This window comes from Dendrobates tinctorius, unplaced genomic scaffold (genome assembly GCF_039654945.1).
Source record: "Dendrobates tinctorius isolate UK_male_01 unplaced genomic scaffold, ASM3965494v1 ptg000315l, whole genome shotgun sequence".
In the NCBI taxonomy this organism is placed as follows: Eukaryota; Metazoa; Chordata; class Amphibia; order Anura; family Dendrobatidae; genus Dendrobates; species Dendrobates tinctorius.
The window spans coordinates 1,904,670-1,976,758 of NW_027361982.1; the positions used below are offsets into that span (position 1 = coordinate 1,904,670).

The following is a 72,089-nucleotide window of genomic DNA, read 5'->3' on the forward strand; positions in this document are numbered from 1 at the left end:
CAGTTCTGATGTCTAAAAGTGGATGCTATACGGTTGACAATACAGATGTAAAATCATCCTTTTCTTGATGAAAATAATGATATTTTTAATATGCTCATGTACACTTAATCACATAAGCAAATGCTTTTTATAAAGTGATGAAATTAATATTATGCAGAATTAAAGGGTGATCCGAAACCAAAGGTGAATTTCATACTAAATTTAATTAAAAAATCTAATCACTTTTCTAATATATTTCAAATAAAAAATTTCTACCTTTCCCTGTTTTTTTTTTCCTTCCAATGACATTTTTTTTTTTGAGAATCCCAGTACATTTTGGGGTACTCACACGGGACGTTATTAGGGGGCAGAGGCTGCGGTTACTGCCACAACTGCTGTCCCCACCATGAAATAAAGTGTCATCTGTTTCAGAGACTGGACTGGTCCCTGCCGGGTCATCACTTCTCCTTAGCGCCAGCAAGGGAGCGCACTGTCACTGTGCATTCAAAGGAATATAACAGGGAGCTCATACTGAGTATGCGTCAGAATTTACAACTGACAGTACTATCAGGTGAACAGGACTAGCCGAGCCTCCAAAACAGACATCACTGATGGCACCTCCTTTCAGAGAGGGCACAGAGGCTGCGGCAGTGTCCGCAGCTTCTGCCCCCTGATGATGGCTCAATCGAGTATGCCAGCATGCACTGGTGAATCTCAAGCAAAATGTCATGGGACGTTAAAAAAAAACAAAAAACAAAGAAGTCAGAATGTAGAGGGTACATTACGGAATTGTTCATTGAAGTATATTAGAAAACAAGATTAGATTATTAAAATGAATAGATATACATTTAATATGAAATTCACCTTTGGTTTCGGACCGCCCCTTTAAGTTCAGCCGACTGGTTCAGTCCTCCACAGCAGTGCCAGTTCCTCATGCAGCTCCTTGGGGAAAATTAATTGCCCACTCCTGTTCTAGAGGGTTGCTTTAGAATTCAGAGGGCACACAGAACCACACAGTAGGTGCAGTAATAGGGACACATACGGCAGCAGCGGCTCAGCATTGGGGTATCAGCAGGATGAGGAGTTTGTGAAGGTTGGGGATAGATGGTGATGGGGCTGGAATGTGAGAAGTGAAATGTATCGTTGTTGTAATCTCTGCAGCCGAGACCTGGCTGGAAGAAGTTGTCATGTCGGTCTGGGCCAGATGGAAAAGACGGTAAAAGTGAACGAATCCATCAGAAAGAACGTCCTCTGTAAGTCACCATCTGTAACTGTGCAGTAATCACTTATATGTTTTGTAGGACTGGTGTTTACTACTTACCATATGGCGGTAATATCCATGTTGGTGTTTTTATAGAAATTATTTTCAGCATCCGAGTTGTAATCAAGGTTATCTGGTTAAGGGGGTTTTACACTAAGCGATATCGCTAGCAATATCGCTAAAACGTCACCGCTTTTGTGACGTTATAGTGATATTGCTAGCGATATCGCTATGTGTGATACTTACCAGCGACCGGCTCCCCCGCTGTCCATCGCTGATCGCGCGAGAATGTCCGGCTCCATTTCTCGTCGCCTGCTTCCTGCTGGGCTTCCTGCTGTGACGACGAGCGACGCGTGGAGGCGGGCGGGAGGACGCAGGATCGCTGTGTGTGAATGGTAAGTATCGTGCGCTGCGTCGCTGCTGCATCGCTGTGAGGTCTGCCTGTGTGGCAGCTCACTAGCGATCATTTAGCGATGCACCAGCGATCCTGACCGGGTCGGATCGCTGGTCGGATCGCTGGTGCATCGCTAAATGTAAAAGGGCCTTTAGGGGTCCACTCAGAAGCTTCCCCATCCCCCTGAACCCAAACCCTAGCTACGCCTCTGGCATGACAAGCTAAGAAGAGATCTAAGGAGATTTCTTAAGTCTTATAGAGTGCCTTCCAGAACCCAGAAACAGATTGCACACCACAGTCAGAGACACTGCAAGCTAGGAGATCGCGGAGCTGGACATTTTCTTTGAAAATTACTTGGGCCAATTGTGGACAGATGGATGTGTTGGAAATTAAACAAAACTAAACTAGTCTACTGCAACCCAGACAGTAGAGAACACATGAGCTTCAGGAAAATCAATAAAAAAAAGTTCAGTGAAGAGGATTGGAACTATGCACATTGAGAAGATGTCATGAATTCTTTCATGTTTTGTCTCCATTTTTTCCAGTTTTTCTTTGCAGAATGGTTGGTGAGGATGAAGTAAAACTGTGAAAAGAGGGATGACCATTACGTCTGGCAGGATATTCCAGATTTTCATGGTCATTATAGATGGTCATTAGGAACTTACCATAGCTCCTTTTAAGCAGATGTCGCCATTCCTCAACACCTAATTTTATGGCTAAAGGGTCACCAATGAAATAATTCTGTTTTTTTGGAAAAAAGATTCTTGGAGAAGACTCTTCAGGGGTGATTTCCTGATCCAGATTAATTTTGTGAGAGAACTGGTTCTACACCAATAGCAGAGGCTTCCATTCCAAGATAAAACAACCAGTCAACATCAAGAAGTTGTAGGACAGTGGAAACATATGATTGAAATTCCTGGAAGGTTTGAACAGCAGAATCTGACCAGGTCCTGAGAATTTGTGCCTTTTTGATTTAAGGCCGTAAGAGGAGCTGCTACTTTAGAATAGCTTTTAATGAAGTGGTGGTAATAATTATCAAAGCCGAAGGTTCTGTGGAGAACTTTGAGATCAACAGATTGTGGCCAATTCAAACTATCAGAAACTTCAATGTGTCCATATGCAGACCTCCAGATGGGATGAAGTATCCGATAAATGGCAGCTCAAGATGCTCAAAGAGACATTTTTCCTGCTTGGCATAAAGACAGTGTTGCATAGTATTGTCAGAATGAGGTAGACATGAAGAAAATGAGTCTAGATCTCTGGAGAAGATTGGGGTGTCATCTGGATAGACTAGGACATACTGGTACAAGACATCGCAAAAGGTTTCATCCAAAAATTGCTGAAAAACAGCCAGTGTATTTCACAATCCAAAAGACTTGGCAAGATATTCATAGTGACCACCATGGGTGCTGAGCGAGGTGCCTCCATTCATCACCCTCTTTAATGAGGATTAGGTTATCCTCGCATATCTACTTTACTGAAGGCGGCACAATCTTTAATCTTGTTCAGCTCCAGGAAATTTGGGAATGGCACAATCAAATGGTCGATGTAGAGTTGGCTTCTCCAGGGGTGGACACAGACAGAAGAGCACCCCATGAAAGAAGAGTATATGGAACCTTTGCATTCTAATAACTTGTCTGCGACAAACTGCTTGCTGTTTTGGAGGAGGATGTGGCTTCCGTACCTCTTGAGCCCCTGGTATGGTTGCACCAATGGTATATCTGCCCCTGAGTATCTCAGCCTTCAGGGTAAAAGTGATGTCCAGATAAAGGGGAGGCATAATAGAGGTAGAACAGAGTTTCAGAGAAGGTGACACAAGGAAAAAATTTTATCAGCTCACCAAACCGTAGCAAATGCGGAGTCTGGAGGAATGCAATCAATCCTGGGCGGTGCAGGGAACTTGGATTCCGGAAAATCCTGTAGGCACAATACTCAGGAGGTGTTCCAACCCTCCAGTCCGAAACGCGTAAGCGTCTGTCACAATGGTGAACCATATGTTTTTTATGCTTCTATTCTGTTTTTAATCATTTTTTTTGGAATAAAGTCTTTTGATTTTAACCATCCTTTGGTCGAAGTTGCTGGAACACCTCCTGAGTATTGTGCCTTTCAGAGAAGGTGGTAGAGGCAGACCTTTGATGCAATTATGAAAGCAATATGATCCCCACTGGGTGAGCTGGTCGAATGACCAATCAATGACTGGAGCATGTAGCCATAGCCAGGAATTTGGGACACAGGAATCTTGAGCTTTTTCCCTTGACCACTCTGTAAAGTGTAAGTCCACTTGGATGTCGAGAGAGATTTATTTAGCAAGGAGAGATGTCAAATCTCTGCCAGCACATTCATCTCTGATCCGATTGGATAGGCTGGCGTAGAAGACAGCCAGGAAGGCATCATTGATACAGGCCAATTCCACAGAAAGGGTACGGACCAAGATGGCATATTGACCCATACTTAGAAGCAGTATGGAGTCAGCAGCTGAGTGGACATGATCCGGTTCGTCAAACACTATCCAAATGGCAGAAAGGAAGGATGGTAGGAAATTCATCATTGAATCGTAACACTCCCATAATGGTGAAGCCCACACCAAGGGTATGTTTCCACGTTCAGTATTGGCAGTGCTATGGACACAGCTCTGTCCAAATCGCTGCCGGCTTTTGTATGCGCGGTGATTCCGCATGTGTTCATTAAACCATGTGGAATCACCGCATCCTATACATAGACTGGGTTATTTATCTTGCGGAGACTGAGCGTCTCCGCAAGTTAACTAGACATGCTGCGGTTTAGAAAAACGCGCCGCATGTCCGGTTACACTGGTCTGCCACCTGGGTCTTTGTACGCATAGTGGAGATAGGATTTCATAAAATCCCCTCCACTATGCTCCAACATCTGGACGCTGTGGCGGTATGCAGCGTCCAATCCGCAGCAAATACTAAACGTGGTAACATACCCCAAGGCATCTCCTGATAAAAAAAAAAAAGAAAAAATTACGCCACTTTCTATAAGTCAGAAAAAAAATGCTGGGGACATAACTGAAAGTGTGCGATGCATGGACTCACATACAGCCGCAGCAAATTTAGGATCACCATCAAAATGGAAAATAGGAAAGTAAAGTGATGCCGCCCTCTACTGGTCACCACTAATAACTGCTACTCAGAGAATACCACACCAGAGTATGTTAATAATTATAGGTCATAAAGACACCCATATAAAGTAAAGCTGATAGCCTCTGCAACAAACATCGAGCAGGTCAAATGTAACAATGAATGATAATTTTAGTGACTCCGTTATTTTTTAAAACTTATTGCTCAATTTTGAACGATTTCACCAACATTCACACACAAGAGATATCATCCTCCTGGTGTCAGTAAATCACTATGGCCCAAGTTACACAACTGTAATGCCCAATGTGGACTAAGATGCAAATGGTCTACTGGTGGAATGATCATTCGGCAGACGAAGGATTGATCGTCACCGACTTCCATCTAATACACATTGCTACTGCTAGAATCATGGCCACAGGTGTGAAAGCAGAGACCGAGGGGCTCCAAGTATTTGCAGGTCCAGGGGGCTGACCGGAGGTACACACAATTTCTATAGCTGTGTAGATCGTCATACATCATGTGGAGCAGTGAAATATAATTTGAGCAGAGTTGAGCGTTTCGCAGCTCTCGCTCTGCTTCCTCAGGGATTCCAGACTGAAAGCTTTGATTGACTTCATCCCTTGTATGTGTTTTGATACTATCATCATTGGATCATCATCCGTGTAAACCTTGAAATGCACTGCCAACAACAATGTTATGTGTATGACGGAAGATGGCGAATGATTGATCGCACAAGCCCCTCCGGATCATAACGGTGAAGGTAATAAACCATCAACAATATTGCAGGCAATTTATTCACCCATGGAAAAGGAATACTAACCCTATAAATGAATGATGCAAAGAAACAGGAGATAATCTCGACCATTCTGAATGGCAGTCTGCATGTTCCTGAAATAAACAGTCTTGTAGAAATCTGACAGAATATAAGGGGTTAAGTGCTTGCTGACCCCCTCATGTCGGGCTTGTACTTAACTAAGGGTCTATTTTCATAGACCGACCAGTGACACTAAACGACCACCGATCGATAAACTTTTACTGAATGGCGGTAGTTTAATATCCTGTTTACACTGGCAGACCCCGGGAAAAGATGTGTACTGAGCGATCTGTAGTTGATCTGTAGATCTATACTAGATTGCTCAGTACACCTAGGCTGCAATTTTTCTCTGCAGCATAAGTCCTGTTTACAAAGGACAATGCGTTGCTGAGAACCATGATCTTTTGTGCTGCACAAAAGATACAGCGTGACTAAAGAATACACATGCTGTATACAGTACATGCAGCACATGCAGCGCACACTACTACCTACACCAGTTACATCAGGTGGTATTGAGAAGTCGTTTAAGAAATGACAGAAAATTTACCCTGTTTACATAGGACATGGCTAGGACTCCTCCATCGCACCCAGAAAGTGATAACACAGGTCAACGAAAAAAAATTTTTTTTCTGGTGTCCAAAATATTTTAATGAATTTGGGGTATTTTTGGGGTGCTGATTCTGAATATGTCATCAGTTTTGCCAGATTGGCTCAAGTTTTTGAGATTTTTGGTATCTTATTTATAGCACTTGTTGGTAAATGCGACGCATCATCTCATTAATTTCTTTGGATTAGTACTTGAACTGAGCAGTTCTCAATATAGTTTTGTGTTAATTAGTGTTCTAAAAGTTTGTTCATAGCTTGATTTTTGCACTAACTTTATGTTGTTGTCTGTTTTCCAGTGAAAAGCATGAACTCATCATGAAGAAGTTGTCTTAACGATCCAGACTCATTCTGTTACATTTGTGGTGAATATACACTGCCAAAACATAGAAGAAACATAACACACTTCGTAAAAAAAGTGTATTTTGCCTATTTTGGGGTTATGCTTGGGGACCAAGACAAGTTTTGGGCACCACACATAGTGTGCAAAGCATGTATCGAATTATTACGAAAATGGAGCAAAGGACAAAGAAAAAGCTTCAAATTTGGTGTTCCAATGGTGTGGAGAGAGCCAAAAAATCATCATGATGACTGTTATTTCTGTGCAGTGCAAGTGCAAGGATTCAATAAGCATAAGAAACGAAAATGGGAGTAACATGGAATCTGCAAGAAGGCCTGTCCCTCATTGTGAAGATGTGCCTGTACCTGTGTTTACCATAAATAACAGTCATCATGATGATTTTTTGGCTCTCTCCACACCATTGGAACACCAAATTTGAAGCTTTTTCTTTGTCCTTTGCTCCATTTTCGTAATAATTCGATACATGCTTTGCACACTATGTGTGGTGCCCAAAACTTGTCTTGGTCCCCAAGCATAACCCCAAAATAGGCAAAATACACTTTTTTTACGAAGTCTGTTATGTTTCTTCTATGTTTTGGCAGTGTGTATTCACCACAAATGTAACAGAATGAGTCTGGATCGTTAAGACAACTTCTTCATGATGAGTTCATGCTTTTCACTGGAAAACAGACAACAACATAAAGTTAGTGCAAAAATCAAGCTATGAACAAACTTTTAGAACACTAATTAACACAAAACTATATTGAGAACTGCTCAGTTCAAGTACTAATCCAAAGAAATTAATGAGATGATGCGTCGCATTTACCAACAAGTGCTATAAATAAGATACCAAAAATCTCAAAAACTTGAGCCAATCTGGCAAAACTGATGACATATTCAGAATCAGCACCCCAAAAATACCCTAAATTCGATGAAATATCTTTGGCACCAAAAATGCTGTTGACCAGTGTAATACATCTCTGATCCGGAAACCTAAAGACCTCAGTTGGGAAGCCAGAATAACTACAGACCTCAGGACAAAATAAAGACACCATCCAGCTCTTCAGAACCGCTTCAGTTGTGGCCAAAAGTATTGACACCCCTGCAATTCTGTCAGATAATACTCAGTTTCTTCCTGAAAATGATAGCAAACACAAATTATTTGTTATTATCTTCATTTAATTTGTCTTAAATGAAAAAACACAAAAAGAATTGTCCTAAAGCCAAATTGGATATAATTCCACACCAAACATAAAAAAGAGGGTGGACAAAAGTATTTGCACTGTTCGAAAAATCATGTGATGCTTCTCTAATTTGGGTAATTAAGAGCACCTGTAACTTACCTGTGGCACCTAACAGGTGTTGGCAATAACTAAATCACACTTGCAGCCAGTTGACATGGATTAAAGTTGACTCAACCTCTGTCCTGTGTCCTTGTGTGTACCACATTGAGCATGGAGAAAAGAAAGAAGACCAAAGAAGTGTCTGAGGACTTGAGAAACCAAATTGTGAGGAAGCATGAGCAATCTCAAGGCTACAAGTCCATCTCCAAAGACCTGAATGTTCCTGTGTCTACCGTGCGCAGTGTCATCAAGAAGTTTAAAGCCCATGGCACTGTGGCTAACCTCCCTAGATGTGGATGGAAAAGAAAAATTGACAAGAGATTTCAACGTAAGATTGTTCGGATGTTGGATAAAGAACCTCGACTAACATCCAAACAAGTTCAAGCTGCCCTGCAGTCCGAGGGTACAACAGTGTCAACCCGTACTATCCGTCGGCGTCTGAATGAAAAGAGACTGTATGGTAGGAGACCCAGGAAGACCCCACTTCTTACCCCGAGACATAAAAAAGCCAGGCTGGAGTTTGCCAAAACTTACCTGAAAAAGCCTAAAACGTTTTGGAAGAATGTTGTTCTCTGGTCAGATGAGACAAAAGTAGAGCTTTTTGGGCAAAGGCATCAACATAGAGTTTACAGGAGAAAAAAAGAGGCATTCAAAGAAAAGAACACGGTCCCTACAGTCAAACATGTCGGAGGTTCCCTGATGTTTTGGGGTTGCTTTGCTGCCTCTGGCACTGGACTGCTTGACTGTGTGCATGGCATTATGAAGTCTGAAGACTACCAACAAATTTTGCAGCATAATGTAGGGCCCAGTGTGAGAAAGCTGGGTCTCCCTCAGAGGTCATGGGTCTTCCAGCAGGACAATGACCCAAAACACACTTCAAAAAGCACTAGAAAATGGTTTGAGAGAAAGCACTGGAGACTTCTAAGGTGGCCAGCAATGAGTCCAGACCTGAATCCCATAGAACACCTGTAGAGAGATCTGAAAATGGCAGTTTGGAGAAGGCACCCTTCTAATATCAGGGACCTGGAGCAGTTTGCCAAAGAAGAATGCTCTAAAATTCCAACAGAGCATTGTAAGAAACTCATTGATGGTTACCGGAAGCGGTTGGTCGCAGTTATTTTGGCTAAAGGTTGTGCAACCAAGTATTAGGCTGATGGTGCCAATACTTTTGTCTGGCCCTTTTTTGGAGTTTTGTGTGAAATGATCAATGTTTTGCTTTTGCTTCATTCTCTTTTGTGTTTTTTCATTTAAGACAAATTAAATGAAGATAACAATACCAAAGAATTTGTGATTGCAATCATTTTCAGGAAAAAACTGAGTATTATCTGACAGAATTGCAGGGGTGTCAATACTTTTGGCCACAACTGTATATACAAAAGAACAGACCTCAAATGCTTACTGACCCTAGAATAAGTACATGCCCAAGACATTACCTTATAATAAGCACAGACCCCAGACTTTTACCTTATAATAAGCACAGACCCCAGACCTTACAATAAGCACAGACCCCAGAAGTTACCTTATAATAAGCACAGACCCCAGACTTTACCTTATAATAAGCAGAGACCCCAGACCTTACCTTATAATAAGCATAGAGCCCAGACCTTTCCTTATAATAATTACAGATCCCAGACCTTACCTTATAATAAGCACAGACCCCAGACCTTACCTTATAATAAGCATAGACCCCAGACCTTACCTTATAATAAGCATAGACCCCAGACCTTACCTTATAAGCATAGACCCCAGACCTTACCTTATAATAGCACAGACCCCAGACCTTTCCTTATAATAATTACAGATCCCAGACCTTACCTTATAATAAGCACAGACCCCAGACCTTACCTTATAATAAGCATAGACCCCAGACCTTACCTTATAATAAGCATAGACCCCAGACCTTACCTTATAATAAGCATAGACCCCAGACCTTACCTTATAAGCATAGACCCCAGACCTTACCTTATAATAGCACAGACCCCAGACCTTTCCTTATAATAATTACAGATCCCAGACCTTACCTTATAATAAGCACAGACCCCAGACCTTACCTTATAATAAGCATAGACCCCAGACCTTACCTTATAATAAGCACAGACCCCAGACCTTACCTTATAATAAGCATAGACCCCAGACCTTACCTTATAAGCATAGACCCCAGACCTTACCTAATAATAGCACAGACCCCAGACCTTTCCTTATAATAATTACAGACCCCAGACCTTACCTTATAATAAGCACAGACCCCAGACCTTACCTTATAATAAGCACAGACCCCAGACGTTACCTTATAATAAGCAGACCCCAGACCTTACCTTATAAGTACAGACCCCAGACCTTACCTTATAATAAGCACAGACCCCAGAAGTTACCTTATAATAAGCACAGACCCCAGACCTTACCTTATAATAAGCAAAGACCCCTGACCTTACCTTATAAGTACAGACCCCAGACCTTACCTTATAATAAGCACAGACCCCAGAAGTTACCTTATAATAAGCACAGACCCCAGACCTTACCTTATAATAAGCAAAGACCCCTGACCTTACCTTATAATAAGCACAGACCCCAGACCTTACCTTATAATAGCACAGACCCCAGACCTTTCCTTATAATAATTACAGATCCCAGACCTTACCTTATAATAAGCACAGACCCCAGACCTTACCTTATAATAAGCATAGACCCCAGACCTTACCTTATAATAAGCATAGACCCCAGACCTTACCTTATAATAAGCATAGACCCCAGACCTTACCTTATAAGCATAGACCCCAGACCTTACCTTATAATAGCACAGACCCCAGACCTTTCCTTATAATAATTACAGATCCCAGACCTTACCTTATAATAAGCACAGACCCCAGACCTTACCTTATAATAAGCATAGACCCCAGACCTTACCTTATAATAAGCATAGACCCCAGACCTTACCTTATAAGCATAGACCCCAGACCTTTCCTTATAATAATTACAGATCCCAGACCTTACCTTATAATAAGCACAGACCCCAGACCTTACCTTATAATAAGCATAGACCCCAGACCTTACCTTATAATAAGCATAGACCCCAGACCTTACCTTATAAGCATAGACCCCAGACCTTTCCTTATAATAATTACAGATCCCAGACCTTACCTTATAATAAGCACAGACCCCAGACCTTACCTTATAATAAGCATAGACCCCAGACCTTACCTTATAATAAGCATAGACCCCAGACCTTACCTTATAATAAGCATAGACCCCAGACCTTACCTTATAAGCATAGACCCCAGACCTTACCTTATAAGCATAGACCCCAGACCTTACCTTATAATAGCACAGACCCCAGACCTTTCCTTATAATAATTACAGATCCCAGACCTTACCTTATAATAAGCATAGACCCCAGACCTTACCTTATAATAAGCACAGACCCCTGACCTTACCTTATAATAAGCAAAGACCCCTGACCTTACCTTATAATAAGCAAAGACCCCAGACCTTACCTTATAATAAGCACAGACCCCAGACCTTACCTTATAATAAGCACAGACCCCAGACCTTACCTTATAAGTACAGACCCCAGACCTTACCTTATAATAAGCACAGACCCCAGAAGTTACCTTATAATAAGCACAGACCCCAGACCTTACCTTATAATAAGCACAGACCCCAGACCTTACCTTATAATAAGCATAGAGCCCAGACCTTACATTATAATAAGCACAGACCACAGACCTTACCTTATAATAAGCACAGACCCCAGACCTTACCTTATAAGTACAGACCCCAGACCTTACCTTATAATAAGCACAGACCCCAGAAGTTACCTTATAAGTTAGATTTCAGAAAGGCAGATTTTAAGGGATTCAGAAAGAGAATTGGAGGGATCCAATGGCTGGATATCCTTAAAGACAAAAATATCCAGGAAGGATGGGAAATCTTGAAAAATGAAATTCTCAAAGCACAGTTGTTAACAATTCCGAAAAGAGGGAAGAATAGGAAGCATTTAAGGAAACCAGGATGGATGAACACATAACTTAAGCACATGCTAAAAAGGAAGAAAAAAATGTTTATAAAATGGAAAGAGGGAGGCATATCTAAAGAAGAATATAATGCTGTCTGCAGAACCTGCAGGGCACAAATCAGATTATCTAAAGCTGAAAATGAACTGAGGCTTGCAAGAGATGTCAAAAGCAATAATAAAGGATTTTGGGGATATGTCAAAAGTAAAAGAAAAGTCAAAGATGCTATAGGATTTTTACAGGATGAAAATGATGAAATGGTAAGACAGGATGTTGAGAAGGCTGAACTTTTAAATTCCTATTTTGCATCTGTTTTCTCTCAGAAAGGAAATGCAACATCAACTGTTATTCACTGTCCTATTAAGGGAATAGAAGAATCCAGGATATCTATAAACAGAAAGATAGTGAGGAAACACTTAGCTAACCTAAATGAATTCAAGTCTCCAGGTCCAGATGAATTACACCCCAGAGTACTGAAGGAGATAGCAGAAGAAATTTTTGAACCCCTCTCCATAATCTTTGAAAATTCTTGGAGAACAGGAGAAGTGCCAGAAGACTGGAGAAGAGCAAATGTTGTTCCTATCTTCAAAAAGGGGAAGAAGGTGGACCCAGGCAACTATAGGCCGGTGAGTCTGACTTCTATACCAGGAAAGATCTTTGAACAAATTATTAAACAACATGTATGTCAATACCTGGATAAGAATGAAGTGATTAAACAGAGTCAGCATGGGTTTCTAACTAATAAGTCATGTCAGACTAACTTAATTTCCTTCTATGACGGTATCACTGATTGGGTGGATCAAGGAAATGCTGTAGATATAGTATATCTTGACTTCAGCAAAGCATTTGACAAAGTCTCTCATACAATCCTTATTGAAAAAATGACTAAGTATGGAATGGACAAGGCAACTGTTAGGTGGATTCATAACTGGCTTAGTGATCGGACCCAAAGAGTGGTCGTAAATGGCTGCACATCCAGTTGGAAGAATGTCTCAAGTGGGGTACCACAGGGCTCTGTCCTGGGCCCTGTATTGTTCAACATCTTTATCAACGATTTAGATGAAGGAATTGAGGGTAAACTGATTAAATTTGCTGATGACACAAAGCTAGGAGGGATAGCTAATACTAGAGAAGAGAGAGAGAGGATTCAAAAAGATTTAAATAAACTGGAGAAGTGGGCAGCAACTAACAGAATGGTTTTTAACAGGGAGAAATGCAAAGTACTACATCTGGGCAATAAAAATGAAAAAAGCATATATAGAATGGGAGGAATAGGGCTAAGTGACAGCACATGTGAAAAAGACTTGGGTATACTAATAGATCACAGACTGAATATGAGTCAACAGTGTGATGCAGCAGCAAAAAAGGCAAATGCAATTCTAGGATGTATTAACAGAAGCATACAGTCTAGATCACGTGAAGTCATTATTTCCCTCTACTCCTCTTTGGTCAGACCTCATCTGGAATATTGTGTCCAGTTTTGGGCACCACATTTTAAAAAAGACATCAACAAACTGGAGCAAGTTCAGAAAAGAGCGACCAGAATGGTGACCGGTCTGCAAACCCTGTCTTATGAGGAAAGGTTGCAGGATTTGGGAATGTTTAGTTTGCAAAAGAGAAGACTGAGAGGAGACTTAATAGCTGTCTACAAATATCTAAAGGGCTGTCACATTGTAGAAGGATCAACTTTATTCTCATTTGCACAAGGAAAGACTAGAAGCAATGGGATGAAACTGAATGGGAAGAGACACAGATTAGATATTAGAAAAAACTTTTTGACAGTTAGAGTGATCAATGAGTGGAACAGGCTGCCACGAGAAGTGGTGAGTTCTCCTTCAATGGAAGTCTTCAAACAGAGGCTGGACAGACATCTGACTGGGATGATTTAGCGAATCCTGCTTTGAGCAGGGGGTTGGACCAGATGGCCCAGGAGGTCCCTTCCAACTCTACGATTCTATGATTCTATGATTCTATGATTCTAATAAGCACAGACCCCAGACCTTACCTTATAATAAGCACAGACCCCAGACCTTACCTTATAATAAGCATAGAGCCCTGACCTTACCTTATAAGCACAGACCACAGACCTTACCTTATAATAAGCACAGACCACAGACCTTACCTTATAATAAGCACAGACCCCAGACCTTACCTTATAATAAGCACAGACCCAAGACCTTACCTTATAATAAGCACAGACCCCAGACCTTACCTTATAAGTACAGACCCCAGACCTTACCTTATAATAAGCACAGACCCCAGAAGTTACCTTATAATAAGCACAGACCCCAGACCTTACCTTATAATAAGCACAGACCCCAGACCTTACCTTATAATAAGCATAGAGCCCTGACCTTACCTTATAATAAGCACAGACCACAGACCTTACCTTATAATAAGCACAGACCACAGACCTTACCTTATAAGTACAGACCCCAGACCTTACCTTATAATAAGCACAGACCCAAGACCTTACCTTATAATAAGCACAGACCCCAGACCTTACCTTATAATAAGCACAGACCCCTGACCTTACCTTATAATAAGCACAGACCCCAGACCTTACCTTATAATAAGCACAGACCCCAGACCTTACCTTATAAGCACAGACCCCAGACCTTACCTTATAATAAGCATAGAGCCCTGACCTTACCTTATAATAAGCACAGACCACAGACCTTACCTTATAATAAGCACAGACCACAGACCTTACCTTATAAGTACAGACCCCAGACCTTACCTTATAAGTACAGACCCCAGACCTTACCTTATAATAAGCACAGACCCAAAACCTTACCTTATAATAAGCACAGACCCCAGACCTTACCTTATAATAAGCACAGACCCCTGACCTTACCTTATAATAAGCACAGACCCCAGACCTTACCTTATAATAAGCACAGACCCCAGATCTTACCTTATAATAAGCACAGACCCAAGACCTTACCTTATAATAAGCACAGAAGTTACCTTATAATAAGTACAGTCCTCAGAGTAAATACTAAGCCCAGAATGAGCAGACACCTCTGCTGTAGTCACTGGCTGGAGATGTCAGCACAGGTCCTGCACACATCTATGTGGAGCGATCAGACACATTCATGATTCATGGCAGAAACATGACAAAACTGCGATGTGAAATTATCTCTATGACACAATGTTGGAGGAGTGCAGGCCAGGAGGCGACATTGCCACTTTGACCTACAGTCCTAGGAAATGCTCATCCCTCTCTGAAGAGGCAATTTGCATATTTATTTTCCCAGAGAAGTATGCATGGCCTATAAGTCTCCTCACTCTGACATGCCAGGCCTGGCTTGTCACTCTGCACAAGGAGAAACATTACCCCTTAGATCCCAGTCTTAAGCCTCTCAACTAGCCAAATCCGATCGCATAATTTGCAGTGAAGAGGGGCAGTACCATAAAACACTGTATGCAAATTGTGATACTGGTTTGGCTCTGATCCTATATCGTATGGCAAGGCTCGTTAACGGGTAAAAATTGACTTTTAGGATCACTGCTTCCAATAGGTGGTGCTGGAGTTTAAGTCTTTTTCCTCTCTAAAGAGGCAATTTGCATATTTTATCTGCCATCACAGACTCCTGTCACCAGCAGCAGAGGGAGGGGAAAAAGATTGTACATGTGCATGCATCCAACAATCACACGGTGGCGCCACATCCACAATAAACTCATTGACAACCTCTGGAGGTCCCTACTTGCAAAGCATACTGTACACACTCCAGCTTCTGACTTTAATGGAGTGTTGCCCCCACAGTGGTTTGATGGTTCTCATACCAGATTGCCCAAATGAAATATTACAGTGTTCCTCTGAAGAAGATTGTTCCTCAATAATAACCATCAAGTGACTGTCAGAAAAGATTGGTAAAACAGTTTTTTTTTGGGGGCATGGCCCCACTAGATCTAACTGTACTTCAAGAATCCCTGAGACCTTTAGATCCACCAGGATCCATAGTATCCACTGAGACTATAGTTGCCCCCTGACTGGTTACAAGACTGATTTACATAACATTACGAGCCGGAGGCCGTCGCAGGCAATTAATTTTTCACAATTGTAATTTTGTGCAGGTTTGTAGCGTTCTCCTCCTCTGGTCGCAGCGTCAGTGTGTCATCACCTATAGCTATGATCCAATGCCTTATTTTAATCGCTGACTTCTCTGGATCCACCAGCAGCTTTAGATCAGCTGGCACCGCCAATGTCACTGACAATCTTAAGATCACGGGCCCCTCTAGGTCGGGTTCTCATGGATTGTCAGTTTTCTTAACGGAGTCATCTGGTCTACTATAATAGGGAAGTTTGTATCCATCTGGTAATGGCACATAAGATGGCACCTTCTATCAGAATTCTTTTGTATCCAGAATTTAGATGGGACACTTTTTAAAAGGGAAAAATAATTGAATATGTGATTTGACTCGAGGAACATGTTGTTGCAAAGTAAACTACCACCTGAAAACTCAGGCAGCACACAACTGCCTGAATCAGTCTTCAAAGGTCTTGAATGACGACATAGGTGCCTTCCATAGTAACCCAGTGTGGACTATCACAGGGGGAGACAGCCATAGGGCCGGTTTCACGCGTCAGTGTCTCCGGTAGGTGTGGTGACATCTTTCTCACGTACCGGAGACACTGACACGCGTAGACCAATTCAAATGAATAGGTCTATGTACATGTCAGCGTGTTTTCACGGGCCATGTGTCTGTTTGCAAAACACGCTGACATGTCCATTTTTTAGCTACTGCACAGATCACACGGACCCATACAAGTCAATGGGTCCGTGTAAACACGTCTGTGTGCCATCTGTGTGCGTTTTAAAAGTCATAGGGTTAACATTGAAACAAATTGCTTCAATACACGGACAGCACACGGATCATACATGGATGCCACACAAATTTGACAAATTGACACACGGACACGGATATCTCCGGAAATATCAGGACGTGTGAAACCGGCCTAAGAGATGGGAACAAACCCCAACCCGGAGCCATGACAGGTGAATAACAAGTCTAAATGAAAATGTTTCTGGATTTTTTTCACAAATGACTGGAGAAACTCTCTTTTCTTTTTATTGTAGGAAACAATACAATACATAATAAAACAATTAACTATTTTTGGGTTATTCTCCCAAAAATAAGTTATCCCCATCCATAGGGTATGGCCACTGGTATCCCCCAAATGATCTGGGAACTCAGAGAATGGGGTTCTACAGCTCAGACTTGAATTTTCAGCCTCTGGCCCATTCATTATCTATGCGACTGCCGAAAATAGCCGAGATACATTAAGCAGTCCCATAGACAATGAATGGAACACAGATCCAGCATGTTCATCTTCATTTCACTTAAGCAAAATCTGTAGAGCCGGGATCACAGGATCGTTGGGGTCCCCGTGGTCAGAACCTCAGCCATCAGGATATTAACCCTTATCTTATTAGTAAGGAATAACTTGTTTTTGTTTATTAATAACCCTTTAATATTTGTAAGAGGGTGGTAGATTCAAACTCAACCCTTTTACATAGAGTTTTAGAGGGAGCGGCTGACAAATCTTTGGGTTTGGAGACCACCAGACTGTTCCACAACAGATGATGTCAAGGGCAGAAAGTTTGAGCAGATTGAATTTGTACACCTGATTCTTTTGTACTCATGGGAGATAAGTTGACACCAAGGATGCCAGAAGCTGTATTTCCCACGCTCCGCTTTGAAAGCACATGTACAATGGATGAAATCATAAAGAGAAATAGCCGTCGGACAAATTGGCATTTGACCTATAGCTATTGCAGATGTTTGGGCGGCTATGGCCAGGCTCACAGGGTGACTGCACGGCACCGAGCTGCATCGGAGCCATTACACGTCTTTTATGTATGATCTTTTTTGCTATAATAAAGTCAGTTTTGGTGATGAATGTCCTATATAAGTCATATATTTCCTGCACACATATAAGAACTGGAAAAAGAAGCGAGATAAAGAAAAAGGATAAGGATCGAGATAAAATGGGAGAAAAGAGCTGAAATACCTCAGATACCCTAGGTCAGCACCTAGGTAAGAGTCAGATAAAGGATCGGTGATGAGATGTGAACTACGAAGTGATAGAAGAAACCAAATAAAAAGCCAAATATGAAAAATTAGTAAGAAGCGCTCCAATAAAAGCTTGTTGTTTTATTATCAGCCCTTCTATAGGAACTATATAATCAGAGGTAAGGAATAATTATGCATTTACACCAGTAATCTGGAAACGTAGGATTACACTGCGCAACAAATTTCAGGGAAGTTCTTGTCCCCTGAGAAAATTATTTTGCATCTTATAGATTTTGATATGCTGAACATGAATATGTGCTCAAAAAGTCTGTATCACGTAAGGTTTTTAGGAAACAACAGTTTATAGTCTACATTATGATGTCCGAGACACTACATACATGTGCATCGATGTCATTAGCAAAAGCAATTGTTCAAAAGTGTTTTGCAGATGACTTTCGTTTAAAATCCGTGTCAGATGCTTCTCGAATAAGATTCCAGCAGTAGTCAGCCAGCATTGACGTACTCCACTTTCCCTGGTACCTTTTCTCCATCAGCGCAATGTCTTGGTGAAATCTTTCACCGTGTTCATCGCTAACGGCACCAAGATTGGCTGGAAAAAAGTCAAAGCGAGAATGTAGAAAATGCATTTTTAGTGACATATTGCATTTCATCAAATGATATGCTGTGAGCATGTGTCCACGAGTTTTTCAAAGTTCGGTGCCCTGCTGTTGCCAAGGAAGTTGAAGGTCACATCTTTAAAGGCTCTCCATGCCACTTGTTCAGCACCTTGCAAAAGACCATCAGAGCTACTGTCATTCATTATATCTCTGATCTGAGGGCCAATAAAAATACCTTCTTTAATCTTTGCATCACTTCTTCTTGGAAATTTCTGTTGCAAGTAAGAAAAGGCATTCGATTCTTTGTTCATTGCTTTGACAAAATTCTTCATAAGCCCAAGTTTAATATGCAAAGGAGGAAGTAATATCTTTGCTGCATCACAAGAGGATTATGTTTAACATTCTTCTGTCCAGCAACCAGGTTTTTGCGGAGTTGCCAGTCCTTTCTGAAATAGTGCATTTCTCGTGCACGACTGTCCCACTCACAAATAAAACAACAATACTTGGTATTGGTATATCCAAGCTGCAGTACAAGAAGTGCAACAACTTTCAGATCACCACATATGTTCCAGTTATAATTTCTATTAATGTGGGTCAACAGTAACTCCATATTCTCATACCTTTCTTTCAGGTGTATGGCATGTCCAATGGGTATAGAAGGATAGATATTTCCGTTGTGTAGTAAAACAGCCTTCAGACTTAAAATTGACGAGTCAATGAACAGTCGCCATTCCTTCGGGTCATGTTCGCATCCAAGAGCACCAAACAACCCCAAGACATCATTTCAAAAGGTTAAACTGTCGACATGGTTGAAAAATTGATTAAGGTCGTCTTGACTGCTGCGAGAAACAGATACTCTTGTTCCTGGTAATAAGAGATTCCATTCTTGTAGCCTTGATCCCAATAATTCTGCCTGCCTCTTTGACAATTTCAAATCTCTGACCAAGCCACTCAGATCAGCTTGGCTGAATAAATGTGGATTAGATGTAGAAGGCTCTAAGTCTGGGTCTGCAGCAGTTTCATTTTCCACTGACATTGTTAGTTCATCTTCATCATCCTCCATTGTTCATACTTTGGGCATCTTTGGAACACAAAGACTTTCATCATGTGGCACTGGTCTTATGGCTGAAGGAAGATTAGGATATTCTATTGATTTCTTGTTCTTTGCTGAATATCCTGTTACATTTGTAAGGCAGAAGTAGCAATCTGTTACATGATCTCTCTGCTCTCTCCATATCATTGGGACAGCGAACGGCATTGAAGGTCGTGATCCATTCAGCCATGCTCTATGTATGTCAGTATTGTCTTTTGATTCCTCCCCTGCCCAGGAAATGTGGCATGCTCCGTACACGGTCAGCCGAATGATTAACTGCGCCTGCGCGGAATTCGCATAATACGTGCTTGAATATGTGCAGATCAGCGATTTATGTTATTTCAGTGGAAAATTCAGAATATACTGTTTCATAAAAAGTTCATATATGAGTTTTTAGAATTATAACAGAATATTATAATGTTTTGTATCATTTCTCAAAAACCTTATGTGATAGGAAAAATCTGAAGTAATTTCTGAAATCAGCATGAAAAAATCTATCAGGAACACTCAAAATTGTCCAAGGGACAAAACCTTGATGACACAGTGTTATCTGCCACTGTAAATATGCCAGCGATCACCTGATGAACGGGTATAAGGGGCATTCACACTGGACGATTATTGGCAGCAAGTGTTCCAAGAAACACTTGTCCCAATAATTGTGCAGTGTAAACCGGCTGTCATTCACCTGATAAGTGAGTATAACACTGATTCATCTGGTGAAATGCTTGCTTTAAAATTATCATTCTCGGCAGCACATAGTGTGTAACCAAGGCTACCACCAGGAATTTCAGGGCCCCATATTGGCAAAATTTCCGAGCCCCCTTGAGACCTAAGCCAGGTTCCACCCCAACTCCGGTCTCCAACCTTTGAACCTTCCACAGTCCCACCACCCACTCACAGAAAAACTCCACTCCTGCACCACGTCCTCACCAATCACAAATTATCAGTTCCCATCGAACACCATATCGCATAGCCAGCAGATTTTGTTTTGGTCAAAAGAATTTTTTTAAAGCCGTTACCACAACAATGTAGACTCTTTTAGCCAGACCCTACTCTACTCTAACCTATTAAACATTTGTTAAAATATCCTGTACTCTTTTTAGGTATATTTTTACTTATGTTTCTTTAAGGGAATATGGCACATATATTTTTTAAAATGAACAATAATACCACATACAAGGGACAAATACCAGCAAACCATGGCCCAACCACATATTACCACTACATAGCGACCGAATAATACCATATACAAAAGGGACAAATACCATCACACCATGCTAGATCACATATTACCACCACATAGTGACCAAATAATACCACATACAAGGAACAAAGACCAATATCCCATGACCAGACCAAATATTACCACCACAGTTAGCGAATGCCACATACAAAGGGACAAATACCACCACACTGTGACCAGACCATATATTACCACCACATAGTGACCAAATAATGCCACATACAAGGAACAAAGACCAGCACACCGTGACTAGACCACATATTACCACCACAGTGAATGAATACCACATTCAAAGGGACAAATACCACCACATCGTGACCATACCATATATTACTACCGTGACCAAATAATACCACATACAAGGGACAAATACGACCATATCCCCATATGTATTCAGGCTGTCTAGCAGCCGCATTCATGCAGCTACGGCAACAGAAACTAAATCTCTGAGCACATCCACATAAACGGAGATCACCTGAGCATGCTCAGGAAATCTCGAGTAATGAGTATACTCGCTCATCACTAATTACCACCACAGTGACCTAATAATACCACATACAAGGAACAAATACCGCAAGGTTATGACTGGACCACATATTGCCACCACATAGAGATCACACCGTGACCATACCATATATTACTACCGTGACCAAATAATACCACATACAAGGGACAAATACGACCATATCCCCACATGTATTCAGGCTGTCTAGCAGCCGCATTCATGCAGCTACGGCGACAGAAACTAAATCTCTGCGCACATCCAAATAATCGGAGATCACCCGAGCATGCTCAGGAAATCTCAAGTAATGAGTATACTCGCTCATCACTAATTACCACCACAGTGACCTAATAATACCACATACAAGGAACAAATACCGCAAGGCTATGACCGGACCACATATTGCCACCACATAGAGACCAAATACTATGATACCAATCATTAATAAAAAAAAAACACAATACTAATATTACTGTCATGATCCAGTGTTGGATCTGGCGGTATTAAAAGCACAAAATGAACTTTTTTTACTTTGGAAAGTTCCAAGGTGTCTTGACTGTCCCCGGTGGTGGTGAGTGGTATTGCACTTTAGGGTTTTTTGCACTTAATTATGGATCAGGTGTGACACCCTATAAAGGTGTGCTCAGGGGGTTCACTCACTGCCTGTGATATTGTGAGTTTGTGTTCACTCTGTTTTTGGAGAGCCTGGATGAAGGATGGAGCTGGTGAGGAGTCCTGCGCAGCTTAGCCAGGGGGGATGTGTTTCAGCTATGGTGTCTGGACGAAGGGCTGGCATGGCGTGGTGGAGTCGCAGTGATGGTGTCAGCGGGAAGTGTCTGCATGGGCTGGTGGAGTGGCGACTATGGAGAGTGGCACTCACCATGTGGGACTTGGCCGCTGAGCTGGACTCAAGCATGCTCGACTTCGTGTCAGCAGCTGAACTCATCCTTGGGACTCTGGTACTAAGCAGCTGCAACTGGTGGTGGACTCTGCTCCAAGGTTGCACTAAGGTGAAGGATCCTGTTATGGTGATGGATCCGGGTGGAGGAGAAGATGCACTCAGGTGGAGGGCTCTGTTGCTGGGAGCGCACGCAACAGAGCAAAGCTAAGTGGTGTTTCCCCTGTATTGTCTCTTTCCTCATGTGTGTTATTAGTGCAGTGGTGGGATTAGTCTCCGCACCGACCCATTCCCTAGTGAGGGTTTAGGGTCAGGGTGAGCAAGGGCGTTAAGGTACGCGTGCGGCGCCCGGTGCGAAACCGGCATAGGGAATGTTAGGAGTGCAGGGACACTGGCTCAGGGGAGCTCAGGAGGTCTCCAATTTCCTTTTCCCTATAGCAGGGCCCACCATTGTTAATGTTTCCCAGGTTCCCCCCTTTATTATTTAAATGCGCCTTACTGGAGGCGGTGTTTCCAGATATTGTATGTATAACGTGTAATACCTAAATTCGCCAGGTGGAGGCGGCGTATCCACCTGCACGTTTTTATTATTTAAATGCGCCCCACTGGAGGCGGTTTATCCAGGGTCACGTGTGTTATGGGTCCGCCTTGCGGTAACATCTGCGTCCTGACACACGTGATCATGACATTATCACAGGCCATACAGGTTTTTTTTTTTCTGGTGAGCTTTGGCCATGTGGAGACCGCTGAGTAATTGCTGCCGGGCCTCACTGATGTGAGTGGGGAGCGGCAAGGTGTTTAGAGCCGCTGCAGCAGCAGTTATCACGGTCTGGGGCCTCTGCTCAGATAACCAGAGGGAAAAAAAAAATGGCGGCTGCGGTCTGGCAAAAGCCCCTAGAGTCGCTCCTGGGGAGCGGGACTTGCTCTCGCACGGGGAGGTACCCAGGCTGGTGGGAGGAATGGTGCCCCACGGAGCTGCCTGGTGTTCCCCGAGGTGAAGGGGTACGTCCCTGTAGGGAGCAGATTGGTGTATAGTCCGCGGGGCTCATGCCAAATCTTCAATGCCGCCCCCTCCTGGTCGTGTGGAGGCGACCAGCGAGAGTATATTTCCTCCATATGCGTTCCCTCTCCTCCTGGTGTGTGCAGCAGGTGTGCTGCGGGGGAGTAGGGACAAATCTCTACCCTCGCCATTAACCAACCCTGGGAGGCGCAGACCTCATGGTGAAGAGGGTTGGAGGGTGGTGATCCCTTGGTGAATAGCGGGGGTGTGTGTGTGGTGACACTGGGGGACGCTTCTGTGATCAGGTCCTGAATGAGTTCACCAATTTTTTGACAAACGAATGTGTGTAATAAACGTTCAGGTCCGGACCTGTGTGTGAACGAGCGTGTATGTGTGCCACCAAATAACATCTTGTGGAAGTGTGTTGTGGAGCCTGATCAGCTCATAACAAACAAACATACACATACATAAACTCGTTCCCCAGGTCGGCGCTGTGGAGATGAGTGGTGCCTCCAAAATGAACTTTATTGCCAATACCAGCGGTGCGTTTGTCATAAACCTGAAGTGTCAGGGAATGGGTGGGTGAACTCAGGGTCTGGGCGTCCCCGCTGTAGGTGTTTTCCTAATGAGGGGTGGTCTTGAGGGTCCAGAGGCCCCTCATTAAGGAGGGGGTACTGTCATGATCCAGTGTTGGATCTGGCGGTATTAAAAGCACAAAATGAACTTTTTTTACTTTGGAAAGTTCCAAGGTGTCTTGACTGTCCCCGGTGGTGGTGAGTGGTATTGCACTTTAGGGTTTTTTGCACTTAATTATGGATCAGGTGTGACACCCTATAAAGGTGTGCTCAGGGGGTTCACTCACTGCCTGTGATATTGTGAGTTTGTGTTCACTCTGTTTTTGGAGAGCCTGGATGAAGGATGGAGCTGGTGAGGAGTCCTGCGCAGCTTAGCCAGGGGGGATGTGTTTCAGCTATGGTGTCTGGACGAAGGGCTGGCATGGCGTGGTGGAGTCGCAGTGATGGTGTCAGCGGGAAGTGTCTGCATGGGCTGGTGGAGTGGCGACTATGGAGAGTGGCACTCACCATGTGGGACTTGGCCGCTGAGCTGGACTCAAGCATGCTCGACTTCGTGTCAGCAGCTGAACTCATCCTTGGGACTCTGGTTCTAAGCAGCTGCAACTGGTGTTGGACTCTGCTCCAAGGTTGCACTAAGGTGAAGGATCCTGTTATGGTGATGGATCCGGGTGGAGGAGAAGATGCACTCAGGTGGAGGGCTCTGTTGCTGGGAGCGCACGCAACAGAGCAAAGCTAAGTGGTGTTTCCCCTGTATTGTCTCTTTCCTCATGTGTGTTATTAGTGCAGTGGTGGGATTAGTCTCCGCACCGACCCATTCCCTAGTGAGGGTTTAGGGTCAGGGTGAGCAAGGGCGTTAAGGTACGCGTGCGGCGCCCGGTGCGAAACCGGCATAGGGAATGTTAGGAGTGCAGGGACACTGGCTCAGGGGAGCTCAGGAGGTCTCCAATTTCCTTTTCCCTATAGCAGGGCCCACCATTGTTAATGTTTCCCAGGTTCCCCCCTTTATTATTTAAATGCGCCTTACTGGAGGCGGTGTTTCCAGATATTGTATGTATAACGTGTAATACCTAAATTCGCCAGGTGGAGGCGGCGTATCCACCTGCACGTTTTTATTATTTAAATGCGCCCCACTGGAGGCGGTTTATCCAGGGTCACGTGTGTTATGGGTCCGCCTTGCGGTAACATCTGCGTCCTGACACACGTGATCATGACAATTACCATAAGTCTCATTATACACTGGAGCTTTGTACATAGTATACTGTGTATAATGTCAGTGTACAGGTAACGCAGGGATCACTGGTAGTATTATACACAGGAGCTCTGTATATACTGTCTGTGTACAGGTAATATAATGATCACCAGTGACATTATACACAGGAGCTCTATATATAGTGTACAGCGATCACTGGTGGTATTATACACATTAGCCATGTATATACTATCAGTGTACAGGTAATACATTGATCACCAGTGACATTATACACAAGAGCTCTGTATATATTGTCAGTGTACAGGTAATAGAGGGATCATCAGTGACATTATACACAGGATCTCTTTATATAGTGCCAGTATACAGGTAATACAGGGATCATCAGTGACATTATACACAGGAGCTCTGTATATAGTGTACAGATAATACAGTGATCACCGATGATATTACAGACAAGAGCTCTGTATATAGTATACAATGTATAGTGTCAGTGTACAGGAAACACACTGACTCACCGGTGACATCTCTAGTTGAAGTCCTTCATCTTCATCCAACACACTGCCATCACATTTTTACAGCCCGGACTAGTCTCTGCAGAAAATAACCAGTTATCTAGAGCATATTCCCCAATTTTCCCCCAACCTCTACACTACGCCAGATGAAGAAAAACAGGACCTCTCCTCCCCCACACTGAAAACAATATCCTCAAAAATAAAATATATCACAGCAGTACTAATATCTCAATTAGCCCCTACAGTCCTACATCCTACTCCCATATGTACTCCATTCCTGGCCCCATAGGTCTCTCCACACCGCCCCATAGGTCTCTCCACACCGCCCCATAGGTCTCTCCACACCGCCCCATAGGTCTCTCCACACCGCCCCATAGGTCTCTCCACACCGCCCCATAGGTCTCTCCACACCGCCCCATGTCTCTTTATACTGCCCCAGTGTCTTTTCACACTGCCTCCGAATCTCTCCACACTAACCCCATGTCTCTGCACACTGCCCTCGTGTCTCTGCACACTGCCCTCGTGTCTCTGCACACTGCCACAGTGACTCTCCACACTGCCCTCATGTCTCTCCACACTGCCCCAGTAACTGCCCCAGTTTCTCTCCACACTGCCCCAGTTTCTCTCCACACTGCCCCAGTTTCTCTCCACACTGCCCCAGTTTCTCTCCACACTGCCCCAGTTTCTCTCCACACTGCCCCAGTTTCTCTCCACACTGCCCCAGTTTCTCTCCACACTGCCCGTGTCTCTCCACACTGCCCAAGTATCTTTCCAGTGCCCCCACCATGGTGTGGCTTTACAAAGAGAAAAGTTTCTCCTTACCTGGCTGAGGTCCAGCGGTGTCCTCTCTTCGATGCATCTGAGGCACGGACGTCTCGGAGTATGGCAGTGACGTCCTACACCGGCAACGTGCGCACTGACGTCAGTTACCGGCCTTTGATTGGCTGGCGGCTGTTAACTGTTGCCGTGAGGGAAGGCTTCAAGGCTTGTTTAATACATTTTTTCAAACAAAATGGCGCCAGCGGTGATGCCGGCGCAGTACTATGTATCTCGTTCCAATAGATGCTACTGCACAGGGGCCACCGCCATTTTAGCAGGGAAAAAAAATTAGGCTCCATCAACAAGATTATAAGTTGCACCCCATTTTCCTCCCAAATTTGGAGGGAAAAAAGGTGAAACTTATAATCCGAAAAAAAGGTACATATAATTTTTATTTATTTATGGTGATTTTCCCCTTGTAATGCTTTCATATATTCCTATAGTTAATAAAGGTCATTTACACTATTTTTGATATTCTCTGGTCATGTATCTTTTTGTAGGTTACAACAGAACAATCTATTACAGCGGAGGTGCGTCTGATAAGGATACAGGACAGGGACAGAACAATTATGTTAGTGATCACTGTGTCTCCAATATTGTTTACTTGTATTTGGTCGCTCACCACTCACTAATGGTCCATAAACGGGAAGAAATTTCCACATTTTAATGCAGCATAAAACACAGACTGAGATTAGAAAAGAAATAAAGGATTAAGATACAACCTGAGATATAAGCAGGGAGAAGAATGAAGATAAAATTCAGATAAGGACCGAGATACAACGAAATATAAAAAATAAAAACGGAACTGAAATAAGAGCTGGCATCAGAATTTAGGACAAATCCTCCTTATAATCTCAAATCTCTAAGTTTTGAGAATTTTTAAGTTTTTACATAGCAATGCAGTGAGTGCAGGCGCAGAACCGCAGTCAGTACATGAATGCAGCGCAAGAACCACAGTCACTATGTGGAATGCAGCACCAGAACCACCATCAGTACATGAATGCAGGACCAGAACTGCCGTCAGTACATGAATGCAATGCCAGAACCATTGTCAATACATGAATGCAGCTCCAGAACCACCGTCAGTATTTGAATGCAGCACCAGAACCCTTGTCAGTATATGATTTCAGCGCCTGAAACTGCCGTCAGTACATAAATGCTAAGCCAGAAGCTACCATCAGCACATGAATGTAGTGCCAGAACCACCATCAGTACATTAATGCAGCGCCAGAACCACCATCAGTATGTATGTATGTATGTATATATATATATATATATATATATATATATATATATATATATATATACACAGCACTAAGCTTAGTACAGTGATCAATTGCAATGTCAGATAAACCCCATATACAATTGTATTGCATGAACCTATAATTCCCAGGATGTCCTTAACAATGGTTAGGAGATGCTGGGAGTTGGTTGTTGCTATCAGTTATCATCAGACTGCGTACCACACAGGAACCACAGTACTGATGAGACATAGTACATATCACAAATTATACTGCCCCATAAATCAAAATATCTCCCATGCTGTGCCCCTGAAAAAATAACTGCCTCTCACCGTGCTTCCTGCATCAACCACACACTGCCCCTCTCTAAAACAGCACCCCAAACTGCAGTGGTGTCACTAGAGTCTGATAGGCTCCAATGCAAGATTTGAACCAGGACTCCCTAATCCTGAAAATATTTAAATACATATATATTATATTATGTTTGCCCTCCATCCTGGTATATATGTCACTCATCCTGAGTCCTATCCTGATCGATACATATCCCCTATCCTGGTATATGTCCCTTATCCTGGGCCCCATCCTGGTATAAATCTCCCTCATTCTGGTATATATGTCCCCCCATCCTGGTCCCCCGTTGTGACGCTGTTCTCTAATGTATAGAAAAAAAGAAACCATTATACTCAACAGGGACGTACATAGAAGTAATGAGGCCCCATAGCAGAAGTATAATGCACCACCCATAGTCACCCACCCATAGTCATTCATATAGTATAACGCACAGACTATAGTCCTCCATATAGTATAATGCACCCCCAATAGTCCTTCATATAGTGTAATGCACCCTCCATAGTCCTCCATATAGTGTAATGCACCCTCCATAGTCCTCTATATAGCATAATGTGCCCCCCATATATTATAATGCACCGCACAGTCCTCCATATATTATTATGCACCCTCCATACATAATTCACAACCCATGGTCCTCCATATAATATAATGCACCCCATAATAGTCCATATAGTATAATGCACCCCATAGTCCCCCTTATAGTATAATATGCCCCCATAGTGCTCCATATAGTATAATGCACCCCATAGCCCTCCATATATTATAATGCACCGCATAGTCCTCCATATAATATAATAAACCCTCCATATATAATTCACAACCCATAGTTCTCCATTGAGTATAATGCACCACATAGTCCTCCATATAATATAATGCACCCCATAATAGTCCATATAATATAATGCACCCCACAGACCTCCATATAGTATACTGCACCCAATGGTCCTCCATAGAATATAATGCACCCCCATAGTCCTCCATATAGTATAATTCACAGTGCATAGTCCTCCATATAATACAATGTACCCTATATAGTCTTCCATAAATAATGCACCCCCAAATTCCTCCATATAGTATAATGCATCTCCATATATAATGCATAGCCCATAGTCTTCCATATAATATAATGCACAGCCCATAGTCTTCCATATAATATAATGCACAGCCCATAGTCCTACATATAATATAATGCCCAGACCATAGTCCATATAGTATACTGCACAGCCCATAGTTCTCCATACAACATAATGCACTCTCCATTGTCCTCCATATAGTATAATACACCTCGATATTAGTATACTGCACAGCCCATAGTCCTCCATATAGTATAATGCACCCCATAGTCCTCCATATAGTATAATGGTATAATGCTCCCCCATAGTCCTCCATATAATATAATGCACCCTCCATATATAATTCACAACACATAGTCCTCCATATAATATAATGCACCCCATAACAGTCCATACAATATAATGCACCCCATAGTACTCTATATAGTATAATGCACCCAACGGTCCTCCATATAATATAATGCACCCCATAGTCCTCCATATAGTATAATGCACTGTCCATATTCCTCCAAATAATATAAGGCACCCTACATAGTCTTCCATAAATAATGCACCCCCCCAAATTCCTCCATATAGCATAATGCATCTCCATATATAATGCACAGCCCACAGTCCTCCATATAATATAATGCACAGCCCATAGTTATAGTCTTACATATAGTATACTGTACAGCCCATAGTCCTCCATATTATACAGCACAGCCCATAGTCCTCCATATAGTATACAGAACAGACTATAGTCCTCCATATAGTAATATAGTATACTGTATAGCCCATAGTCCCCCATATAGTATACTGCATAGCCCATAGTCCTCCATATAGTATACTGCAAAACCCATAGTGCTCCATATAGCATAACACACAGACCAAAGTCCTCCATACAGTATAATGCACAGACCATAGTGCTCCCTATAGTATAACACACAGACCATAGTCCTCCATATAGTATAATGCACTGTCCATATTCCTCCAAATAATACAAGGAACCCTACATAGTCTTCCATAAATAATGCACCACCCCCAAATTCCTCCATATAGTATAATGCATCTCCATATATAATGCACAGCCCACAGTCCTCCATATAATATAATGCACAGCCCATAGTTATAGTCTTACATATAGTATACTGTACAGCCCATAGTCCTCCATATAATATACAGCACAGCCCATAGTCCTCCATATAGTATACAGAACAGACTATAGTCCTCCATATAGTATACTGTATAGCCCATAGTCCCCCATATTGTATACTGCATAGCCCATAGTCCTCCATATAGTATACTGCAAAACCCATAGTGCTCCATATAGTATAACACACAGACCATAGTCCTCCATACAGTAAAATGCACAGACCATAGTGCTCCGTATAGTATAACACACAGACCATAGTCCTCCATATAGTATAATGCACAGACCATAGTCCTCCATATAGTGTAATGCACAGACCATAGTCTTCCATATAGCATACTGCACAGCCCATAGTCCTTCATATAGTATAATACACAGCCCATAGACCTCCATATAGTATAATGCACAGCCCATAGACCTCCATATAGTATAATGCATAGCCTATAGTCTTCCATATACTATACTGCACAGCCCATAGTCCTCCATATAATATAATAAACCCTCCATATATAATTCACAACCCATAGTTCTCCATTGAGTATAATGCACCACATAGTCCTCCATATAATATAATGCACCCCATAATAGTCCATATAATATAATGCACCCCACAGACCTCCATATAGTATACTGCACCCAATGGTCCTCCATAGAATATAATGCACCCCCATAGTCCTCCATATAGTATAATTCACAGTGCATAGTCCTCCATATAATACAATGTACCCTATATAGTCTTCCATAAATAATGCACCCCCAAATTCCTCCATATAGTATAATGCATCTCCATATATAATGCATAGCCCATAGTCTTCCATATAATATAATGCACAGCCCATAGTCTTCCATATAATATAATGCACAGCCCATAGTCCTACATATAATATAATGCCCAGACCATAGTCCATATAGTATACTGCACAGCCCATAGTTCTCCATACAACATAATGCACTCTCCATTGTCCTCCATATAGTATAATACACCTCGATATTAGTATACTGCACAGCCCATAGTCCTCCATATAGTATAATGCACCCCATAGTCCTCCATATAGTATAATGGTATAATGCTCCCCCATAGTCCTCCATATAATATAATGCACCCTCCATATATAATTCACAACACATAGTCCTCCATATAATATAATGCACCCCATAACAGTCCATACAATATAATGCACCCCATAGTACTCTATATAGTATAATGCACCCAACGGTCCTCCATATAATATAATGCACCCCATAGTCCTCCATATAGTATAATGCACTGTCCATATTCCTCCAAATAATATAAGGCACCCTACATAGTCTTCCATAAATAATGCACCCCCCCAAATTCCTCCATATAGCATAATGCATCTCCATATATAATGCACAGCCCACAGTCCTCCATATAATATAATGCACAGCCCATAGTTATAGTCTTACATATAGTATACTGTACAGCCCATAGTCCTCCATATTATACAGCACAGCCCATAGTCCTCCATATAGTATACAGAACAGACTATAGTCCTCCATATAGTAATATAGTATACTGTATAGCCCATAGTCCCCCATATAGTATACTGCATAGCCCATAGTCCTCCATATAGTATACTGCAAAACCCATAGTGCTCCATATAGCATAACACACAGACCAAAGTCCTCCATACAGTATAATGCACAGACCATAGTGCTCCCTATAGTATAACACACAGACCATAGTCCTCCATATAGTATAATGCACTGTCCATATTCCTCCAAATAATACAAGGAACCCTACATAGTCTTCCATAAATAATGCACCACCCCCAAATTCCTCCATATAGTATAATGCATCTCCATATATAATGCACAGCCCACAGTCCTCCATATAATATAATGCACAGCCCATAGTTATAGTCTTACATATAGTATACTGTACAGCCCATAGTCCTCCATATAATATACAGCACAGCCCATAGTCCTCCATATAGTATACAGAACAGACTATAGTCCTCCATATAGTATACTGTATAGCCCATAGTCCCCCATATTGTATACTGCATAGCCCATAGTCCTCCATATAGTATACTGCAAAACCCATAGTGCTCCATATAGTATAACACACAGACCATAGTCCTCCATACAGTAAAATGCACAGACCATAGTGCTCCGTATAGTATAACACACAGACCATAGTCCTCCATATAGTATAATGCACAGACCATAGTCCTCCATATAGTGTAATGCACAGACCATAGTCTTCCATATAGCATACTGCACAGCCCATAGTCCTTCATATAGTATAATACACAGCCCATAGACCTCCATATAGTATAATGCACAGCCCATAGACCTCCATATAGTATAATGCATAGCCTATAGTCTTCCATATACTATACTGCACAGCCCATAGTCCTCCATATAATATAATGAACCGTCAATAGTCCTCCATATAGTATAATGCAGACCATAGTCCTCCATATAGTATAATGCAGACCATAGTCCTCCATGCATGAGACCGTGACAAAGATGTGCAGTACTGTCAGTGACCGGCTACTTCATCCTAAATGTGAGAGGGAGCGCTATCGAAAGTCCTTCCTTCCTGCTGCAGTTAGGCTGTATAACCAGCACTGTCCAAAACGGAGAACGACCCAAACAGTGAACTGATAGATCCAAAGTTGTGACAGTCCGGTTACAATTTTTTTTTTTTTAATTTTTTTTTCCCTGTATATGTACCTACCTACTGTCAATGTAATGCCTTTATGCATCTGTATCTGTACTTGTTCCTGCCTTGCTACTGTAATGCTCTGAATTTCCCCATGGTGGGACGATTAAAGGATTATCTTATATAGTATACTGTACATCCCATAGTCTTCCATATACTATAATGCACAGTCCACAGTCCTCCATATAGTATAATGCAGACCATAGTCCTCCATATAATATACTGTACAGCCCATAGTCCTCCATATAACATAATGCACTCTCCATATTCCTCCATATAGTATAATACACCTCAATATTGGTATACTGCACAGCCCATAGTCCTCCATATAATATACTGCACAACCCAGTTGTCCATATAAAACATACAGCTAATAGTCCTCCATATAATATAATGCACAGCCCATACTCCTCCATATAGTATAATGCACAGACCTTCAGACCATAGTCCTCCACTTAGTACAATGAACAGCCCGAAGTCCTCCATACAGTATACTGCACAACCCATAGTCCTCCATATAACATAATGCACTCTTCATAGTCCTCCACATAGTATAATGCACAGAACATAGTCCTCCATTTAGTACAATGCACAGCCCGAAGTCCTCCATACATTATACTGAACAGCCCATAGTCCTCAATGTAACAATGCATTCTTCATAGTCTGCCATATAGTATACTACACAGCCCATAGTCCTTTATATAACATAATGCACTCTCCATAGTCCTCCATATAGTATAATGCACTCTCCATAGTCCTCCACATAATATAATGCACAGCCCATAGTGTTAGGGCTGGCGGAACGCACCAAATAATAAAATAATAGTAAGGTGCGTTCGCAGCCCGGGGTCCACCGTGCAGGGGTGGTAAACTGCTGCTTAGTAATGGCGGAAGTATAAAGCGGTATACAAGAGATCACACATGGGTTAACGTCACCTAGTGTGAACAGAAGCGAACTCTGTAACGACACAGAGCCGAGCCACAGCTGAACATAAATGCCGGAGCCTGGTAAAATCACAGCACTCGGTAAGAGAGCGCTCAGTATGCGGCCACAGAACTCAGCCCCAAGGACACGAGGTCTGAGTCCCTCTAGACCTACTGAGCGCACGGCGTCGCACCTGCAGACGCCACTATAGCTGCTGACTAAGGTGGAGTGTCGAGCACGTGCACCGTGGCGTGCAGAGCCACCGGTGGACACTGATGTTAGTCACAGACTCTGCCTCTACCTACACCTAAGCCTGGGCGCTTAACAGGCTAGGCTGCACAACACATGCGTACCAAGGGTAGGGGTTTCAAATGAGTCAGTCACCAGAGACATTCATACTTGCATACAACACTCACTCCTCATAGTCTGGTAATGCAGTCTATACTAGCGCATGGCCGAGGGGCCATGCGAACCTTTTAAAGCCGTGTCCTTCTGGGACCTTCCTGACCTTTCTGATGGTCCAATCCGAGCTGGAGAAGGACCTGAGCATGTGACCTCCATACTCCAGTGAGAGATCGTCCCACGGTCATGCTCCGTGGACCGAAAGGAGGACTTAGTCCCTGGAGTACCTCGCTGCTGACCAGCATGTGTTGCTATAGCTGGATCAGAGGTGGCAGCAGCAACCAAACCCACGGAGCTAGTCTGGGCAGAGCGCCTGGACCAACAAGTCTGCTGAGCTACCTCCTCTGCGGCTGGAGAGGAATGGGAGACCGCCAGAAGCAAGGCTCAGGATTCCCGCTGTGCAGCGACAGGAACCCAACGCCTAACACATATAGTATAGGTATTTTGGCCACAGTGTACTCGCAGATTTAAAAAAAATACTCACCTTCCCTGCGCTCTCCTGCAGCGCAGCATCCTCCTCTGAAGCCTGCAGCTGACTTCAGCATGCAAGCGACGTGTGTAAATGACATCACTGCCATGCGCCCCAGTCACGTGCACTCCGACGCCAGCTGCTGGCCTCTGATTGACCAGCAGCATGTATGGAAGCTGCCTGACACTGTGTGCTCCAGTCACTAATATTCTTAAACCAACAAAGAAATCAATAGTGACTGATCGGTAATGATCACCCATCATCGGGTCTACAATACATGGACCATAGATTGTTGGACCCCTCAGACACTGGGGCCCAGGGTGTGACAGTTGTCCTGTATGTACATTGCTGATAGCCCGTCCTGTGCTTTTATGTGTGCCTGGATTGTTTCCCCGCAGACACATTGTACTTTTGGCTGCGCTCCTATGACTGTCAGTTCTATCGTGTTCACGTTGGCTCCTGTCCCGGGACATGAGGAGGAGGCGCAGTCTACTGGAGCATTCTGTACCCTGTGGCCACCGCCACTCCGACTGTACAATCCAATCATTATGTAAGAGCGTTTACAGCTATTTACAGAACATCTGGGAGGAGGAGCGTCGTACAGTAATCCTCGCTGGCTGCTCGCCATACTGTATCCTGACAGCCCATAGACACCTGTGTAATCCACAATGGGCGGCCTCCTCAAAGCCCCCAAAAATACGAAGGACAATCAGCCACTACCGTCCATACAACAGCTCATCCCCCGTGCCCCCTCCCTGACGACGCTAAATCCTACCCCCCCAGGCAGGGGTTAATCCCCAGCACATGGCTGACCGAGTGCTACTGTACGTCAGCAGCACACACACTGACACGGTGCAAGGAGGGGGAGCAGGGTAGGATGGACAGGAGATGGATGAATACATGATAGATAGATATGACAGACAATAGCAAGGAAAATGAGCAACACAATCCTAATGTTGTGGGTGGAATACGTCCACAAGCAACCAGCCAAGAAGCCTCCAAATGATGAAATAATAGATACATGTGACGCTTCAGCTTGAGAAAGGCTGGTCGCAGCCGAAATGTTGCCACACCATATGGGCTAATAAAGTCCACTTTTTTCATAGTTTATTGGAGTGCTGCCTCCTTTTTTCTACAAATGGACATTTGTTAGGAGGACCTTGCACCCTGAATTCATCTATATCAGTGGTTCCCAAACTCCAGTCCTCGCGGACCCCCACAGGTCATGTTTTCAGGATTTCTATAGTGTTACACATGTGAGAGAATTCCTGATGCCTTGATGATACTTCCATCACCTGTGAAATACTAAGGGAGTCCTGAAAACACGACCTGTTGGGGGCAGCGAGGACTGGAGTTTGGGAAACACTGATCTATATGGTGCTGTACCATTTTTTTCTTCTAGATAGATAGATAGTGGCTGTGTGTCAGCAGCTGCTATTAATGAATACACAGACTCCACTATTGTTATACATGGAAGAAACAAAAAGTAGTTGACATTTTGTGTCAAAACTGTAAAAGTCACAATGGCAACTATTGATCTCATTGATGTTCCTTGCTCTTATGTCATCGCTTCATGTGCCCAGACAGGTCTTAAATAAAAAAGGAGACGTGATAGGTACAGGGTTCAACTCACTGATGAGGGTTTACAGCTCAGGAAGGGCTGCACCCTCACACCCCACCACCCTCCATGTAGGGCCTCGCACCTTCAGCCTTCCTGTACTTATTAGTGGCAGTGCACTGACGCAGTGTGTAGGACTGTACAGTATATTGACTGCAGAGGACTTGTGGACCTGGGCATTAATACTGAGCTGTGCGGCCATATATATACTATATTCTTGTAGATAAATAGCTCAGTTAGAAATAGCAGATCAAGAGGAAGATGGATAGTCACAAGCCATCAAACAAAAGGAGAACTGCTTATATTTCTGTACCAGGAGTGGCAAAAGGTCACCCAAAAGCAATGTGAAAGACTGGTGGAAAGCATGCCAAGACGCATGACAGCTGTGATTAAAAATCATGGTTATTCCACAAAATATTGATTTCTGAACTCTTCCTGAGTTAAAACATTAGTATTGTTGTTTCTAAATTATTATGAACTTGTTTTCTTAGCAATATTTGATGTCTGCAAGCACTGCATTTTTTTGTTATTTTGACTGTTTCTAATTTTCTGAAAATAAATACAAAATTTATTGCTTGGAAATTCGGAGACATGATGTCAGTAGTTTATAGAATAAAAGAGCAATTTACAATTTACTCAAAAATATACCTATAAAGAGAAAAATCAGACAAACTGAAATTGTTGCAGTGGTCTCTTAATTTTTGCCAGAGCTGTATATAAAATATCTGGCGTAGATGTGGCAACGAAACAAGGTGACCGTAGATAAATAGACAATGACAGCGATGGATCCATAGATGTGAGACAGATCCCAGTTCTCTCTCCATTGCCCTCCGGACACCTGGGGGTCTCTCCTCTAGTTGGCCATCCACAGCACCGAGCATGCGGCGAATTCTATTATATAACAGTAAGAGAATCAGAAAAATGATAGAAACAATTGTAATCTCCTCCTCCTGTCCCCAGTGTGATCGGTGAGGAGGAGGAGGAGGAGGAGAGGAGGATGGATGAGAGGAGGAGAGCAGGGCGGCCCAAAGAGCAACCACAACACAGCAGAATGCGAACACAGAGCAGAAGACAGCGAGAGCCACACAGACAGCAGGTAACTGACTTCTCCTACATGTGTACAGATAGAGAATGGACAGGCAGATTCTGGTGGCACCAGCACAGTATTCTATAGCGGAGAATCTTTAGGATTTTACTTTTCCGTTTTCTTCTGTGATGAATCTTATTAAGGAGAAATCCTCTCTCCAGAAGAGACACCTGGGGGAGCTGACAGGTGACCAGAAGGCATGCACATGTGTGAATAGACAGGTAAAGACAGAAAGGAGGTCAGAGACACAGCTGGGTGGTCAGAGGTAGAGGCGTGAGGGTCAGAGGTACAGCTGGGATGTCAGAGACAAAGGTGCAGAGAGACACAGCTGGGTGGTCAGAGGTACAGGTGGATGGTCAGAGGTAGAGGCGTGAGGGTCAGACACAGCTGGGTGGTCAGAGGTACAGGTGGATGGTCAGAGGTAGAGGCGTGAGGGTCAGAGACACAGCTGGGTGGTCAGAGGTACAGGTGGATGGTCAGAGGTAGAGTTGTGAGGGTCAAAGACACAGCTGGGTGGTCAGAGGTACAGGTGGATGGTCAGAGGTAGAGTTGTGAGGGTCAGAGGTAGAGTTGTGAGGGTCAGAGACACAGCTGGGTGGTCAGAGGTAGAGGCGTGAGGGTCAGAGGTAGAGTTGTGAGGGTCAGAGACACAGCTGGGTGGTCAGAGGTAGAGGCGTGAGGGTCAGAGGTACAGCTGGGATGTCAGAGACAAAGGTGCAGAGAGACACAGCTGGGTGGTCAGAGAAACTCTGTGTTGGATTGGATTGTCAAGGGGCCACTAGTGACACTGGCTCTGGAGTCCACTGTTTGGCCACATGCAGATGTCCCCTTGGCCTCCATATAATAATCTGGGAGGGGTGTTGGATGCCAGCTGCAGCTCATATGTTGGGGTAGAGAGCTCCCTGCACAGCTGCCACCGGGGGACTCTCCTGTTCCCCTGTGGACCGGTTGACACTAATGTGGCGTCAGACAGCTCGGTGGTGAGAGGCTCTGTACTGGCAGTCAGATGGGAATGTGAGTACAGGGCGAGTGTGCACTGTGGACACGCTGTTCCCCACGTGTGATGAGTGTACGGGAGGAGCCGGCACAGAGCGTACAGTACAGTGTGACTCACAACATCCTGCGGGATCGCTGTGTACTGTACATCTGTGGGCGGAGCCTCCGCACTGTACACACACGGCCTGCCAGAGCAAGGGGCACGCAGAGCCGAGCAAGGGGCACTCAGCGCAGGGCAAGGGGCACGCAGAGCTGAGCAAGGGGGACTTAGCGCAGGGCAAGGGGCACACAGAGCTGAGCAAGGGGCACTCAGCGCAGGGCAAGGGGCACGCAGAGCTGAGCAAGGGGCACTCAGCGCAGGGCAAGGGGCACGCAGAGCTGAGCAAGGGGGACTCAGCGCAGGCCAAGGGGCACTCAGCGCAGGGCAAGGGGCACACAGACCTAAGCAAGGGCCACTCATCGCAGGGCAAGGGGCACACAGAGCTGAGCAAGGGGCACTCAGCGCAGGGCAAGGGGCACGCAGAGCTGAGCAAGGGGGACTTAGCGCAGGGCAAGGGGCACACAGAGCTGAGCAAGGGGCACTCAGCGCAGGGCAAGGGGCACACAGAGCTGAGCAAGGGGCACTCAGCGCAGGGCAAGGGGCACGCAGAGCTGAGCAAGGGGGACTTAGCGCAGGGCAAGGGGCACACAGAGCTGAGCAAGGGGCACTCAGCGCAGGGCAAGGGGCACGCAGAGCTGAGCAAGGGGCACTCAGCGCAGGGCAAGGGGCACGCAGAGCTGAGCAAGGGGAACGCAGAGCTGAGCAAGGGGCACACAGAGCTGAGCAAGGGGCACACAGAGCTGAGCAAGGGGCACTCAGCGCAGGGCAAGGGGCACACAGAGCTGAGCAAGGGGCACTCAGCGCAGGGCAAGGGGCACGCAGAGCTGAGCAAGGGGCACTCAGCGCAGGGCAAGGGGCACGCAGAGCTGAGCAAGGGGCACTCAGCGCAGGGCAAGGGGCACGCAGAGCTGAGCAAGGGGCACTCAGCGCAGGGCAAGGGGCACGCAGAGCTGAGCAAGGGGCACTCAGCGCAGGGCAAGGGGCACGCAGAGCTGAGCAAGGGGGACTCAGAGCAGGGCAAGGGGCGAGCAGGGCAAGGGGCACACAGCTGAGCAAGGGGCACACAGAGCTGAGCAAGGGGCACACAGCGCAGTGCAAGGGGCACACAGCGCAGTGCAAGGGGCACACAGCGCAGTGCAAGGGGCACTCAGCGCAGTGCAAGGGGCACACAGAGCTGAGCAAGGGGCACTCAGCGCAGGGCAAGGGGCACGCAGCACAAGGGGCACACAGCGCAAGGGGCACGCAGCGCAGGGCAAGGGGCACGCAGCACAAGGGGCACACAGGGCAAGGGGCACGCAGGGCAAGGGGCAGGCAGGGCAAGGGGCAGGCAGGGCAGAGCAGGCAGGTTCCCTGGTGAATATACATCTGATACTGTACCATACATTATAGCATATACACTGCACTATACACAAGAGCGCTGCCCTATATACATCGCACTATACACAAGAGCCCTGCCCTATACATCGCACTATACACAAGAGCGCTGCCCTATACACACCACACTATACACAAGAGCGCTGCCCTATACACACCGCACTATACACAAGAGCCCTGCCCTATACACACCGCACTATACACAAGAGCCCTGCCCTATACACACCGCACTATACACAAGAGCCCTGCCCTATACACACCGCACTATACACAAGAGCCCTGCCCTATACACACCGCACTATACACAAGAGCCCTGCCCTATACACACCGCACTATACACAAGAGCCCTGCCCTATACACACCGCACTATACACAAGAGCCCTGCCCTATATACACCGCACTATACACAAGAGCCCTGCCCTATATACACCGCACTATACACAAGAGCCCTGCCCTATACATCGCACTATACACAAGAGCGCTGCCCTATATACATCGCACTATACACAAGAGCCCTGCCCTATACATCGCACTATACACAAGAGCCCTGCCCTATACATCGCACTATACACAAGAGCGCTGCCCTATATACACACCACACTATACACAAGAACGCTGCCCTATATACGCCGCACTAAACACGAGCGCTGCCCTATACACCGCACAGTACACAAGAGCCCTGCCCTATATACACCACACTGTACACAAGAGCCCTGCCCTATATACACCGCACTATACACAAGAGCCCTGCCCTATATACACCGCACTATACACAAGAGCCCTGCCCTATATACACCGCACTATACACAAGAGCCCTGCCCTATATACACCGCACTATACACAAGAGCGCTGCCCTATACACACCGCACTATACACAAGAGCCCTGCCCTGTAAACACCGCACTATACACAAGATCCCTGCCCTATATACACCGCACTATACACAAGAGCGCTGCCCTATATACACCGCACTATACACAAGAGCGCTGCCCTATATACACCGCACTATACACAAGAGCCCTGCCCTATATACATCACACTATACACAAGAGCCCTGCCCTATACATCGCACTATACACAATAGCGCTGCCCTATACACACCGCACTATACACAAGAGCCCTGCCCTATACACACCGCACTATACACAAGAGCGCTGCCCTATACATCGCACTATACACAAGAGCCCTGCCCTATACATCGCACTATACACAAGAGCCCTGCCCTATACATCGCACTATACACAAGAGCCCTGCCCTATACATCGCACTATACACAAGAGCCCTGCCCTATACACACCGCACTATACACAAGAGCCCTGCCCTATATACACCACACTATACACGAGCGCTGCCCTATACACCGCACCATACACAAGAGTGCTGCTGTTGTGAACTCTCTCAATTTGACTTCTGAGTCGGGGCTCCCTCTGCTGGTTACTGTGGGTAGTGGAGCTGGCCGAAGTCTGCCACCTGACGACGATGATGGGAAATCAGGGGTTACTGACTGGAGTATTTAAGTGAGCTGGCTTCCTTCAGTGGCTGCTGGTGTTTAGTTTCTTCCTGTGCATTCTGAGGTCTGCTGTCTCCTGCCTGATCCTGCATTTTTTCAGTTAAGTTGTTCATTTGCTAAACCTTTGCATCTGATCTGGTTTTGCCTCTTTCTGCTTTGCTGTGAGGGTTCAGCGAGCTCCCTACTGGGGCAGTGCTGGACCCCGCTCCATATGTTACAGCTTGTGTCAGTTTGTTCAGTCCCCTGTTATATTAGTCTCTTTTGCTTTGATGCTAGTTTACACCAGAATGCTGATATAGTGGGGGAGAGGTCGTGAGACCTCAGTGTTTTTTTTTTGTACATCAAACGTGTTGGATTTTTTAGGGTTTTGCGTGATTGCAGACAGTGTCTTTCCTTTCTTATCCTATCTAGTCAGTGTGGGCCCCATCATTTGCTCAGTCTATTTTCTGCCTGCGTTTGTGCCTCATCTTGTCTCACCGACAATATATGTTTGGGGCTATCTATTCCTTTGGGGTTCTACTCTGGGGCAGTTTAGATTTCACCTTTCTTGCTTTAGGCTTAGTTAGCTCTCTGGCTGTGCCGAGGCGTCTAGGGCATCGTAGGTACGCCCCACGGCTACTGCTAGTTGTGTTGTTAGGATTAGGGGTCTGCAATCCACTAAGTTGCCAACCTTTCTGGTTTCCTGGTGGCGTAGCCTATTCCTGCCATCATCCTCGGTGACCAGTTCATAACACGCTGCCCTATACACCGCACCGTACACAAGAGCGCTACCCTATACACCGCACCATACACAAGAGCGTTGCCCTTTATACGCTGCACCATACACAAGAGCGCTGCCCTATATACGCCGCACCATACACAAGAGCGCTGCCCTATATACGCCGCACCATACACAAGAGCGCTGCCCTATATACGCCGCACCATACACAAGAGCGCTGCCCTATATACGCCGCACCATACACAAGAGCGCTGCCCTATATACGCCGCACCATACACAAGAGCCCTGCCCTATATACACCACACCATACACAAGAGCCCTGCCCTATATACACCGCACTATACACAAGAGCCCTGCCCTATATACACCGCACTATACACAAGAGCCCTGCCCTATATACACCACACTATACACAAGAGCCCTGCCCTATATACACCACACTATACACAAGAGCGCTGCCCTATATACGCCGCACCATACACAAGAGCGCTGCCCTATATACGCCGCACCATACACAAGAGCGCTGCCCTATATACGCCGCACCATACACAAGAGCGCTGCCCTATATACGCCGCACCATACACAAGAGCGCTGCCCTATATACGCCGCACCATACACAAGAGCGCTGCCCTATATACGCCGCACCATACACAAGAGCGCTGCCCTATATACGCCGCACCATACACAAGAGCGCTGCCCTATATACGCCGCACCATACACAAGAGCGCTGCCCTATATACGCCGCACCATACACAAGAGAGCTGCCCTATATACGCCGCACCATACACGAGCGCTGCCCTATATACGCCGCACCATACACAAGAGCGCTGCCCTATATACGCCGCACCATACACGAGCGCTGCCCTATACACCGCACCGTACACAAGAGCCCTGCCCTATATACACAAGAGCCCTGCCCTATATACACTGCACCATACACAAGAGCGCTGCCCTATACACCTTACTATACACAAGAGCGCTGCCCTATACACCTTACTATACACAAGAGCGCTGCCCTATACACCGCACTATACACGAGCGCTGCCCTATACACCGCACTATACACAAGAGCGCTGCCCTATATACACCGCACTATACACAAGAGCCCTGTCCTATATACACTGCACTATACACACCGTACTATACACAAGAGTGCTGCCCTATACACCGCACAATACACAAGAGTGCTGCTGTTGTGAACTCTCTCAATTTGACTTCTGAGTCGGGGCACCCTCTGCTGGTTACTGTGGGTAGTGGAGCTGGCGAAGTCTGCCACCTGACGACGATGATGGGAAATCAGGGGTTACTGACTGGAGTATTTAAGTGAGCTGGCTTCCTTCAGTGGCTGCTGGTGTTTAGTTTCTTCCTGTGCATTCTGAGGTCTGCTGTCTCCTGCCTGATCCTGCATTTTTTCAGTTAAGTTGTTCATTTGCTAAACCTTTGCATCTGATCTGGTTTTGCCTCTTTCTGCTTTGCTGTGAGGGTTCAGCGAGCTCCCTACTGGGGCAGTGCTGGACCCCGCTCCATATGTTACAGCTTGTGTCAGTTTGTTCAGTCCCCTGTTATATTAGTCTCTTTTGCTTTGATGCTAGTTTACACCAGAATGCTGATATAGTGGGGGAGAGGTCGTGAGACCTCAGTGTTTTTTTTTTGTACATCAAACGTGTTGGATTTTTTAGGGTTTTGCGTGATTGCAGACAGTGTCTTTCCTTTCTTATCCTATCTAGTCAGTGTGGGCCCCATCATTTGCTCAGTCTATTTTCTGCCTGCGTTTGTGCCTCATCTTGTCTCACCGACAATATATGTTTGGGGCTATCTATTCCTTTGGGGTTCTACTCTGGGGCAGTTTAGATTTCACCTTTCTTGCTTTAGGCTTAGTTAGCTCTCTGGCTGTGCCGAGGCGTCTAGGGCATCGTAGGTACGCCCCACGGCTACTGCTAGTTGTGTTGTTAGGATTAGGGGTCTGCAATCCACTAAGTTGCCAACCTTTCTGGTTTCCTGGTGGCGTAGCCTATTCCTGCCATCATCCTCGGTGACCAGTTCATAACACGCTGCCCTATACACCGCACCGTACACAAGAGCGCTACCCTATACACCGCACCATACACAAGAGCGCTGCCCTATATACGCCGCACCATACACAAGAGCGCTGCCCTATATACGCCGCACCATACACAAGAGCGCTGCCCTATATACGCCGCACCATACACGAGCGCTGCCCTATATACGCCGCACCATACACAAGAGTGCTGCCCTACATACGCCGCACTATACACAAGAGCGCTGCCCTATATACCGCACTATACACAACATTGCACTATACACTATACTGCCCTATATATGATTGGCCTCTATCTCTGGCATGGCGCATGTGTCTAGTTTCCCTGCCGCTCCTCCACTGGACCGATTGCAGTCAGGTTCTCTAGTGATGGTGGGTGGGCTCCTGCTGATGGAGCTGGGTACTGGGGTATGAGTCCAGACCCCCTGCTCCCCTTATGTGAACGTGTCCCCTCTGCGACGGTCGTTGCTTGGACGGTCGTATCTCGGGGCAGTTGTCTCCTGCGATGACGCAGTCTCTTCTCCACTCTTCATCAGCAGATATGAAGTCTCCTCCACCAGATGCTGGACCTCCTAATCCCGGGGAAGAGCAAAGTGCGGAGGCCGAGATGCCGCCGGTCATAAAAGCGCAGCCAATGAGCGAAAAGGACTCTGGGTACTCCGGTGAGCATCAGTTATCTATCACACGACCCTCCGCCCCTGCGCACTACTACCCTCAGCATCTCCTTGGAGCATTTTCAGCTTGGTGGTGACTCCCATCTAACCCCCCCAACTAATGACGGCCACATCCTCTGACATTACCTCATTGCGCCCAACAGCTCCGTTCCGGGGTCTATTTGACACTGTCTTGACCGTGGAGCACAAACCTAATGTGAACGCAGCCGCAGAGCCATTCACTTACCTGACAGGACCTCATGGACAATGCTGGTTCCTCAAACACCTCTGTTGTAAAAAAAAAAATGGATTAATCCGCCTTCAGCAACCAATCACAGCACAGCTCTCATCTACTGCTCTCAAACAATGAAAGCTGCGCTTTGATTGGTTGCTATGTCCTAATTATCAGTTTACAACAGTTTTCAGGGTCCGCACAGATCACAATATGAGACCCCCGATAGCAATGTCCTCTCGGGCGCTGCTCTCAGCATATTCTGACATTGTGGGAGCTATGGAGTTTTCCAGGCATCTATTGTGATCCACCTTTGTTACTCATAGCAACCGGAGGACAGCTTTCATTTCTTAAACCTCTGCGGTAAAATGAAAGCTGTGCAGTAATTGGTTGCCACAGGCAAAGGCCATTCTGATAAAGCTGGCGGTCACTACCCCTGAAGCCAAAACCTCTGCAGTCACGGGAGGGTCATCAGAGTCCTAGACATAGCTCCGCCCACGCCATCCCGCCTCTGTACAGAGTTGTCAGGATGATGGCGCCGCTCCGCTGCCTCGTCAGGGACTGACTGATGTTCTCTTCATAGACAGCAGCTCGGAAAGCGTCAGCTCAGAGGATCCGCCGCCAGCAACAAGTGCCAGCGTGACGGCCACCACCCCGGACCCACTGCAAACACAGACGGCGTATACGCCTATATACATCCTACAGAATATCGTCCTCAAACAGGTGAGAAAGAGAAAAACAAGAAATGCGTCCGATAGAACGTTTCATTCCACAATTCTCTAAACTTTGCATCAATTACTGATCGTCCTCAGTTACGACTCTTTGTAATATACGCCACTTTCTTACTTTGCTTTATTCTCTCTCATGCGTCATTAGAACTAGAGATGAGCTAATACTTCAATATTCGGTTCGGATTGCCATATTTGCAATATTCGCCGAACAACATTGGAGTTAATGGGAGTACAGATGAGCGAATATGTTCGGAATTGATTGTCAAACATTGGTTCAGCACCAATACGGTACAAATATGGCAAGTTCAGATTTGGCCATCATTTTCCGAACATACTCACTCATCTCTAGTTATAACTTCTCAGTTCATGCTCTTTTAGAAGCTGCTTTGAGCTGCTGCTCCAGCAAGAATCATAGTCAAACACTATTTACAGCTTCCCTGCTCACCTCCCTCCCTCATGCTCCACTCCATCCTCCCCCCACTTCTCTCGGGGATGGTTGACCAGGGTTTCTTGCTGGATAGCAGGTCAAAGCTGCTTCAAAAAAGAGCGTGAAGTAGGAGGTATAACGACACGTGAGAGAAAGCAAAATAAGAAAATGGCATATATTACAAAGAATCATAACTTTACAAAGGATGATCAATAATTAATAAAAGGTTTAGCTACTCTTTAAGAGGAGGTCCTCCGGGATGAAAGGTAGGATTCTCTCCAGTACAAGCACCTGCCTCACAGGTTTTGTGGTATCTGGTACTACTACTCATTTCTATTGAGGCACATGGCCCTCTGCTGGAGAACGATTCTTCCATCTAATCCCGGAGAACCCCAGATTAGGCCTCAGTGCACATTACTATTAGGACGCCTCCCCAGGACCCAACAGACCATCTACAAGTCTGTGAGGTCGGAGAGGTGCCGCTGTGTGATGGAACTGATGCCACGTACTTGTTTCTATTATGACATAAATCACATATGTGAATAAGCCCGGACCAGCCATGGCACCTCCCTACCCCCTGTAGTCACTGCTATAAGCCCGTTTCTGATGTACCCCTTCAGGGGTCTTCAGTCATCAGCTGCAGCTTCCATGCACGAGTCTGACAACTCCATTCTGACCCTACGTTTCTTGTAGTCAGACCCCATTCTCTGCACATCACATTGAGGAGCGTTCATTTATCATCTAGCTGGCCCAGTGCTGCTGCCCTGGTGGTGAGTCTGCTCCTCATGGTCAAGTCCGGTAACTTTTCTCTATTTCTCCTTCTAGCCTCACCTTGTGCTTCTCCAAGCTCCTGTCAGATGCCATCGTAAAAGAACTTCCCCTTCATCCTACCTGCCCATCCTGCGCTCTTATCCTAAGATTGCACCTCGTATACCTCCTCTTCCAAGTTTGGCTTCCAATCCTCCCAAAGACACGGCTCTCACTCCTCCCCAGCCCAAAGTGTGCAAGCAGGCGGCACCACAGATCCTGGAGGTCTCCCTGCGCTCGCTGGCCTTGCTGCGACGGACACGAGAGACTCAGAGATCAATTCGAGAACTGAAGGCTCATACTAGACTCTATGAGAGAGCGCTGCAGGGTGAGGAAGGGGGGTGGGAGAGGCTTCGGAGAGCGATGGAAAGGAGTGGAGGGTACAGAAAAATTCCACCTGCCGCACCTGACTCGGGCACAACGGAAGAAGCTGTGAACATGACTGAGGCTTCCACTGCGACCAAACACAACGACTCAGCAGAAGTGACATCTCCGGAGGAAGCTGTGACATCAGACGCAGCACCATCTGCCTGTGATATGGGGGGCGCAGTATGACCTCAGTGGACACACCCTCCCCTCTTACCTTTGTACATTTCCATTTTTATAGCATATAAAACTTATTTTATTGTCGGCATGTCTGGGACGTGACAACGTTACGATTTGTATCTGCTTTATTTCATGAGAACATGAATTTGTCAAACTTGTCTGATTGGTTCTTTGCCCCCCATTTGACTCCTTCAGATCTAAAAGAACACTGTCAACATCTAGTGGCCAGTGATGGTAACAAAGGCTACACCGCACACAGGTTTTTACTCGATTCAGAGGTCCCCATACAAAAAAATCCCACAATCGAAGTCCAGAATTCAGGCGTCCACCATCTCCTCCTGCTTCCGTTTCTTTACTCTTTTCTTTTTCTTGGTGCTTCCTAATAACTGGGAATCTTCTCTATTCACCTCACTAACATACGGGGCAATAGCACCAAATGGACAAAAACGCTGTTTCAGTCCTTGTGGGAGGGATAATGGTGGCCGGTCAGGAACATTGCGCAGGGCAGTGTGGTCTCCGTGGGCCTCTGACAAAGTGATGACACCTTGTAATGGAGAAGCTGCCTGGAGCTTGTCCTCCGGGAGCCCTGAAGGCTGCAGAAAGGCGCACAGGGGTAGCGCAGGGCCGGGCGTGGACACCATGTGGTAATACTTCTTCACGCTGCCATCTTTGATCCTCTGCATCTTGTAGCCAGATAAGGGGAAACGATGAGAGTTAAAGCTGATGACAAGAAGAGAGATCACGTTACTCCCTACAGTAAAGTACATCCCCTCGTCCATTACTGCACAGACCCCTCCACCAATGTATCTGTGATAATACAGCTCAAAGAAGGTGGCGCTGGAAGAATCAGACTTAATTGGTAGATCAACCTGAAAGCTAGCAGAATAGTGAGTGCAGCTCTGGAGTATAGTACAGGCTGTAATGGTAAATGCGGTGCCTCCTGCTCTAGAAGACATTGAGGACTCATCCAGTGCTCATTAGGATCAGTCTCCAGTTGTCTGGTTACATGTCTGAGCCTGCAGGACTCGCCGTGGACATAATCTGGGTGGGGCAGTGACCCAGATACAAGAGCTGTGCCGTTCTCCACACTTGACGCTTATGAATAAACTGCTCTAAGTAGCACTACATACCCCACTATATGTCTGTACAGATAAATACACTGTGCCCTCCTCTCGCATTTATTAGTTCCAGGTTTATAGTCACATCCATTACACACAAGCACCTAAAATCCAGTGCAGTAATGAGATACTGTCATCACAAGGATGCAAATCACAGATGTGGTCAAATGACTGACCACCAACATGGGGAATACAGGAGACTCATGACAGTCTGGGCATTGCATAGTTATCATTCAGTGGGTAAAGTGAGTGCAGATATTTCTTCTGAGACTGGACAGCCCCTTTTATTCACAACCCCTTCAATATTGCAGCACAGCTTCTTACTCAAATTCATCACCTACTCATAATACATTGGTTAGGACTGCTCTGAGGGGTATACCTTGACATTTGGTAGAGCGGCTTAGTATACGTTTTTTGCAAAAAATGTATCAACTAAATACCCTGTTTTATCATCTTTTTACTAGCACTTGCTGTCCATTGTTAAGATATATTTGTACAGCAGAGTATTTTTTCACGTTTGTTGTAATGTGTTTCAGTCTCTTGGTGGTGTGAACACTGTCCTACCGACTTGTTCACAGTGTGTGCATGGCCCATGCGTTTGTATTCACCTACTCATAAGTTTAGCACAAATTGTGAAGGATGGGGCCAACAGCCCAGTCGGCCCCTCCCCCAGGAAAGGTCAGGTGGCCCAACAGCCAAGAGTCAGCCCACTCCCCAGGGGAGGCTGAGGGGGCCCAACAGCCCAGACTCAGCCCCCTCCCCCCCTCAGGGGAGGTCGGGGGGGCCCAACAGCCCAGAGACAGTCCACCCCCCCAGAGGGGAGGTCGGGAGCCCCAACAGCCCCGAGCCAGCCCACCCGCCCTCCCCCAGGGGAGGTTGGGGGGGACAAACAGCCCAGAGTCAGCCCACTCACCAAGGGGAGGATGGGGGGCCCCAACAGCCCAGAGTCAGCCCACCCCCCCAGGGGAGGATGGGGGGCCCCAACAGCCCAGAGTAAGCCCACCCCCCCAGGGGAGGATGGGGGGCCCCAACAGCCCAGAGTAAGCCCACCCCCCCAGGGGAGGATGGGGGGCCCCAACAGCCCAGAGTAAGCCCACCCCCCCAGGGGAGGATGGGGGGCCCCAACAGCCCAGAGTAAGCCCACCCCCCCAGGGGAGGATGGGGGGGCCCCAACAGCCCAGAGTCCACCAACCCCCTCTGGGGCTGCAGATTCCTTGTTTTCATGAGGGAAGCGCCTTGCACTTCTACCGATGTGACGGTCACCTTCGCTCTATAGCACCCCTTGAACGTCTATGGATACAAGAAGCGCTCCCTGTAATCACCTCACATGTCGGGGGCAATTACTTTCTGCAGTCAGACCCATCACCCCTCAGGTATCAGGGTATGTTTCCACGTGGTGTATCTTCTGTGGATTGGACGCTGCTTACAGCCGCAGTGTCCAGATGTTACAGCATAGTGGAGGGGATTTTATGAAATCCCATCTCCACTATGCGTACAAAGACCCAGGTGGCAGACCAGTGTAACCGGACATGCGGCGCGTTTTTCTAAACCGCAGCATGTCTAGTTAACTTGCGGAGACGCTCAGTCTCAGCAAGATAAATAACAGTCTATGTATAGGATGCGGTGATTCCACATGCGGAATCACCGCGCGTACAATAGCCGGCAGTGCTTTGGGTGGAGCTGCGTCCAAAGCGCTGCCAATACTGACTGTGAAAACATACCCTTACCGCTCTTCTCACCTTTCCGGAGAAAAGTCTGCGGGAGCCTTAATCAGCCAGAACTCCATGTCCGGTTCAGAGGTCGCCGATCTGTCACATTCCGCCACCGGGACAAAATCCTGCGGACACCGGAAGCCGCAACCTGAGGGACACAACACTGTCAGTCACATTACATCCCAACTACCATCCCCAACATCAGCCCAAAGAACCATACACCCCAGAAGCCGCATCAATCATCATTACAATCATCAGCTTCAGCACACGGAGCCTGCACTCTGATGATCCCCGTCACATGTAGCATGGGCGCAGCCATCTTACCCTCCTCCATCACTCGGCATCTACTGGCGAATGACGTCATATCCGCGCGACACAGGAGGAAACAGTGCAATGATCGGAAAAAAATATGCGTAACAGCGCCACCTGCTGGACACAGATGTAGCATACTTTAATGATCGATATAACCCAGATACCAGCGCCACCTGCCGGATACAGATGTAACATAGTGTAATGATCGGTATAACCCAGGTACCCGCGCCACCTGCCGGAAACAGATGTAACATACTGTAATGATCAGGTACTAGCGGCCACCTGCCTGACATAGGAGGTGACAGTGTAATAAAAGGTATAATGCTTTTATTACACTCTCACCTCCTATGTCAGGCAGGTGGCTGCTTGTACCTGACATACCGATCATTACAGTATGTTACATCTGTATCCGGCAGGTGGCGCTAGTACCTGGGTTCTACCGATCATTATAATTCAAGTTCCAGTGCCACCTGCAGGACACAGATTGTAACTCGTTGTAATGATCGGTATAACCCAGGTACCAGCGCCACCTGCAGGACATAGGAGACAACAGTGTCCTAAACGTTATAATCCAGGTACCAGCGCCACCTGCCGGACACAAGAGGTAACACAGTGCAATAAAATTGGTATAATCTGGCAATTAATTTTCCCAAGAGACCACATGAGAGCACGTGATTGTTGTTGAAGCCGAACTTAATACCTCATTATTATTATTGTTTTACAATAGTTGCATATTATTTAATTTTTATTAAAATTTTTACAAAGTTCACAAATCATAAACACCTGTTATTCAGCCTCTATCCTTGAGTAACAGCCCCCCACACACTATGAAGCCCCCATTCTGCCTTCGCCCCCCGTTATACCGATGCGTTGCTCCGGTCTTCCTCGGCAGCCGCAATATAGTGACATCATCGCACTGCTGCGCTTTCAGACGCACAGGCGCAATGGTGGAACAGCTGATGGCTGCCATTTTCATCATTGAGAGGAGGAAGGAGTCCCACAACCATCCAACATTAACCACTTCACCACCTTCGGGTTTTCAGTTTTTGCGTTTTAGTTTTTTTCTCCAATTTTTTGCCAGAGCCATAACGTTTTTATTTTTCCATCAATATGGCCACGTGAAGGCTTGTTTTTTGTTTTTTTATTTTTGCAGGACGAGTTGTACTTTTGAACGACACCATTGGCTTTACCATATAAAGTACTGAAAAATGGGAAAAAACTCAAAGGGTGGTGAAACTGCAAAAAAAAATGCAATTCCACAATTTTTTTTTTTTTTGCCATGTTCACTAAATGCTAAAACTGACCTGCCATTATGATTCTCCAGGTCATTACAAGTTAATAGACGCCAAACATGAATAGGGTCCTGCAGACCCCGGGTTGTCATGCCAACTCGCGGTCATTTGACACAGGCGTCGATGACTGTAGTTAGTGACACGTTTCCAGGGCGACCAAGTTAAATGCTGCTGTTAGAGATTGACAGCAGCTTTTAACATGTTATCAGTAGAGGGTGTATCGCCATTCCACACGCGGTAGTTAGGGGCACATGTCAGCTGATTAATATTTGCGGGCTCATCTCCGGAGCTCGCAACATACAGGGGAAGGTGACCTATGACGTACCTAAATGTTGTAGGTCATAAAGGGGTTAAAATCTAGTTTATTAACAAGCCTTGGTCATAGAACCAAGGGCGCATGCGTTGTGCCAGAAATGCGTCTGGTTTTATATGGCTTCCTTGGATCCTTGTTTTTAATGGCTTGTTAATAAACTGGATTTTAATGTTGAATGATTGTACTGGATTCCTCCCTCTCCCTCTTCAGCAGAAGTGACATTCTCCATGTACTGTATATCTCCATCCTGAACACAGATTACTTTGCAGCTTGCTGAGCTCCATCCCCTTTTTCCTTTTCTCTTATTTTCATCATTGTCTTCAATGGTATCAAGATCACAAATGCATGTGTAGTGCAGGATCTGTCACTTCCTACCTGTCCTCCATGTGTACTTGTACGGAGGCTACTGGTCACATGCTTCCCCCTCTTTGGACACTGTTCACATGGATTACACCTTGTCGTTTACCAATGCTAATGTAATGTTGCTGAATTGTGTATGTACTTGATATGTATTGTTTATAAGATTAGGGATAGTATAGGGTAATAGCATAGGACAATAGTGAGGGGCACTGTAGAGATAGGGAATGAGATAGAATAGCATAAACCGGATTACTTACCGGTAATGCTCTTTTAATGAGTCCACGACAGCACCCACTGGAGGTATCAGATCCGCCCCATTGGAACAGGAAACCCTACAGAAAGATAAAAGGGGGCGGTCCGCCTTTCCTCCTCAGTTTTGTATTTCAGAGTATCAGGAGGACCGCCAAGAGTTAGGCAATATTCTTGCATCTCTAAATTTTATTTCTTTATATTAGGAGATACACTTTAATATGTGGTGTATTTATTGCTATTGTTATCTTCATAGGGAGGGAAGTGAGCGGGTGCTGTCGTGGATTCATTAAAAGAGCATTACCTTTAAGTAATCCGGCTTTTTACCCTTCGCCACAACAGCACCCACTGGAGAGATTCCAGAGACCATCACCTGGGTGGGACCACCGTGCCAAGGACAGTCCTCCCAAAGCTTAGGTCAGAAGTTGATGAAAGGTCAAGTCTATAGTGATTATAGAAGGTAGAAGGAGATGACCAAATTGCCGCCTTGCATATAGCTTCGATTGGAACGTCTCCCCTCTCGGCCCAGGAGGATGCCATTGCTTTGGTAGTATGCGCTCTAATGTTCTCCGGAGGATCTTCACTTCTCGCGGAGTAGGCTAACCGAATGGCATCCTTAATCCACCGGGATAAGGTGCTCTTCGTGACTCCATACCCTTTTTTGTAGCCCTGAAAAGATTTGAACAGAGCCCTGCACTGCCTTCAGCTCCTGGACCTCTCAATGTATTCTAGGACAGCTCTTCTAACATCCAAGGTGTGGAATTTCTGCTCCTCAGGAGTGGAGGGATCTCTAAAGAAGGTCGGGAGGAGTATTTCTTGAGATATATGGAATTTTGTTGACACCTTAGGAAGGTATGAGGGATCTGGCTTTAATATTAACCTATCCTGGTATATCTGAAAAAAGGGTGGGTCTATGGATAGGGCTTGGATGTCGCTCACCCTCCTAGCAGACGTTAGTGCTACTAAGAGGGCCGTCTTGAGTGACAAGTATTTTAGAGATATTGTGTCTATTGGTTCGAAGGGGGCTTCCGTTAGGGCGTCTAAGACCAAATCTAGGTCCCATGGAGGGATTGTAGGTACGTGAACAGGGGCCGTTCGTTCGCATGCTGTAATAAATCATGATATCCACCCATTCCCTGCTATATTGTGGCCATACAGTGCCCCTAATGCGGACACTTGGACTTTTAGCGTGTTTACTGCGAGACCTAAATCTTTCCCTTTTTGTAGAAATTCCAAGATAGGAACTATCGGGACTTCCGTGGTATGAGGGGTTGTATGGAACTGCAGAAATTTTTTCCCATATTTTTGTATAAATCTGAGTAGTGGACTGCTTCCTGCTTTGCAGGAGCGTAGTAATTAGTGTTTCGGAAAACCCTCTTGATCTCAGTAGCTGCCTTTCAAATTCCACGCTGTCAAGTGTAAGCTGTCCACTTGGGGGTGGAAAAAAGGGCCTTGGAAGAATAGGTTGGGAATCGAAGGGAGAACCCAAGGATCTGACACCGACATGGTTCATAGCCAAGAGAACCACGGTCTCTTGGGCCAGAATGGTGCTATCAAAATTACTCTCGCCTTGTCCTCTCTGATCTTCCGAATGACCTGTGGCAGAAGGAATATCGGGGGAAAGGCATTGTCAAAATCCTGTCAGCGCCGGCGTGCAGCCTCCACTGAGCAGGGACTCACCCGCACTGGAGGGGGGTCCGGGGTCAGGTACAGCCGGAAAGTACAGATACACAGGACCTGTGGACGCTGAAGTTTAGAAAGCAGTCACAGGACCTACGGTCATGTGACTGCAAGGGGGCGGGGCTTAGCATCCTGCTTTCAGAGATGGCAGTACACTATACAGAAATACTCAGAGTCAGGCAAAACGGAGGTCATACACAGAGATATCAGTAAAGTACCAGGGATGAGAAAGGACGGATAGTCAGGGCCAAGCAGAAGTCAAAACCAAACAGACATAGAAAGTACCAAGCAGAATCCAAAGCAATATCCAGAGAACAGATCGAGTCATACACAGAGAATCAAGCAAACAGAACACAGCACAAACACACTCAGGGGTCACACAATGCCAAGGGCGAAAGTATAACTGACAGGGATTGGAGTATCTCAGGGCAATAAAAAGCTCTGCCTGAACCAAAGAGAGGCCACAATAATTAACCCCAGGTGTGCAGGTCAAAGTCTGCACTGAGCTCAAGACATTAACCCCTGACGTGCAGGTCAAAACCTGCACTGGGATCATGACAGGCATATGCCAGGTTGAATTTCCATGGAGCCTTGAGGGCGTCCAGTATGTCTGAATGATCTGACGGGGACAGGGAGGCAAATGTTTCTATTTGTCTGTTCTCTTTCGTGGCAAAGAGGTCCACCTGAGGTTGCTCCCATAGAGCTGTTATGTCCTTGAAAATTTGGTGATTGAGGCGCCACTCCCCTTGCCGAAGTGTGTGTCGGCTTAAGAAGTCTGCCTCTTGGTTGTTCCTTCCCCTGATATGGAGGGCAGAGAGGGACAACAAACAATTTTCGGCTAAGTTTAAGATTTCTGCCGCAGAAGACATCAGAGTCTCTGATCGAGTACCTCCCTGTCTGCTGAAATAGGACACCGTAGTGGTGTTGTCCGATAGGATCCTGACGTGCTTCTGCTGGAGCTGTGGAAGAAAATGATGTAGAGCATAACATACTGCTGTCAGTTCCTTTAAATTAGCTGAGTAGCACAGTTCCTCCCTACTCCACCTTCCTTGACAGAAGCTATTCCCCATATGGGCTCCCCAGTCATGGGGGCTAGCGTCGGTGGTTACGATATGGGATGGCGATATTACCCATTGGACTCCCGTGGACAGATGATTACTATCTAGCCACCATTCTAGAGAAGCCAAGACTTCCTGGGATAGGGTTATCTTGTTCTCGAGATGACCGTCGTGTCACTTGCCCTCCTGAAGGATTTGATATTGCAGTGCGCGGACGTGATATTGGGCCCACTGAACTGCTGGAGCACAAGAAGTGAGTGACCCCAACAAGGACATTGCCTCTCTTAGAGACATACGTGGTCTGTCCATTGCTGCCTCAACTTTATCTCTTATGAGGGCAATTTTTACCTGAGGAAGGAGATATCTCTGGGTTGTAGAGTCTAACTGGAACCCTAAGAACATCTGAAGGGAGTGTGGAACAAGTCTGGACTTCTGGAAGTTGATGATCCAGCCTAGATCCTGCAAAGATGAGACCGTATCAGCCACCCGTTTAGTACACTGGGTGATCGAGTTCCCGATACCTAAGAAGTCATCAAGGTACGGCACGATTAGGGTGTCTCTCTGACGGAGATAGGCCATCACCTCTAACATCACTTTGGTGAAGATTCTTGGTGCTGTAGAGAGACCGAAGGGCATGGCCGTATACTGAAAGTGATGGATCTTGCCTTCGAATACCACTGCGACCCTTAGGTACCTTTGGTATCTATCATGAACAGGAAGATGATAGTAAGCATCCTTTAAAGGGAATCTGTCACCCCTTTTTTGAGATATCATATAATGATATAATTCAATTGTGTGTCACATAAGGATTCTCTTAGTACTTCTGCTTCCCCCTGACCCCGCACCTTTCATGCATAAATACCTTTTTTATATCGGTTCAGATGTATGTAAACTGCAGCTGTCCGGTCCGCTGGGCGGGGCTTATTCAACTGCTCCCCCCCTCCCAGTCGTGCTCTATGCATTTCTTCTTGTGTAGAGCAAGACAGGGAGGGGGGGAGCAGGGGAATAAGCCCCACCCATCGGACCGGACGGCGGCAGTTTACATACATCTGAACCGATATAAAAAAGGTATTTATGTATGAAAGGTGCGGGGTCAGGGGGAAGCAAAATTACTAAGAGAATCCTTATGTGACACACAATTGAATTATATCATTATATGATATCTCAAAAAAGGGGTGACAGATTCCCTTTAAGTCAATTCCCGCCATTACACAGTTTGGAAATAGAAGTTTAATGGTGGATCTAATTGATTCCATTTTAAATTTATAATTTTTTATAAACGTATTAAGCTTCCTCAAGTTTATAATTGTCCTAAACGTACCATCTGGTTTGGAAACTAAAAATTAAGGAGAGTAGAAACCTCTACCTTCTTGTCCCGCTGGGACCTTCACTAAAACCCCCATGGGTAGTAGGCTCCGAATTTCCCCTTTGAGGGCCTTTTGTTGCACTATTGAGGCGGGTTATGATAAACAAATCGTGAGGAATTTGAAGGAATTCAAATTTTATTCCTTCTTTAATTATATTTAGAATCCATGAACTTGAGGTTATTTGTTCCCACTTTGAAAAAAAAAAATTCAGTCTACCCCCTACTGGGGGGACTGATTGTTCAGTATTTATTTTCCTTTCGGAATGTTGAACCTCTAAACATGCTACCCTTTTGCTTCTCATCCTTCGTGGGCCATCTAGTTGATCTATCCGTTTGTCTTCTTTTCCCAAACGGTCGCCTTTTAAAGGTTCTCCTGTAGAAAGGGATAGAAGAATCAGGGAAAGCCTTCTTCCTTTCTTTGGCTTTGGCGAGTATGTCATCCAGGGCTTTCCCAAAGAGAAACTCACCCTCGCACGGGGTTGTGCAAATCTTGGATTTCGATTGCGCGTCCCACTTCCAGCTCTTCATCCATAGCGCCCGCTTGGCGTTGTTTACAAGACCAGCCGATCTCGCTGCCAGCTGCAGGGTGTCTGCCGATGCATCGGCCATGAAGGCTGCCGCCCCTCTAATTAATGGAATAGCGGCCCGTAGCTTTTCCCTAGACACCTTCTGCTCGATCTGTTGATCCAGTTGGTCCAACCACACGAGCATTGACCTGGCTGTGCATGTGCCGGCTACTGCTGGCTTAAAAATGCCTCTAGTAGATTCCAACAACCTTTTACGGTCTAGTGGGTCGGACAGTAAGCCTGCATCCTCTACCGGAATAGTAGACTGCTTCGAGGTAAAGGCTACCACAGCATCAACTTTTGGAATTTTGGTCCATTTTAATAGCTCGTCATCACTAAATGGAAATTTCCTCTTTGAGGACGATGGAAGAAAACTTCTTTGATGGTGTTTTTCCCATTATCTCTTTATTAGGGCCTTAATTGCCGGTATTACTGGGAATGCCCGCCTTTTCCTTTCCGCCAAACCCGCAAACATTATATCTTGCGTGGTCTGGACGCCCTTTGTCTCCTTACACCCCATAGTGTTCCTTACGGACTTGACTAAGTTATCGACACTATCCTGGGGAAAACATGATCGTCCCTCAATTTCGGATGACGATGATGATGATGATGACGTGAGTGAGGAATCAGAGATTATCCCCTGCTCCTCCTCCGAATCTGAGCTGAGAGTCACTTGTTTTTTGCTCCTTGTTTCTGAGGGAGTACTGGCACGGGTGATAGCCTGTAGTTCCTCCCTAATTATGGCCCGTATGTCCTTTGGTGACACTGCGGTCCCCTGTCTAGTTTCTCTGGTGCATTGCTTACAGAGCTTTTTGGGGTAGGAGTCAGGGAGAGGCTGAGCGCATAAAGCGCATTCTTTGTGCTTAGGCCGGAGTCACACTGGCGAGGAATACGGGCGCGTGAGAGGCGCAAAAAACACGCATTACACACGGACAAATGATTTTCAATGGGGTCACTCGCACCAGGCGTATATTTCTCTTCCGTATCCTACGCTCCGTGCCAATCGCAGCATGCTGCGATTGTCAGCGTACTACGCCCGTAGTACGCCAATGCAAGTCAATGGGTGCGCAAAAAATACGGATTACACACGGACCAGACGTGTGACCTGCGAGCAATACGCAGGTCTTTTGGCTGGTGACAGGAAATGGGCCAATCCATCATCAGGAAGCCTAGACATGCAAATGAGCTCAAAAACCGCTCCAGACATCCAGGAAGTACGCCTCCATGGAGTACAGCAGCAGCATGGTGTCCACATATATTAATGTAGAGATGCTCATTGTGCTGGTGCAGGAGCGTCCCGAAATATGGGACCCACGCGATGCAAATTATGCGAACCGGACAAGAAAGGAGGCGTCATGGAGGCGCATCTGTCGCCAGATGTACCATGACTTTGGTGACAGACCACGCGATGAGCAGCAGAAAATTCGTAAGTGCAACCATAAAAATATAATTAACCTTAGCGCACGCTATAAAAGGAATCTAGAATCAGCCCCCCCCCCCCTTCCTGTGCATGTACTTTTATTAGCCTCATGAGGCCGTTACATTAGGATGTGACACGTGGCTTCACACAGCCATAATTAGGGGTTAGGCCACAAGCTCCTCATCCTCCTAGCCAATAAAATTATTTTCAGTGTAGCTAATGAGACCCTGTGTATCGGCCCAATTACATATGCCACCATGGGTAGAAAGCACACCCCAATGGCCCAATGCCTAGACTACTGGTAGAAAATGTGACCTCTCAAATATGTGATTTTGACAATCTTTCCTGTCACATTGCAGTGGAAGATGTGATGAAACGCTGGCGAAGCATCCGGGACCAGTTCCGCCGGGAACGCCAGCAGCAGTCCAGGAGTGGGGATGCTGGGCATGTGAAGAGAAAATATATCTACTATGACCGGCTGAACTTCCTCGCCCCAATTCTGGATCTGAGACCGTAAGTACATACCTCACACCACATTACACAAATACATTGCACAAATACTTTACAGGGACAAAAATATTGATGTATTTTTGCCTCTGTTCTATTTCATAACAGAACTCAATCCAACCTTACGGATCGAGGAACGGCCTCAGAGGCAGAGCCCATTATAGATCCTGTAGGGGATGAGGTGGCTGGCCCATCTTCTCCCCCTACAAGAAGGATGGCTGAAGATGAGGCATCACAAGACCACACAATGGCTGCCCTACACACCACACCACCAGGACGGTCTGCTGCTGCCACCTCACCCATCCTGGAAGAGCCGGGCAACTTGAGCAGCAGCCCAACTGCCCAGATCAGGTCCTCCCCACAGGCTGCTGTAGTATCACGGCGAACAAGAAGAAGGCGCCAGGTCACTCTTCAAGAGAGCAGGACCAATGTGGACACAGGGGTGCTAAATTATTTGTCCAGAGTAACAACAGATGATGGTGAGGAGGCCTATGCACGTAGCCTCACCCTTTATCTCCGTGCCCTTACCCGTGAGGTCAGGCTCCGTATTAGGGGATGTATTCAGATCCTGCTTGATGCAAGCACCCCCCCAATACCCCATATGAGGTTTTTGAATTTCTGGAGAGGTGGCAGCTCTCACCACAAAATTTAATGCGCATGAGACCATCTACACAGATGCTTGCTCAAGCAGGGTCTGAACAGCCCCTAATACGTGGGCCAACACCTCAACCCCTTCCTCCCCCTACCCAACCGTCTATACCGCAGCAACAAATGTCTTCCTCAAGCCAACCCCACCAATATGGCCACATGTACCCACCCAGTGTTGGAGGCTGGTCCCAACCTGGTTGGGGACGATCTGGCTATCTTGGTGGGTATGAGCCACGGGCCTACCAGAGCCAACAAGAAGCCCCTCACCATCATCAGTACTCTGGCCAGTATCCCCAACAGTCCCAGGAGGCTGGACAATTCCAGCATCATGGGCACCAGTATGGCCCCACACAGGGCGATGTTGGCCACAATGTCCAGCAGCACCCACAGGCTGTTGATCCACGTTCCCCTTCCCCAACATATGAGAATTTATGATTCTGATGGGTGGAGATGTCCAGTCAGATGTAACTGGTGCTCCTAATCTAAATGTAAAAACAGGTGTTCTCCTTCACCAACATTTATAACATAATGTAACATTCACATTTTTAAACAATGTTTTCCAAACATATGAAACAATCCATCATGAAAGGCAACGCTACCTCACGCCTTTCAGACAGATATTACATGTGTGTAGAAAAGAGAATCTTTAAATGCGCTATGCTGTAAACTGAAAGGATGAAAATACACTACTCGCTTGCTAACGCATAGGAAAGGCGTGCTCGCCTTAGTTAAGTAGTCACCTTTTTTGTTAGCAATCTCTAGGACAAAATTTCTAGGCGACAAGCATTCAGAATAACCCGCTTTCTCTATGTATTAACAAGTGAGTTTTGTATTTTCATCCTTTCCAGTATAGCATGCTTAAATATTGTCTGGTCTACAGACAGGTAATATCTGTGTGAAAGCTGTGAGGTAGCCTTGCCTGTCATGGTGGAATCTTTCTATGTTTGGCTAACATTATGTGGAAATGTGAGTGTTATCTCGTTGCCTTTATTTTGGTGATGGAGCTCACCTTTTGTTGGCAAATCTAGGTTAATCTAGTGATGCAGCAATGTTTTTTTGGCCTAATGTTTGTGGCTGTTTTGTTCTGTTATGTTCATTTTACAACAAGTTAAAGAAGGCACAAAGGGTCATTTTGGCCATTGGCAAATTTGTGCTATGGCAACATTATGTTTGCCTTTAAGCGAAAAAAAAAAAAAAGGCAAAACTAAATATTTGTCTACTCTACTTAACGTCTCTGTGTGATTTTTCACAATCCCTCACAACATACTAACAGACACAAACCAATGCACTGAAACACTCATAGAATCATAAAGGCTTGAGTAATATATATTTAGACACACTTAAAGCAACAAATTATAACATAGACACAGCATGCTCTTGCCAAGAAGTTTCCCCCTCAGGTGAGATAAAGTAATTAGTGAAAATATCACGCACTTTTAGGCCAGAGAGCGGTCTACGTTGAGGATTGATAGGTGGTCTCACCCTGCGCACATTGTCCGGCCTACGCACAACACCAGCAGAGGAGGAGCAATCATGTATCCTGGTGAAGTTATGCTGAACAACACAGGCTTTCACAACTTCATTCACATTTTGCTCACTCAACTGAATGGCAGACTGGAGTACTCGCCATTTGGCAGAAAGAATCCCAAAGGAACACTCCACCAGTCGCCGAGCACGTGATAGGCGCAAGTTAAAAATTCTGCGCCTGTGGTCAAGGTTGCGCCGGGGATATGGCCTCATGACATTGCGCGATAACTGAAAGGCCTCATCTGCCACAAGGACATAAGGGACTGATTGTTCGGGGGAGCCTGGTAGCTGGCGTGGTGGTGGTAGATCCAACTGGTTGGTGCATAGCCGCCGAGCCATTATGGAAGTATTGAAGACTCTAGAGTCTCCCGTCCTTCCATAGGCTCCAATGTCAACAATTATAAACTTGTATTGAGGGTCTACCAGAGCCAACAATACAACAGAAAAGTATTGTTTATAATTGAAGAATTGGGAGCCTGAGTTCGGCGGCTTACGCACCCGGATATGTTTGCCATCCAGGGCCCCAATACAATTTGGAAACTGCCAGTCCTCCTCAAATTCCCTTGATATCCTTAACCAGTCTTCCATCCTGGGCTTGGGCATGACCACTTGATGGAGTCTTGTCCAGATTTGTGCACATGTAGACCTCACTATGCCTGAAATGGTTGATTTTCCTATGAGAAACTCATGGTGGAGGGCGGCATAAGACAGGCCAGTGGACAGGAAGCTGTAGAACAACAGAAATAGTAAAGTTTAGAATGGCTAAAGTAAAAAAAAATCATTTACATGCCGACCAAACTTGTTAGGAAATGATAGAGAAGAACACACACATATTTGGTGGCACAATGACTAAGTGATATGCAGGACATATTAGATGTAACATTCTGCTGTGTCAGGTGATTCATATTTGGAGTAAGATGATGGCATTCAACTTTGTCCAAGAAGGGCAAAAAACATAATTTAGCACACACATTAGGAATATAGAGAATGTGGTTGTGTAGTACATACCATATTGTGAGTAGCAGTCGCTCCTCTGCAGATATGGCTTTGCGCATCCTTGTGTCCTGAAAGGTTATCCCAGGACGCACTGTCTCCAAGAGTCGATCAAATGTGGAAATGCTCATGCGACAGTACTGGTAAAATTTCTCCGGATGCTCCCGCAGAGAAGAATAGAGGCGGTGAAAATGCCCTCTGGTGAGTCGTTGCCTCAAAAGTGGATGGACCCACATGTGTCTCCTCCTCCGCGGATCCACTATCACAGGATATGGTTGCCCAAAGCGCCGTGACAAAAGCCAGGTAAAGAGAACCTGCTCAGTTGTATTGAATCGCAGACCCTCTGCCATGCTGCACAAAGAACACCAACACACCTCGTGAAAGCAAGGTGACAAATGTACAGAATGTAGGCATCCACCTGTTTCTGAGTGTCTAAATAGGGTGCAGGCTAATTATTTAAATTGTTTGCAGGCCTGAAAACCATTAAATGTCCATTTTGCAAGGCTGCGAGAAAATCTCGCCATACGGATTGCATACGGATGCCACACGGATTACATACGGATGCACACATGCGCAAAATACGCGACCTCACCTTGCTTACGGATGACCTACGGAGCACTATTTAGTGGTCATTCATCCGTATTACGCAAGTAAACTACGGACCGTATTTTGCGCAGGTTAGTGTGACTCCAGCCTTAGACTTCTCTTTTTTCTTCGCCTGGAAGAGCGGGAGACATGGCGAAAGAAAAGGGGGGAAGTCAGCTTAATAGGCAGAGTATATACATTGCATACTCACCCAGTGAAGCCTATAATACCGGATCGGATGGCTGAGACCCCGTTCTGGATGTTGGCTCTCCCGCCTCACTCCTGCGAGCAGTGTCCGTGGATCCGTTGGCGCGGTCCCTGGAGGAGCTGCCCCAGCAGAGTCCCCTGCCGGAGCATGCACCTTCACCTGGAGACGACATGGCTCACCGCCGCTTACCGTGCGGCGCTTCTTTAAATAGATCTTTCCCTCCTTTTTTTTTTTTTTTTTCGCCGGAAGTCGCTCCTCCCCTCCGGGTTCCTCGCGCCTGCGCATCTGCGCCGTCTCAGCCATCGTGCCCCGGAAGTTCACCCATTACTTCCTGGGCTTCGAGCATCTGCGCCGGTCGACTCCCGCACCGCCGCTTTGTATACGGCCCGCGTCTCTTACCCTGATGCTGCCGCCACCGCTGCTTGGCTTTTTTGTTTTTTTCTCTGCGCCACTGGCACACTTACCTCTCCTGCAGCGGCGGCCTTGAGGGCTCGGTGTTCACCAGGCGTGCTCCCCAGGTGAGACCGGGCGGCCCATCCCGGACCCGGTCATCACCCTATCCGTCAGACGAGGGGGAGCCACCTAACGGAACCTCCCCCGTTGCTACCTCTGGACCGCAGCCCCTGCCGTTCTCACGGATACTGCACAGGCGGCGTGCACTGGCCCAGGTATGTCTTCCTGCAGGATAATCCTGGGGTTCCCTGGGAAAACTGAGGAGGAAAGGCGGACCACCCCCTTTTATCTTTCTGTAGGGTTTCCTGTTCTAATGGGGCGGGTCCGATATCTCCAGTGGTGCTGTCATGGCGAAGGGTAAAAGTGAGCATTAGGGTTTTTCCAGACTGAGAGGAGTTACAGAGTACTGTAGTGCAGAACAGTGGGGATACAGTGTAGACACTTCGTGGTTAGTGAGCAGAGCCTGGGCAGCCTTGCCCAGGGCAAGAAGTTTGCAGTGGAGATGCAGCAGTGAGCAAGGACAGTCTGACAGCCATGGGGATAAGGTTGCTTCGGCAAGAAGGGGCCCCAGGCTGAGTGTCATGCAGGCGGTCACCAGCTTAAACAGGACCGTTCAGAGGAGGATCCAAAGTTTACAACAGGGACTAAGAGAAGCTGAGACGGCAAGCCTGTTACCCTTTAATTTGAAGCCGGACCAGGTAAATGGTAGGAAACTGGCAGGCATAAAAGCACGGACGGGACAGAGATTGTCTGGGAAGAGCAGAGATTGCTGAGACATAACGACCCAGAGAAAGATGTGTGTACAAATGGGTGATCAACCCAACAATAATAACTGAAATATTTCAAGAAAAAATATATATACAAAAATAAATTTTATCGACACAAAAAAAGCATACAGAAAATGACATATTTAAAAACACTTAAAAAGACCCAAAAACAATTTGGCCACATAACAAACAACACCACTAAGAAAAGTCTTATAATAAAGACGAAATATTCTCCTCCTCCATTGTGCCAGGCAAAATAGGATATAACCCAAGTTGTAAGAAATACCCTTTATGGACCATATATTAGTTTTTCAATAGAAAAACACAGAAAAGACATTTGTCCTATATCATGCAAAATAAAGCTTTTTGTGCAAATGTGCAATAAAGTGCCGAGAAAGACAATACTGTTAATATGAACTACAGAACAAATAATGCAACTATGGCTCATCAATAAATAAGAGACTGTGGCGCCCCTGAGACTCAGTCGCCACAGAGGTACTGCACCTTCTCCTAAGGTGTAGTGCCCCACCGTCCGGGTAAGGTGGGAACTCCTTTCCACACTCCAACACGCGCACCCCACACAACAGGGTAGATCAGCATAACCACATTGCGGCTCCTTGCTCAGAGGGTAGCAGAGCTCCTTTGGTGGTTCCCTGCTTGGAACACTGGACGTGCTGGGAGGTGGGTGGAGTTTAGGGTACATAAAAGAGTGGGACAGTTCCAGGATTGAGGTTCAGTCAGGTCAGTCTGACAGAAGGTCGGTCGGGTAGGAAGTCACTCAGACAGGAGTGAGGATCCCTGGAAGAAGGGATGGAGGAAGGAGTGCTGCAGCTGCCTCAGTGATCTGAGCCAGCTGGCTCGGGAAGGGAAAAGAAGGAGAAAGACGTAAAACTGAAATCTAAGCTTCCATAAGAAAGAAAGACAAGTACGGAACGAAGGAGTAGAGAGAACAGAGAGGACGTGGGTTAGAGAAGGAACCCTGCCTATAGGTTCTCAGCGCAAGGCCGGGGCCCGGTCCCCAAGGTTGTATGGACACTTATGGTTCTGCAGCAGACACCGGTGGAGTAGTTGGTTGTAAATGCATTACTCCCATCTAAGACTTGAGGGCACAGCAGCAACACGGATAGAGAGCCGGGACTTAGCAGTAGAGAGTCCCCGAAGCAATCTACAGCTGTCTGCCGTGCAAGTAGAGCTCTTGGGAACATCTGTCAGGAGGGACTCCAGCGTACCACGGTACTGGAGATCTTCACAATTAAAGGCGCTTTAGAGGAGACGTTCAGGAAAGGCACAAAAGTTGGCGTAGTGTGGAAGGGAGCTTTCCATCTTGCCTGGAGGTTGACTGAGTCCCAGACCCGGAGGACACGGCACAGAAGCGGGCACTACAGACTGTGAGCAAAGCTTTGGAACTACATGCCCTGGTGTCCTCCATTCCTTCCTGTGTCTGTCCGCCTGGCACTGCTACATCCCCTGCGCCGGACACTACACCATCTCAGTGTCCCCACATCTACATTGCCCTGGGACATCAGCTCTGCCTGTGGAGGGCTATACCATCACTGCTGCAGCACACTATCTGTCCCGGAGGATCTGTCTGCAGCGATGGCTTAACAACTCCCTTGCCGAACACCACAGGTGGCGTCACGAACTACATTTACCATTCACATATCGCCATTACTTGGGCGCCCAGGGCCACAGTCCGGGTCACCGCTGCTGTGACACTTCCCGCTGACACCGGCCCGGTACCGAGTACCCCGCGGCCCTGGGAGGGCGACCCAACTTGGCGTCACGAACAGGATGACGAGACCCGATGCCATCGGGTTCTGTGTACCTGAGATTTGCTGGACTTTGAACTTTTGAAAATGTGCAGAAGACCCAATTTAATAGACTGTGACATGGTTATTAAAAATGGCCGCTGGCGCAGAGAAGAAGGGCGTCAAGAGATGGGAGGTCCTAGGAAAAGACCGCGAAGAGTCTTGGGCCTCCCCTGCCTGAATTACTATGTGACAGCAACATGGCCCACTCCCCGAGGGGTTCGTATACTGGCTTGGTATGGAGGCGCTGGAAGAAGAAGGAGGGGCAGAAGAAGCCAGTGGCGGGAAAGGGGCCGAGGCAGGAAGAAGAACGCCAGAACGCCATTTTGGAGAGAGAGGGAAGGAGGCCTACGGAGTGCGCGGAGGTGGAATCGGATCTCCCTGGCGCCATGGCTGAAGGCTCCGACCCCGTCTCTGAGATGAGCCGCCAGCAGCTGGAGGACGAAATTGCCCAGCTGAAATGCCGCCTGCAACTGAGGCAGGAAACGCTATGGACCTTGAATCTGCAGCGCGCCCAGGAGGGGCCTACACCTGCGGTACCCGTGACACCGGTACCCGCCGCTGCTGCACCAGACCTCTTCCAGGAAGACCCTGTGGAGCCTAGAACCGCTGCCATGCCATCGGCAGCGTACTTTGTTCCCTCTCTGCCGCTACTACCGGAGGAGTTGTACACAGCACAGGGAGCTGGAGCAGCGGAAGAGAAGCCCCTGCCCGGACCTGATGCGGCTGCGCAGGTCCCGCCAGCGACCCCCACGGAGCCGGAGCTGCCATTGGCTCCACCGCCGTCCCCGGTGTCTCACCGGGCAGCGCCCGTTGCCACCATGCCTGCACCGAAGCGGAGGCCACACCACCAGGAAGCACCAGGTATATACCCCGGCCCTCCTAATGGGTTGCCCTCCGAATTCATGTTGTCCGAGGCGGGTTTGCGACAACTTGAAATGGGGCAGTTGGAAGAGTCCGCAGGGGGCGCTAGTCAGTCAGAGATGGGGCGGTGGAGGAGATCCCTACTGAGAAGGGTACGGCTGGAACAGGTGCGCACGATTCGACATCTTCGGGGAATAGAGGAGTCTAAGTCTCTTTGGGAAAGTGACCTTGGGATCTCTTCGCTGCCAAGTCCCCATGTAGTTGCCTATCGGCGCCGACAAGCTGCGGAATCCCTCGGTGCTAGGCCTCATACCAGAGCAGCAGAATCACCTATTGAGGAGCAGTTGATGGGCATTGAGATGCATCATGGGTTCCCTTTACCACAGCTTCAGTGCCCTATAGCAGGTAACCAGAATCAAGAAGAAGACACCACATCTGGTAGCAGTTTTATTTCAGCTTCCAGAACCCCAGGAGGGGATCAGCATAACTAACTCTCGTGACCCAGGAGGGTTTAGTTGCACCGTTGTGCCTCTTGTTTTATTTTTGACCATCATGGTTAGTTTTTGTTTTCCCAGTGTTGCCCTGTGTTGTTGGCAGCCTTCAAATTGAACTAGCGATCATGGACTTGGAGTGATCCAAAAACTTTTACCTGTAAATAGTTGCCCCTCTTTAAGTGCCTTCTCTTGGTTTTACATATGGACACTTTGCGAAGATGATGTCAAGATTTTACATATGGACACTTTGCGAAGATGATGTCTACCTCAAAGGACACTGCCAGAGATCCCGGCTGGGAGCGGTGTCCAGCACTTACAAGAATTATTGTTGAAAGTTTTAATGTGAAGTATTTGATAATGTGTCTTATGATAGCTTTTATATAGAATCATAGAATCATAGAATCGTAGAGTTGGAAGGGACCTCCTGGGCCATCTGGTCCAACCCCCTGCTCAAAGCAGGATTCGCTAAATCATCCCAGTCAGATGTCTGTCCAGCCTCTGTTTGAAGACTTCCATTGAAGGAGAACTCACCACTTCTCGTGGCAGCCTGTTCCACTCATTGATCACTCTAACTGTCAAAAAGTTTTTTCTAATATCTAATCTGTGTCTCCTCCCATTCAGTTTCATCCCATTGCTTCTAGTCTTTCCTTGTGCAAATGAGAATAAAGTTGATCCTTCTACAATGTGACAGCCCTTTAGATATTTGTAGACAGCTATTAAGTCTCCTCTCAGTCTTCTCTTTTGCAAACTAAACATTCCCAAATCCTGCAACCTTTCCTCATAAGACAGGGTTTGCAGACCGGTCAGCATTCTGGTCGCTCTTTTCTGAACTTGCTCCAGTTTGTTGATGTCTTTTTTAAAATGTGGTGCCCAAAACTGGACACAATATTCCAGATGAGGTCTGACCAAAGAGGAGTAGAGGGAAATAATGACTTCACGTGATCTAGACTGTATGTTTCTGTTAATACATCCTAGAATTGCATTTGCCTTTTTTGCTGCTGCATCACACTGTTGACTCATATTCAGTCTGTGATCTATTAGTATACCCAAGTCTTTTTCACATGTGCTGTCACTTAGCCCTATTCCTCCCATTCTATATATGCTTTTTTCATTTTTATTGCCCAGATGTAGTACTTTGCATTTCTCCCTGTTAAAAACCATTCTGTTAGTTGCTGCCCACTTCTCCAGTTTATTTAAATCTTTTTGAATCCTCTCTCTCTCTTCTCTAGTATTAGCTATCCCTCCTAGCTTTGTGTCATCAGCAAATTTAATCAGTTTACCCTCAATTCCTTCATCTAAATCGTTGATAAAGATGTTGAACAATACAGGGCCCAGGACAGAGCCCTGTGGTACCCCACTTGAGACATTCTTCCAACTGGATGTGCAGCCATTTACGACCACTCTTTGGGTCCGATCACTAAGCCAGTTATGAATCCGCCTAACAGTTGCCTTGTCCATTCCATACTTAGTCATTTTTTCAATAAGGATTGTATGAGAGACTTTGTCAAATGCTTTGCTGAAGTCAAGATATACTATATCTACAGCATTTCCTTGATCCACCCAATCAGTGATTCCGTCATAGAAGGAAATTAAGTTAGTCTGACATGACTTATTAGTTACAAACCCATGCTGACTCTGTTTAATCACTTCATTCTTATCCAGGTATTGACATACATGTTGTTTAATAATTTGTTCAAAGATCTTTCCTGGTATAGAAGTCAGACTCACCGGCCTATAGTTGCCTGGGTCCACCTTCTTCCCCTTTTTGAAGATAGGAACAACATTTGCTCTTCTCCAGTCTTCTGGCACTTCTCCTGTTCTCCAAGAATTTTCAAAGATTATGGAGAGGGGTTCAAAAATTTCTTCTGCTATCTCCTTCAGTACTCTGAGGTGTAATTCATCTGGACCTGGAGACTTGAATTCATTTAGGTTACCTAAGTGTTTCCTCACTATCTTTCTGTTTATAGATATCCTGGATTCTTCTATTCCCTTAATAGGACAGTGAATAACAGTTGATGTTACATTTCCTTTCTGAGAGAAAACAGATGCAAAATAGGAATTTAAAAGTTCAGCCTTCTCAACATCCTGTCTTACCATTTCATCATTTTCATCCTGTAAAAATCCTATAGCATCTTTGACTTTTCTTTTACTTTTGACATATCCCCAAAATCCTTTATTATTCCTTTTGACATCTCTTGCAAGCCTCAATTCATTTTCAGCTTTAGCTAATCTGATATGTGCCCTGCAGGTTCTGCAGACAGCATTATATTCTTCTTTAGATATGCCTCCCTCTTTCCATTTTATAAACATTTTTTTCTTCCTTTTTAGGGTGAGAAATGTTTTGATACAGAGATGAGAGATTTGAATAAAGAGTTGAAAATGTAAATGGTGAACCAGGTATCACAAGTGTCACTTGAAAGAAAGTAGAAAATGTGCACTAGAGAGAGAAGAAATGTGTACTAGAGAAGGAAAGATGAAGAATACTGAAGTGATAGTGAGTCACAGATAATAGCACTTAGAATTATGGATAGTATGAAAAATTGCACTTTTTGACATAGAATTTTAGGTAGTTGATTAATAACTGTTTGCAACGTTCAAGAATGAGTGCCTCTCATATTGGGAAGTATAGTATAAGAAATGTTTACTCAGCATTGAAAAATTTGTATGTTCCTGTACGGTCAACTTTGTTTATCTTGCAGCCCGCGGACGTGCTGTGTTTAACGGGGGGTATGTGGCGCCCCTGAGGCTCAGTCGCCACAGAGGTACTGCACCTTCTCCTAAGGTGTAGTGCCCCACCATCCAGGTAAGGTGGGAACTCCTTTCCACACTCCAACACTAGCACCCCACACAACAGGGTAGTTCAGCATAACCACATTGCGGCTCCTTGCTCAGAGGGTAGCAGAGCACCTTTGGTGGTTCCCTGCTTGGAACACTGGATGTGCTGGGAGGTGGGTGGAGTTTAGGGTACATAAAAAAGTGGGACAGTTCCAGGATTGAGGTTCAGTCAGGTTAGTCTGACAGAAGGTCGGTCGGGTAGGAAGTCACTCAGACAGGAGTGAGGATCCCTGGAAGAAGGGATGGAGGAAGGAGTGCTGCAGCTGCCTCAGTGATCTGAGCCAGCTGGCACGGGAAGGGAAAAGAAGGAGAAAGACGTAGAACTGAAATCTAAGCTTCCATAAGAAAGAAAGACAAGTACGGAATGAAGGAGTAGAGAGAACAGAGAGGACGTGGGTTATAGAAGGAACCCTGCCTATAGGTTCTCAGCGCAAGGCCGGGGCCCGGTCCCCGAGGTTGTATGGACACTTATGGTTCTGCAGCAGACACCGGTGGAGTAGTTGGCTGTAAATGCATTACTCCCATCTAAGACTTGAGGGCACAACAGCAACACGGATAGAGAGTAGGGACTTAGGAGTAGAGAATCCCCGAAGCAGGCTACAGCTGTCTGCCGTACAAGTAGAGTTCTTGGGAACATCTGTCAGGAGGGACTCCAGCGTACCACGGTACTGGAGATCTTCACAATTAAAGGCGCTTTAGAGGAGACGTTCAGGAAAGGCACATAAGTTGGCGGTGTGTGGAAGGGAGCTTTCCATCTTGCCTGGAGGTTGACTGAGTCCCAGACCCGGAGGACACGGCACAGAAGCGGGCACTAAAGACTGTGAGTAAAGCTTTGGATCTACATGCCTTGGTGTCCTCCATTCCTTCCTGCGTCCGTCCGCCTGGCACTGCTACATCCCCTGCGCCGGACACTACACCATCTCAGTGTCCCCACATTTACACTGCCCTGGGACATCAGCCCTGCCTGTGAAGGGCTCTACCATCACTGCTGCACCACACCATCTGTCCCGGAGGATCTGTCTGCAGCGTCGGCTTAATACTCTGCAGCGTCGGCTTAATACCTCCCTTGCCGAACACCACAGGTGGCGTCACGAACTACATTTACCATTCACATATCCCATTACTTGGGCGCCCAGGGCCACGGTCCGGGTCACCGCTGCTGTGACACTTCCCGCTGACACCGGCCCGGTACCGAGTACCCCGTTGCCCTGGGAGGGCGACCCAAGACCACAAGACATTCTCCAATAATAATCCATGAAATATAAAAGACGTTCATATAATAAACACCTAGCACTAGGTTCAAGGAGGACCATATGCGGGCATTAAGGTTTATTATCATGGGCTTTGCTATCATGCAATCTATTTTGGTCTGCAGGGTATAGGCTAGGTGTTTATCTATTATTGGGGAATGTCTTGTGGTCTCTTATTTATTGATGAGCCATAGTTCTGACCAAGAGGCAGAAGTGGCATTAATGGCGTT

The 72,089-nt window shown here is 46.0% G+C and overlaps 2 protein-coding genes across 9 annotated transcripts; one reads left to right on the forward strand and one right to left on the reverse strand.

The window, feature by feature from the left end:
• Window positions 1-24,066: 24,066 nt before the first annotated feature.
• On the forward strand, window positions 24,067-47,632 carry LOC141073797 (uncharacterized). Of its 7 annotated transcripts, none has more exons than XM_073561228.1 (5): window positions 24,067-24,146; window positions 37,196-37,331; window positions 44,615-44,740; window positions 45,547-45,686; window positions 46,947-47,632. In XM_073561228.1, the coding sequence occupies exons 3-5, from the start codon at window positions 44,620-44,622 to the stop codon at window positions 47,481-47,483; spliced, it is 798 nt and encodes a 265-aa protein (XP_073417329.1). In that variant the 5' UTR covers window positions 24,067-24,146; window positions 37,196-37,331; window positions 44,615-44,619; the 3' UTR covers window positions 47,484-47,632. The 7 variants fall into 7 exon arrangements, with proteins under 7 accessions (XP_073417329.1, XP_073417330.1, XP_073417327.1 ...); XM_073561229.1 differs by having other exon boundaries at window positions 44,618-44,740; XM_073561226.1 differs by lacking the exon at window positions 37,196-37,331 and having other exon boundaries at window positions 24,116-24,146.
• Window positions 47,582-50,750, reverse strand: POLR1G (RNA polymerase I subunit G). 2 transcript variants are annotated; one of them, XM_073561235.1, is made up of 3 exons: window positions 50,629-50,750; window positions 50,332-50,452; window positions 47,582-48,194 (listed from the first exon to the last, which is right to left on the reverse strand). In XM_073561235.1, the coding sequence occupies exons 1-3, from the start codon at window positions 50,666-50,668 to the stop codon at window positions 47,792-47,794; spliced, it is 564 nt and encodes a 187-aa protein (XP_073417336.1). In that variant the 5' UTR covers window positions 50,669-50,750; the 3' UTR covers window positions 47,582-47,791. The 2 variants fall into 2 exon arrangements, with proteins under 2 accessions (XP_073417336.1, XP_073417335.1); XM_073561234.1 differs by having other exon boundaries at window positions 50,554-50,689.
• Window positions 50,751-72,089: the final 21,339 nt, after the last annotated feature.

What these genes read in the sequence shown, in the direction of transcription:
- POLR1G (XM_073561234.1), bottom strand. Translation starts at nt 50,668, where the DNA reads ATGACGTCATTCGCCAGTAGATGCCGAGTGATGGAGGAGGGTAAGATG. An exon ending in GTGTGCTGAAGCTGATGATT is followed by an intron (nt 50,453 to 50,553) that starts GTAATGATGATT and finishes TGTGTCCCTCAG; the next exon opens with GTTGCGGCTTCCGGTGTCCG. An exon ending in GCAGACTTTTCTCCGGAAAG is followed by an intron (nt 48,195 to 50,331) that starts GTGAGAAGAGCG and finishes TCTTGTCATCAG; the next exon opens with CTTTAACTCTCATCGTTTCC.
- LOC141073797 (XM_073561226.1), top strand. An exon ending in AAAGGACTCTGGGTACTCCG is followed by an intron (nt 44,741 to 45,546) that starts GTGAGCATCAGT and finishes TTCTCTTCATAG; the next exon opens with ACAGCAGCTCGGAAAGCGTC. An exon ending in AGAATATCGTCCTCAAACAG is followed by an intron (nt 45,687 to 46,946) that starts GTGAGAAAGAGA and finishes TTCTCCTTCTAG; the next exon opens with CCTCACCTTGTGCTTCTCCA.